General features: G+C 47.5%; 1 protein-coding gene across 6 annotated transcripts; it reads left to right on the plus strand.

Moving 5' to 3' along the window:
• Window positions 1-15,605: 15,605 nt before the first annotated feature.
• Window positions 15,606-40,458, plus strand: LOC144132949 (uncharacterized). Of its 6 annotated transcripts, none has more exons than XM_077665723.1 (5): window positions 15,606-15,886; window positions 20,163-20,230; window positions 22,981-23,140; window positions 25,855-26,011; window positions 40,276-40,458. In XM_077665723.1, exons 1-4 carry the CDS (start codon window positions 15,864-15,866, stop codon window positions 25,985-25,987), a joined length of 384 nt encoding a protein of 127 aa, XP_077521849.1. In that variant the 5' UTR covers window positions 15,606-15,863; the 3' UTR covers window positions 25,988-26,011; window positions 40,276-40,458. The 6 variants fall into 6 exon arrangements, with proteins under 6 accessions (XP_077521849.1, XP_077521857.1, XP_077521865.1 ...); XM_077665731.1 differs by having other exon boundaries at window positions 40,281-40,458; XM_077665739.1 differs by lacking the exon at window positions 20,163-20,230.
• Window positions 40,459-72,089: the final 31,631 nt, after the last annotated feature.

Raw genomic sequence — 72,089 nt, forward strand, 5'->3', positions numbered from 1 at the left:
TCATAAGTTTTATCATTCATCTTTAGGAGCATCGATCCTATCAGCAGCACATCGTCTGTCCAGCCGCATTCACCACAGCAAGACAGTGTACCCTCCCCCTGCAAGAGCTGCAACTCATTTCCGTTCTTTTTTGTCAAATCATCTCGGGACTGGAACGATCTGCCGCCAGAAGCCATACACCTTACCAACCCCACCAAATTCAAGAAAAAGATCGAGGCCATCATCTTGTGGTCTGTCATGCCATTCCGTCATGTAATGCCCCGTATCCGGGGTCTTTGAGGTAATAAATAAATAAGTAAATAAATAATGCTTCTTCTACTTCCGCGTCGCTGGCTTTCTTTATCCATAGCTTAATATCGTCTGTGTACATGCTGTCATATAGGTTTGCTATCTGTTTTAGTCGTTGTGGGATCTCTAGCATGGTAAATTGAATAGGAGCGGTGATAGCACTGTCCCTTGTGGGTTGCCCCTGCTGCCTAGTTTTATCGTTGACAGGACGACGCTGCTAACACTCCCCCTTCCTGTTGTGAACACGTCTTTTCTTCTCGTTTTTTCCGTAATCATGCATCGACTGGCCCATCAAGGTGCACTTATTCACTACTAGAGGGTGTTTAAAATCACAAGGCGACGTTATACACTCTCCCATTAGGTTACCGATATCGAAAAACAAGCGCTAGCTTACTGTGAAACTTCAAAATGAGCGAGGTTCTACCTACGCTGAGCACGGAAGGAGTCCTCCGTTGCGCCATACTGGATCAATTGAGGTGCCACCTCCAGGTCGTAAAAAGTGCCTATGTCTTTCAGAGGCACGAGAACTTAAATGCTATCGATGCGAGTGTGCATGCACGATAAGAGGTTGTTTTGAACCCTTTAGGACACTCGTAATTTTTAGCCACGTTTGAAGCACATTTCAGGTGGATCGGTGGGCGCGAAATTTCTGTGCTTTCTTCATAGGAGCTATACATGCCTCGCCATGACGAAAAAGTGGTCGGTGCGCAGCCCTTCAAGAATATGGGCGCGAAGACTCTTATTTGTAATATAGAAGGAAGATTCAATCATTTTCCTCAAATGACGTAGTTTCTTTCCAGTTCAGTTCAATTATCACCTTAAAGGCCCCCTTCCTTTTTTTCGGGGGTAAAAGATAAGGGGTTATTATATTGTTATACATACATACTCTTTTATACTCCTCCCCCCCCCCCCCCTTTTTTTTTCCTACCCCTGCAGATGCCTTTGAGGTCGATGCAGGGTGTATGTTAGGCATTCTCTTCCGACGCGCCAAAGTGAGCGGGTGGAAAAGTCACGGCGTGCACGTTGCGCCCTCTTCCACTCGCTGCACTGCTGACCACGCGTTCATCGCCAAATCTAGGGCGCTTTTATTCCTAATCTCTCCTTTAGCGAGGATCAGCCGAGCTGCTGAACGCGCAAGCGACCCAGAGCCACCTCGGTCGTTTCCGAGTCAAAGGGCAAACGCTGTCTCGGGACGGTGGCGAAAGTGGGCCCGAAGAATCGTCGTCTGGTCCCGTAGGATGACCGAAGGAAGAATGAGTGCCGTTTGAACCGCGCAGCGGCGACGAGGAAGCGCCGACGCACGGTGGATGGTTTACACTGCGCCCCTCGCCCCAGCAGGCGTTTCCCATGCGTCAACTGCGCGCAGCGCCGTCTGGCGCAGCCTTCGGTCTCCACTTCCGGGGTTATCAGGAAACCATTCTTCGTCCGCTATAGGATTGTGTTCTGCTGCCCACGAAGCTCGCGTCGTTTCGGGGGCAAATATTTGGGATCGAATCGGCGACGGTTAAGCGTGGAGGACTGTTCGCTTTTCCGGACACCGCTCCTGTTTGAGGTGCTGTACGAATAAAAAATAGTCAGTGAGATCGAAGCTGTAGAGGCGAGCAAACAGTGGAACGTAAGAAGGGTGCGCGCAAGTGGTAGAACTGGCGGAAGCCCATCTACCTGAGATCTCGACGGGACAGTCTTATTCAGCCGCTGTTGCGCGCCTAACAACTCAGTTTCGCCCCGGAGTCGAGGCTCAGTCGGAGCTTTGCAAGCGTTAGCCCCTTCCTGCTGTCATTAGGTTCTGAAAGGGCAGAAATCGCGGTTCCCCAGCTGACACGCGAGACGGGAGCCTGATAAGGAGATTGGGCCGCGTCTTTGTTGTCTTGTCTGCGACACGCCGCCAACGGCCGTTCCTGTCCGCCCTTCCGCATAATACCCGACGTTCGTTGCATGCACTGCACGCAACAGTCGCCCGATGCATCGCAGATCTGGCGAGCTAAGATCTGCCGCGGGCATGCAGATGGCGGGACACCACTCTTTTTTCTCGCCTGTCTGTAAATCGCCGGCACTCCAAGACCGCCGGGTTGTCTGCGATTGCAGAGGTGTCGACCTACGGTGCCCGACACGCGGCATATGACAATGGCTGCTGTTCGTATTTGTGCTGCACCGTATAGGCATTTGCCACTTTATTGTCGTCTTGTGGCAGTAAAAACACTGTTTTAATCTGCTGTAGTTGATGAAGATGAATTTTAATGGGGCAATGGCAGCTTTGGCCAAGGAGTGCAATGACATAAGGCATTTTTGTTTTCACAAGGTGGGGTCAACTACCCATTTTCCAAGCATTCACTCTAGATAAGCTGAACACCAGGCCAGGAGAAAGCTTGTACCCATCGTATCACCGGTTGGTACCCGGCGGCACTCGGGATCGAACCCTGCAACTTCCGCATGCGAGGCATGTGCTCAAACGACCCGGCCACCGCTGCGGTCTGCTGTAGTCACGCAAACTTTACGTTGAACGGAGCTGGAGAGGGTGGTCGGTGAACTATAGCTCCATTGAAAACATAAGCGCAGATTGGGAGAAAACAGATAGGTGATTTGTACAGGACACAAGTATCTTTCTTAATGGCTTTTTTCTATGTAATTAAGAAGACTATACACGCATGACGATTAATGAAAAGACCGGCGCTTAGCTTTCAGCTGGCAGTAAACATTACAACCTTCTGCGACGAAATTACAACAAAAAGAAAATGAAGTTATAGTCCTAGAACGCAGCCATGGGACGCTATTGCGCCATTTTTCTATAGCACTAGGCCAGCCATATTATAGCCCTGCATGCAGTTTGCCATTCCTGCTAAACTCTGTAATAATGTAATTAATAACCTGTAACTCGTTCAGTGAGTTACCATTATGTTCATATTGTCTTTCGCAACGTCACTGAATAACGGGTGTGTTTTCGCCACCAGAAACAAATACTTATTGGTATAGCATAACCGTATACAGCAGCTACTAGGTTCGAATCCTGGTACCAGTTGGAATCCTCAGTTTTCTCAAAGATATACGAGCTCTCTGGCCAGCTGCTCCGTTATGTAGGGACAAAACGCCTTTAAGAGAATCCACTCAGTCTCTTACCGAACTGCACTCACCTCTGACGCAGCCGTAGTCACGAGGAGCGTCTACGTATTTCTATTGGTTTTTCAACGCTCCCGCGTGTGTCTCTGTTTCTGTTTTTAATCACCGCGGCACTCATAGGAAGGTCGGGTTTCTAGCGCAGTGGTGCCAGTGACTCGAACACTCGCGTTCGGGCCTTACCGCCCTTCTCCGCGACAAACGGTGGCCTTGATTGAAGAGGCGCGCCGAGAGGTAAACAAGAACCGAAACTCTACCCGCTTGGCGGAATGCGCGAGTCGGCGCTATAAGAGGAACACTTTGGACATGTCCCCGATCACTCCAGAGCCGATCCAAAGATAACGGAGTGGAAACCAGGAGCGCTGAGCAGCAGATCTCGAGATCAAGGGCGCTGACGCGCGCAGCCCGAGACTATTCGTTGTTTTCCTGTCTCCTCATTTCGTCCCGGCACTCCCCGCGATGTCCGGCCAGATACATATACCAGAACCGAGTTTTTCTTTGAGATTTTTCGGGCGAGGCGCTGGTCTCGGCCGAGCCGTCATCGCGGCTATTATTTTTTGTCCCAGTGCCATATCTTCCCTTCTCATAACCCAATTACTGCGTTCCGATCGAGGTGTGATCATTTGTTCGGATCTGCTTTCGCTAGCCTCCGCCGCCGCGCTTCGGCGGCGCGCGCACACGTAAAAAGCAAAAAAGAAAAAATACGGTCATTGCGTTTTATCTGCTTCTTCGCGTCCGTCTCTCGATCGGCGGGCCGGCGCGATGAACGAGCAACTCGGGAGTGCTAAGGGCGGATTCACGCTCGCATTGGGGCTTTTATTTCCTTTATTCAAATCGTAATGGCGCTTTCCGCTCGGCCGTGCACCTTGGAACATACCTAGGTAAGAACTGCTGGGCCACAAATGGCGCTGCACCCGCGAAAACGTACAAATTGTGTGTCCCCTTTCCCTCTTTCTGCTTGAATGCTGACGCTTGTTCAAGTAATCACGGTCTTCTGTTTGACTTTGTTTGTGAAGAGGTCTGTTTTCGAATGGGCGCGTGATCTAAACGTGCCCTTTGCTTTTCTGGCGCTTGGGGAAAGCACGCTCAAATATTTACCGTGCAAGTTGGGCGAGATTAGCGACCACAACTGTGGCCGAAACCCACCGCCACGTCTAAGCACTCTTTCAGATTCCCACTCATGACGAAATCCTTCTTTACGCTAAGACATCTGTGCATACTTCTTTGTTATGCAATCGTACGACAGTCGACATAGTTACGTCACGTCAAGCAGATGAATACAGCACGACAGGACAGATGGCTATGGCATGTATTAATGGCGGACGGCCTGGCACGAGCGCTTCTGCCCGCACCACTGCACAGTTCGTCGTCCTCTAGTCCGTCACAATATGCCAAGTCCGACTATATTTCAAGATGGAAGAACTTGAGTATGTATAAACGGGGTGTGAGTTTGCACGCCACCTGCAGCCTAACTGGTCCGCTTCGCTTTATCACCTTTAATGCTTTAATAACACGTGCTAATAAAAAAAAACAATATATGATTTGTAACGTTGTTGAAACGGCAGCAGTTGAACTATGTGCGAGTTCCTCTGTGGCATTCTTGACACTCCAGAGCACTACCGAGACAGAGAACGATAGCTGGTGAGGATGCCTTGGTTTTGTGAACAGGTGAATCGAATGTAGGAATCCATAATTATGGGATGGGGTCCTCATTAGGCGATCCCCTTTTCGTAAGCGTAATTCTTTGGTCTTAACTCTAATGCGTTAGATGTTAGGGTCATTTTACCACGATAGCTGCATGGCGATCCACTCCTTGGCCAACAACCCCTCTCTTTCAAAGTCAGTCACACTGCTAACTTCGCAGTGAGCATGAACACATCGAGCCGTCAACCTGGCTTTCTATATACACCAGTTAGAGTAAGCTCTTCGTTGTCAGTTATTAAGGTAGCGCGCGCAGACGCGTTCATACGAATAAGGCTGGGCAACGCGACAACACTCGACAATGGAACGGCACAGGCGCTGCCTTGTGTCGCCGTGTGGCGTCCTGTTGCGCTAAACCTTGTCGTGTGAATACATGCAGCGGAACACTCGTCGGGCGATGAGATGTCGAACGCAGAAGCCGGAATGTCATTCTGGAAGTGTGTCAGGAGCCGGTCGTTGCTGCTTGATTGCCTGCCCCGAGTGACTAAAGTCGCAATCATTCAATCAAGTTGATAACCGACGCGAACCGGATATCCACACGAAAACCAAGTGGTATGCGCTGGCACAAGAAGCCCGGAGTCTGGTGTCTTCGGGCGCAAGCCGTTCCTCCGAAGTATCGCTGTGCATATTTGGAGGCCCGTGTTTAAGGACAACGCTGGCGATTTCTTCGAAATTTTATTATTTTATTTCAGAATTACTGCCAACCTTCACAGACGGCCTTACGCAGGAGTGGGACATACACGATGAAAAGGGAAAAAAAGCTACATAGCATGAAATAAAAAAAAAGACAGCTTAACAAGACGGGAATCGAGCAAAACATGACATGATCAGCCCGCTTCGGGAGTTGGCCTGTGACCAGAAAAGTCGGTAGGGTGTCTTGCACATCGGCACGCTGTTCGTACGTACAGTAAATGTGATGACCATACATAGATAAAAGAAAAAAAGTGAGAAAAAAAAACTGCACACACGAAAAAAACGCTAAGGGCAACCCAGCAGTACCGCATGCGAAGAGGCAAATAACGGCGTTTAAGTTTTGATACAAAGACTCGGCCATTCCGCATTCCAATAAGAAAATGAAAAAAAACAAGCAGGAGATGAAGGAAAATGAAACCATACGTATAATGCCACATGCACAAGAACTCTAAGAGCAATGCAGGAGCACCACACGCGAACACATTAAGATCGGTATTTCAATTTTCATACAAGATACTCGACAGTGGAAGATCCGCAGTATACGAGCAGGAAGTGCGTTCCACTCACTGACAGTTCCAGGGAAGAAAGAATTCTTAAAAGCTTAGGTTTTGCAGGTGTATTCTTTCAATTTTCTGGAATTGTCTCGGCGCGTAGTCCGACGAGCAAAAAGTTCCATATATTGCTCTCTACCCCATTCTCCTCTATCATCGCTACCCCGATCAATTCCTCTCCTCCTGTAAACTCTGCAGGAAACTGGAAGACTTTCTCCACGTTCTCCTCACATATCCTACCTTCCCACACCCTCCATCCCCCACCACGGCAGAGTCATACTGGGAGTCTCTGCTGGCCAGCTCCGCTGCTGCTGACCAGCACCGGATACTGACGGCCTGAAGCGGATAGCCCTCTAAGGCCTGTCCTTTGCTCTGCACGGGCAGCTCCCTAAGGGTTGCATCGTGCCATGTTAGGGAGTTTGCCCCCTTTGTATTGCTTGGCAATAAAAGTTTTCACCACTACCACCTCAAGCGCGCCACGAACACCGACTAAAGAACTGAATTTTGAAGCTCGCTGTATCAGCTTATGTGGCCATAGCGACCTTTTTTTCTTTTTACCTGTACGTTCTCAGCCACCATGGTGTAAGAGTGACTGCACTGACAGCCAGGGCGCACACGTCCAACAGACTGCAGGAGGATCTTAACCTGGTGTCTGCATAAGGGAAAAACGTCGTTGGCGAAAGAGGACACAGAGGAGCGAATGCACCCAAAGAAATAGGTGAAAAGGCGGTGCAGATGAGCTTTTTCATAGCACAGTGCTAGTGTGGAGATCTGAAGAGCACGCCACTGTGATCAAAAGACGTACCTATGCGAGGCACTTCTAACGCAGAGTGACCGGCTGAAGTAGTAAGAGGGGGCTTCACGAAGAAGCCTTAATTATTCAGCCCTAATCGAGAGGAATACTCTGGACTCTGCTACGCGGAAAGCTGCAGGTAGCGCATGAGCGGGTTGACAGTGACCAGGCATTCCCTTTCGCAGATATATTTGCACCTAAGCCACCTTTGCACTCACTTCACCGCATATGTTAACCAGGTGAGAGCAGAAAAACACAACGAAAGCGAAAGAGAAAATTGGAGGGCAGACTTGATCTCCACCTTAAAGGTATGACGCGATAGCGTTCAAGACTTAATCTTTATATATGTATAATTATTCATTCTATAATTAAAATTCATAGATCCCTGGCAGTCCTCATAACAGTCATGGCGCAGTGTTGCAGCGGTTAGGCGATGACAGGTGCTGCCACCGGCGGCGCTTCGGCGACCCAGGCTGCCCTTCCCGAGCGAACCTCTCGCGACCAGTCAATAATTTAAATGCCCCCTGCCACGGCACGCAGCTTGCTTGCAATCCGGTGGGCAGTGAATGCTGTCGCCACAAGGCTGCGTGTCTTGGGTGTCCCGCCTGCTTCTGTGTTGCCTCTCTGAGGACTTTTCGTGGATTTTTACTCACGGTCGAGGACGCCGACGCTGACTACGCCTGATTTTTTGCAAAATGTGCTCCTTAACGTTAACGCGTTAAAATGAAGAGAATAAGGAGCAAACCACGCAACGCACCTCTTTGCTAGCTTGAAGAAGGTTCAGAACTTCGTTTTCTTCGCTTGTTTCAAATAGCGCTTCACTACGTCACGTGACGCGTAAAAGTGCTAGAAACTACTTTGAACCGCCACAACTCGCGGTTATTTTTCTTCATTGCTGCGAGTATGGGTTGTGCTTGTTCTCAACGCAGCCTGAACATGAAAATGATCGGCCGATTCCAATTTTCTGCTGAAATCCACCTGTGGGTTTGTATGGGGACACAAAATGGCGTTAGTTGTGCAGGATATACACACTGCCAATATATCCTAAATGGTTCTTATAGCAGGGTCGAATGGCCTGCCAAACGATTTTGCAATGGAGGGGTTATTCCGAACTTTCAACGGTAGAGCAGCTGGACTTCTTTCGCCTTCCAGCTCAAATGAAAATATTTAAAGCGGATAATTTGGCTCAGACCTATTTCAATAGGCAACAAAAAAGGTAGCACAGCCAGGGAAGGCAGTGAATAATTCACGTGCTGTTAATTGTGCGCTTATTCCGGTCCCTCAATGGTGCAGAACACTGCTCTTCACGACTCGTTTCGCAGATTTGCAAACGCCGAGCTGCCCTCCTTCACGTTTAAAAACGCAGCACTAATCCATTATGCCACACAATCGATGAAATTGACTGCTTTGTCTGCAGTCTTGTTCACTCAAAAATTTTCCTTCAGGTGGGCGCAACATAAATGCAAGTTATGGGACTGTGTACCATTGACCGAACGGAATCATGCCCGGCCAAAGGATTGATAGTAATTTAATAACTAGTAGTGCCACTTTATAGCGCTTAAAAATTAACCTCCTTTTTTATCTGAAGTTTTCGTTACAAGTCAAATGGAACAAAAATGGCATTATGAGGATTAATTTTTGAGCCCGCACTCCCACTCCGTGGATGCAGCGTTCCCGCTCGCTAACTTACGCGGATGGGGTTCGTGCTCGAGGGACAAAGGGAAGGGAAGACACAGCGTGAACACTCATATGCTATTTATTACACTTGCAATTAATACACTGAGCGGGCCAGCTAGCTACAAAACATCAACGACGCATTCCTCGGAAGTAGAAGGCAACGTAATAAGGACTTTCGACTTACCGGCTGGGGCAGGGGCGCGACTTCTTCTGGAGGCAAAGCCATTCCCTAGCATTTGTTGGGGAAGGCGACCAGAGCGCGCGTTTGCTGCACTCGCTTCGCTGCCTGGAACCAGAAGTCCAGCGGCAAGGCACAACGGATCACCGTGCGGTGCGCCTGCCGCGGAAGGTGACGAGAGCGTGCGCCTCCAACCGCTCGTGATGCTGGCCGGATCCCGAAGAGTCTCTGTCCGGTCCCGCAGAATTCCGCGTAACCTACGAGGTGGTGCTTACGTCGCCGTTCCCTTTCCCCCATGAAGGAGACTTCCCTTCTCGCCCAGCCGGGGCTGCCCTACGCACACCGATGGAGATGGTCGGCCGCGTCGAAACAGAGGGGGAAAACAGGTTTCCACAACTGTGACCGATTCGTTCCTCAATTTATGTTATTGGTATAACTAGTGCCGTTCAACCTCAAGTTAACATCAGAGTGTTCGCCGATGATTATCAGCTCTTTAAACAGGTCACATGCCAAGGCGATTTTCAGACGAAGACGAGTCTAGCCAAACTTAACGAATAGTTCACGAGCTGGTGTACGACATTAAACACTGAAATTAAACGGTCGTACTTCACGTCACGGACAAAAAGCAACCCCTTCTTTTTCATATTAAATCAATAATAATCAAACAATGAAAGTCTCAGAATACAAATAACTAGACATAACGCTTACACCCTTTCATGGTTCAAACACATCTGGAACATTTCCCTATCCGCCTCTAGGAAACTTGGCTTTCTGCATCATAAACAGGATATGACACCTCTGGATTTAGAACATCTAGCCTACACAACTTACATATTGCCAAAATTAGAATACGCCGGGAATTGTATGGGATGGCTTTTACCTAAAGGATGCACATAAATTTGAAATGGTTCAGAGACGAGCGGTGTAGTTTGTTTTTAGCAATTTCAGCTGCGCTGATTCCCCGTCACAGCTATTGGCTGCCAACCATATCCCTACCTTATAATCGCAAAAAGCTGTGGCAATGCTTATATTATTTTTATTATACATAACGAGTCGCCGGAATCTTAAGGACCACCATGCTGATAGTGATGATTATGATTATGATGAATTTTTATAACGCAAGGGCATCTGATGCCGAAGAGCGCCATGGCGCAATGTATCTTCGTCTGCTAAAGGTGCGGTCAAAGATCCATTTCCCAAGCAATTCACCCCAAGGAAGCCGAGCACCATGCCAGGGGAAAGCTTGTACCCATTGTATCATCGGTGGATACCCGGCGGCACTCTGGATCGAACCCCGCAGCTCCAGCATGAGGCGGATGCTCCGGCCACAAGGCCGCCGCTGCGGTATGGACCACCATGCATTCAACATTACCTACCACGCGCGTCTATGCACCTCCACGCTCACAATGTGCTCCCTTTCAACGCACGCAGTAGCTTGTTTAAATATTCTGTTTTTCTTCCTAATGTTAGTCAGTTGAATGGTCTCCCCTCTGCAACTTTTTTTTCACTGAAAATTCTCATCAGACTCTACTCATGTATATTGCTTCGTAACTTTTGTGTTGGATTTCCATCGATTCACCTTTTATCCTTATTCTGGGGGAAGTGCATTTTTTGTTCTCATTACGTGAAGACCATCATTTTGCATTACCTAAATGTCAACTTGTTCATTTTTGTTCTGTACCTTTTTCTGTTGCGTACGCCAAGCCCAAGATCGTATGGGTTCTGTAATGTTAATGAAAAGAAAATGTAGCCCGCCCACCTGATTGGTCTTATTGAGGCCGCAGTATATGCAAATAAATAAATAAAAGAATGAATAAATAAATACACTGACACCTGGTCCACCAAGACATTCAGCGAACATGTGAACCCACATAACCATGCACACTGATGTCACTTCGCTGTCCGTCGTGCTGCAGCAGCAGCGGGAGATACTGAAGCCCGTAGGTGAATACAACAGGTGGGATGATGACCCTGAGCTGCAACCTCTTTTTTTCGCCAGAAAGTGTACCTCGTATACATAGGCATAAGGGATCGTGCCTCTAACTTTAAACACATAGGCGTGCTGTACCTGTTCGCTGTACGCTGAACGCCGGAAAGATGCCTCATAATTATACGTAGAAGGAACTAGCTCAGCTCTCTACGCTCTGCCTATCGTTGCCTAATTAAGATTTCTTCCCCGCTTAGAGGGTATAACCCTTCAAATACTCTGGCCTTCGTCGCTGTCGCTGAGATCTTGACAAAGGCTATGGAACAGGACAAGGCATAAAGGTTGGATTATGTAGTCTGCTGAGGAGAGAGTGGTGACACTGCTGACAAGTCATGTTCTGCAGCACCATCCGGTTGAGTTGCTGGTGAAAAAAAATTCTTTTGATGAAAGGAAATGACGCAGTAACTGTCTCACATATCTCAATGAAATCCCGAACAGCGCCGTTAGGGTAGGAATAAAGGAGGGAGTGAAAATAAGGAACGAAGAGGCGCCGTAGCGGAGATCTCCGGCACAAAATTCGACCACCTGGGGATCTTTAACATGCACTGATATCGCACCGCACACGGGCGCCTTTTGCGCTTCGCGTAAATCTAAACGCGGTCGCCGGGGTCGTGTTCCAGCCCGGGTATTCATGCTCAGTAGAGGAGCGCCTTAACCCTTGACCCACCGCAGCGGCTTAGTGATGAAGGTGCGTGTTCCTCCTGGGGTTCCTCTGGCTGTGTTGGCCGCGGACGTTCTAGAACTAGAGTGGGTGCTAGCTTATCGCCTCTTGACCGTTGTGTTGTACGTTCCTCTCTTCGTCCTGTTTTTGCGCTGTTACCTTTAAACCATGTTAAACAAACTAGCTCGCAACAACACCCTCGCAAATATCACCAAGGAGATCACCATAGTATTTCAGCCTGTTTTTACACAATTGCGCAAACCCTTCTAAGTTTATTTGGTGCTGAAAAGACAATCCCTATGCCATACCAATCTGTCACATATTTTGATCGCGCGAAAGGCGTTGTCTGTACGGGAGAACTGCAAACTTGTTTCTTGTGCGAGACAAAGGGAAGCAAAGAAACTAGTTTGCAGTTCTCCAGTACATGCACTGCTTTTCGCAGTCTAAAATATATTAGATATAAGTTGACGTAAGGGTTGTCTTTTCAGCACCTAGAAACTTAAAAGTGTTTGCGCGATTGTGGAAGAGAAAAAAGGCTGAAAAACCAAATGAATCCCAAAGCAGAGGTGCAGTGAATCACAACACAGTTTGTACCGTGCTCTGAAGGGATGATGTATAAAGTTCCTCTGTCCTTTGGAGAATTCTGAATTGGCCAGACAGGGCGTTGCATTAACACCCGCTTGAAAGAACATCCAAATGCCTTGGATGCCAATAAATCTAACAATCTAGCTTACCATTGCCGAGAGCGCAATTCTTTCTTCCCGTCATTGCATTATTGTCATACATCGCTCAAACACCCAGCCCTACTAATACAAGACATTATGGATGGATATCAAATAAGGAAAAAAGACAAGGTTGTGTATCAGCATGCCGTCTGTCCACGTAGCAACAGCTTTGAGTTCACGTAGCAAGAGGTGCGTTTAGTTTTTGTTTGCTTGCTTGATTGATTGGCCACATTTTCGTTATATATTTTTTGTTCCTGTGACAAACCTTTCAGTTGTGAGTTTAGCCCTGGTCCTGTGTTTCCTCGGCTTCTGTTTTCGTCCATCACGCTATATGCCGTTAAAATGCATCACCGACTCTCCCGTTTCGCATAATGTGGAGTTTTATAAAGATGTGCAAACGAGCAGTGATCAGCTGATTGAAATAGTTTGCGCAAAGTCTCTTTCTGATCTACTAGATATGCTCACAAACAAATGTCAGACAATCAGTAACTTCTGTTCGGACATGATGCCTTTGGGTTTCGGAAATGAGCCGCTTTACGAATAGCTATGCTGCCAACTAGTTCACCTCCCTGTACTTTGCACTATCACGTACTAGAAATGAATGGTCCCCAGTAGCACAAGGTGGCGGGCCCATGAGGGTCCGACATGGGAAATGAAGGCTGGTGGCTGCCCGCAATAAACCTACATGGGTCCCTCGTGGATGCAGTGCTGGCAAAAAAAAGTTTGGACTGCCCATTTTATGCCTCAGTGGGCCCCTCGTCAGCTACACATGGGCTTAAAAAGAGCGGCCAGCCCACCTGTGTCCCACGACAGATACATGCGGGCAACAGTGCGGGCTCTATCATGGCGAGGTGTGGGCAGCCCCTCTTGGGGCTGCCCGTGCAGCACCTTGAGGGAGCCACGGTGGTTTTGTGTGGGCAGATAGATAGTATTCCCGCCTTCGGCCTACATGTGTCCTGTGTGGAAAATACAGGGGCTAAAATTTGAGCTGCACAGCAACGAAGCGTTGTAGGCAGGCAGTTTGGGCTGTCTGAGCAGCGGCTACGTTGGTCCCGCATGGGCTAGGCGTGGGCACGTTTGTCATTTCCGCATCTTCCCCACCTCTATCCTAAACAGGGTATGAAAGGGCTAAGTATGGGCTGCATGCATGCCACCACAGAAACATGCGGGCAACACTGCGGTCTCTATTATGGTTCAGTGTGGGCAGCCCCTCTTGGGGCTGCCCGTATAATACCTTAAGGGAGCCACGGTGGTTTTGAGTGGGCAAAGAGATAGTATTCCAGCCTTCGGCCTACATGTGTCCTGTGTGGAAAATACAGGGGCTAAAATTTGAGCTGCACAGCGGCGAAGCGTTGTAGGCAGGCAGTTTGGGCTGTCTGAGCAGCGGCTACGTTGGTCCCACATGGGCTAGGCGTGGGCACGTTTGTCATTTCCGCATCTTCCCCACCTCTATCCTAAACAGGGTATGAAAGGGCTAAGCATCGGCTGAATGCATGCCACCACATATACATGCGGGCAACAGTGCGGGCTCTATTATGGTTCAGTGTGGGCAGCCCCTCTTGGGGCTGCCCGTACAACACCTTGAGGGAGCCACGGTGGTTTTGAGCGGGCAAAGAGATAGTATTCCAGCCTTCGGCCTACATGTGTCCTGTGTGGAAAATACAGGGGCTAAACCATGGGCTTCTCAGTGGCGAACTATTGTAGGCATGCAGTTTGAGCTGTCTGAGCACCACCTACGTTGGACCCGCATCGGCTAGGGGTGGGCGCATTTGTCATTCCCGCATCTTCCCCGCCTTTATCCTAACCAGGGTATGAAAGGGCTAAGCATGGGCTGCATGCAGTTCGTGTGCATAAAATATGGGGTTACATGATGGTGATGTGCGGAAAATCCAATAGAGGCGGCCCCTGCAGCACCCTTAAGTATCCAAGGAGGCTAGCTGCGTGTGGGCAAACATTAAATATTCCCGCCTACAGCCTACAAAGGCACTGCGTAGAAAATACGTGGGTGGCGCATGGGCATATATCAGCTATTCCCACACCTTCCCCGCCTACATATTTGGTAGAAAAGGGCTAAGTGTGGACTATGCAGTGGCAAAATGTGTGTGTGTGAACCTGGGCTATACGACGGTGAATTGCGGGCAACCGAGATGGGGGCTTGCCGTGCATCACTCTGACGACACTGCGTGTGGAAACAGGAGTATATTTCTTCCTGTAGCCTTCGTAAGTCCGGCGTCGATTATTCTGGAGTTTGCAGTGCAGAAACATCACGCGCAATGTTAGCGATCGTTGCCCGGCGACACCTATGAACATGTAGTTCCACTTACATTAGCCTGGCTGCATATCCTACATTACATGTAAAATGGCTGCATGGGTACCACAGCTATGGAGCATGGGCGCATGGGTGAAGTGCGGGCATATATATATGCTCAGTATATGGGCTGCCCACTCAGCACGCTGATGAAGCCAGACGGATGTGGGCAAATAGCTTGCATTCCCGCGTTCAATCTAAATATATTCTGCATAGAATATGCAATTAAGCATGTAATTTAAGTTATATGCGCTTCAAAATGACAAAGCATATAGGCAGACGAATTCCGGCTGCCAGCAATAACTGAGACGGTCCCCTCTTCCGACCTATACTCTGGAACAAGTGGTTCTTGTCAGTTTTGTTGGGGGTCATTTGATAATTTGAATTTTTTGTGGTCCCTTGATGTTAGATTTAATGAGCTTTTGCAGTAATACACATTTTATTGAAATCTACAATGGAAGCTTTGAGATTAACTTTTTTTTTTGAAGTTGAGTAAAGCAGACTTGTTCTGCAGATCATATCTTTGTAGCATAAGCCGAAATGTGGTTTACGAGAAACTTGGTGCTGTGCTAAAAAATATGCAGTGAAAGCTCATTAATCCGGTCTGCAAAAGACCAGAAAGAAAAAAGAAAAGCTAAGAAAACAATTTGTAAAGTTATTCCGCAAGGAGCTGAAACATTGCCGCCTGCTTTTGACATGAAAACTGCACGGCAATGATGCACGGAGGCGCCTTATTCTAACTGCAATTTTGTAACAGTTCGCAGTAATTATTTACCATGACGCTAATAGCCACGATAATAGCAACGCGCCAGCGCCTAGCATGCTTCCCAACGCCGTTCAAATCCAGCGCGCTGCTGCCAGGTCACGTGGCAGGACGCAGCAAACCCTCCTACCCTCCTCTCCCTCTGTGCATTCCGGAGTGATATCCGGCTAGGCCTTACGCCGCGCCGTGCCGTGGTCCGTGCTGCTGCAGTTCGTGTGCTGTTTGTGTCTGCTTTCAAAATCATTCCTTCAAACTTCCGTTTGGATTTCCTGCTTATCGTAGCTTGCGCCGCGTGTCAGCAATGCAGCCGTTCGCGTACTTTGTGAAAAAGTGACTATGCCGAGAAGCATGGAGCCGTTTCATATTGACAACAGGTTCGACTTCAACCGTAGGAGCCGCGAAGCAAGAGAAGAAAGCGGTTACTGGAATGCGTCGAGTCTTCGTTTCCAGGTGAGACCCAGAGTGTAGCGCAAGAGTGCGTGCAATTTGCGACCGCGAAAATAAACGAGCGAGCGCAAGGGCGAGAAGAAGAGGAAGGGACGAGGCTCTGTCAGCTCTGTCCTGTTCGTTTCCCTTCGGCATTGCGCGTGAGTCACTGGTGGTTTCCGCGGCAGCAAAGTGCATTCCACATCGAATTATCAAACTGCTGGTCCGTCAGTGTTCACAGTGTATGCGTTGCGACGCGAGCGTCGAGGTGTATGCATGGATGCGTTTGCTGAATGCAGGCACGCGTAGGAGTCCTAAATGTAAATGTGGCAATTGTATACCGCCCAGCAAGGCGCGCGACTATGTTTTGGGCTTTCGTTAAGGTGGTTGCCAGACTTCTTGTTGATTATTCGACGTGGGACGTGATCGTGCACTGCCTGCACGCGTAGTTTTCACGCCAGTATCGGCCCGTTGCGGACTGCCGATAGCGTGCGCCGCTCGGTCTGTTTAGCGTTGTGTTATTCGCTACGCGTATGTGCGTCTTCATAGTGATCTGATGTGGCGTCTTAAGGTTAGAACGTACCTCTACGAGCCGATTACACCAGCTGTCAAGCTCAGAGTGGGAGGGGTGTGACGCGTCAAGGCATGCAAGCGACTGAGTGAATTGAAGCGACGCGTCACTGCGATACCACAACAGGTAGCTGCCTGTTCGATCACTTTTGCAACATTGGTAACGTTGCCTGCAGCTGTAAAGTTCTTTTAGTTGCTGGCAGCCGTGAATAAAAAAGTAGCCCTAGAAAAAGAGCGCTTTGTAGCCCTTTCAAATTAAGTGGTTTTGAATGACCTAAGTAGTACAGAGCTTATCATAAAAACTAGCGTGAGCAAGTGGCGTTATGTATTTGAAGTTTGGCTGTTTAAACATCTTCTTGAGGTTGTAGAAATGCCAGCAATACAAATAATTATGAGGAAGTGCCAGGCATTGTGGGTGCAAAATACACAGCTGGAAATTATGATGTTATTAAGGTGAAGTGCCTTCTCTTCTGTAGTGAAGAGGTCTGAAAAGAGCTTCATCGGAGAGGATGTCTCCACTGTCCAGATTTGGGGCTGTTCTTGTCTGTGCCTGTTCAGAGTACATTGTAGAGCACAAGTATGTGTCGAGTTTTCTCAGATCTGTTTTTTTCACCTCTGCGTTGAGATCAGTGTGTTGCAATGTCTGCTTTGGACCAGAACGTTGATGGCATGCATTGGCATTCCCCTATTCAAAGTAACGTGTGTGTCTCTTCTCAATAGGTCATCATCAGATAGTGCCAGTTTCATGCTCAGAAAGAAGCAGTGCTTAAATACAGGGGGGTCTCGCCTGGCCTCGGAACCTGTACAAAACTAACAAGGAATCTGAGACTCCCCGTACTAGAATGTAGGGAGTGCATGAATCCGAAGCAAGCAACCAATTTTCTTTTTCTTGTAAGTGGTGGTTGGAACATTTCTCCTGTCATTTCTCAAATTTCGTGGTGATTTTTAGCAAGAATCATGATCACGTTTTCTTATAGCCGAGACGCAAAAAATGCAAAGTTGACAGCACAACACACAGGGTGGAAGAAAAAGGGAAACCCGCACCCTCATACCACGATTGAGTACAGAGCTGGCCGCTCAGCTCTAAGGCTACACAGCAACAACGAGAACACTGGTATAGCCTCAGCTCAGCCACTTTCTCTCTCCCTCTCTAGTTCCCTCTCCACCTGTTCTCGAGCCACTAGAGACCCCCTTAAATGCAGCCAGGCTTTAAAAAATGCCAATATAAAGTAATGGGCTACGGGGCAGCATTCTAAGGTGATATTACAGCATGAGAACAATGCTTTTATCCTTTTTCCTCTAGTATCCATCTCCCATGGCACTCCTCATAGACAATCATAGTAGAAGGATAACCATGTCAAGCTTCTGCAGTAATGCCGGTGTCACATGGCACTCCTCAGAGACTGGTCCAAATACGTCTTATTTCAGTTGGTGAAAAGAATACGAATGGTGTTATATAATGCAGCTATGAATGCACCTCAAAGATGAAACATTAATAGGACTTGACAGCTTCTCTTCTGTGGTCTCTCACTGTATAACGAAAGTAAAAACAGCGCTAATTTTTGCACAAACCACACAGAAAGAACAGATAGGACAGCGCCCGTCCTGTCTGTTCTTTCTGCGTTGTTTATGTAAAAATTAGCGCTGTTTTTACTTTTGTTACGCAATGTTACACCAACTAGTCCAGGAAGAGGTACTGTTAAACGAACGTTTCACTGTAGTTGCATTATCTTTACTGCTTCTAGATCTGAGTGGAAAATAAACACCGTCTACTGCAAACTACTTCAAGGTCTGTTGAATTATAGCCTGTGCACAAAAAAGCTAGAAGTCCTAAATAAAAAAAGGTGAATGTTCACCATAAATTTTTACCTCGGTGATTATCTTGGTCAGTTTTGATTGTTTTGCCATTTAACTTGCTTGGTGATGACACTGTGCAAGTTCAGTGAATATGCTTGCTCTAATACACTTACAGGAAATTAGGAGCTTGTAGTGACCTGTTTGACTCAGCCTTTCGGCATGCTACCTGAAACCATAGTTAAACAAAGCTTCAAAGAAACTGCGTATACTGTGGACACCAGATGTTTGCTTGCGCCTTCTTTCAAATGCCTTAGACATTAATGTGCAGGCGCGGACAGAAGTAAACGGAGCGCGCCGCACAAGAAAGAACTGCTTGTCAGTGCCGCCTAGCAAAACCACACGTAAGCTCAAAATCACGACACGCATATGCAGGCCCCCTACCGGCGCAACCCTCTCATTGCTCCGCTCGCCTCGCATTCGGCCGGTGTCAGGGTCACGCTGATGATGATTATGGTCGGATGGTTGCACCCTTAGTAGCGAGCGGGCATTTCGGAACGCACAGACCGCTGCCTTGATGGCACAAATCCCGCGGGGGCGACGCTATCATTATGTCGTTTCATCTGAGACAGCTGTAGGTGCGTTTCCATCGCAAATAGCGCGCGTCCTTCAAACTTAAGTTGCCTCTGGGATTCAATTTTCGTCTCGCTATAGACCAAATAAACTCAAAACACTTGATCCACCATCGCAGTTTTGGGTTCTTTTAATACATTTACAGTTCATTTTCGGCTTGCTCCTACGAGGAACCGACGGAGCGGGAAAGCATGCGCCCTGTGTGTCTGTACTGCACCACAGTGCTCCTGCATTAGAACCTCGCCTAGGAGGTCAGCTTAAAATGAGATGAAACCGCCGCTCTTGGCGCTTTTTGCAGCGCGATCCAGTGCCTCAAGGATAGTGACTGCTTCCAAATGTGCTGGATGCAGCTGTTGGGTTTCTACGCCTATATTCTCAATCAGACCAATGTCTATATGTAACCGGTAGCAGTGAAGTAATACAGCTCGCACAGAAGAGTTTGGATCGCTTGCCGGGTTCTGCCGTGGCTCATACTCTGATTAGCGGGCGATCACGGGTACTTATAGGCCGAATTTCGCATGCGGGGCACGCAACAGTGACGCACTGCTGCTGCGGCATTCGTGTGGGTGAGACAGCGGGTGCTTGTAGTCATCCTAAGATCCAAAGGTGCATGCAAAGTGATTACCATGAGCTCTGCTCCGCACATGACAGCGCGATACGCAGCGTACTGTCTCGGGGGTGATAAGAGCAGGATCCAGTATAGGGGAAGTTTGTTTCGGGGGAGACAGGCAGGGTGCATGCACTAGTGCTGCGTGAGCGCCTGGTAGGGACAAGGCGAATCATCAGTGATAACTGTAGAAAATTAACACAAAACTGCGGCAGTATGCCGAGTGTTTCGAGCGCGTTTGCTTGCGAGTGAGACGCAGCAGAGCCCCAGCGGCAGCAAAAGTTCGAAACACGCGGCTTGTTTGCGGCGCAAACACGCCTCCAGCTGTCTCAAACGAAGCGGCTTAATGGTAGAGCCGTCCCCGCGCAATTTGCCTTAGACAGCGGTTTTTGTTTTCCGAAATGTTCGCTAGCTACACAGAGCACGACCATCCGATCATGATCGTCATCAGCACGACACAGACGCCAGACGAATGCGAGGCAAGCGGAGCATTGAGAGGGTCGCGCCGGAAGCGGCCCTGCACATGGGCGTGGCGATTTCGAGCTTTCGTCTGGTTTGGCTAGGCGGTGCTGACACGCAGTTCTTTCTTGTGTGGCGCGTTCCGTTTACTTCTGTCCGCGCCTGTACATGGACCACCCCGTGATATTTGCTCTATGACTGGTAAATAATTTATAATTGTCTTTCTCCTTGTTTCAGTATTATCAACCGAACGATGGCTGCGACGTGTAGTTGGTTTTCAGGTCATGTCAAAGGCAAGAAAACTGGTAATATAACCGCTGCTACGGCATTTCTTGTCATTCCAGCTTTTGAAACAGGCTGTTTTAGGTGTTGTAGTGAATTAAAACTGCATATCAACATTTATATTGTAGCCTTTTCCATGCCTCAGCAGACCTAAAGCCCAACTAGGCATCACAGCCATCGTACGGCTGATCAAGCCTAAACAACATCAGAGAAAGAAATGGAATTATAAATTATTTAATGGTAGGCAAATACCACTTGGGGATTTTAGTATTTTAATGTCTAATGCAGCGTTTAAAAAATATGTGACCAAAGTTACGTTTTTATAGACCTTGAAACTTATTTTTTAGGTGTTGTCTATTTCACTGTTCTCAATTTGCATAGGTGCAGTGTTTAGTACTGCTTACCTTCTTTTTGTTGTTCTCTTTTCATTCATTGGTTGGGCCCTGTTTTCCTGTGTTATGTGTTGTGTAATCGCATAGTGCATCCCTTCTTTTTTGTTTGTGCACCACTTCTGTTCACTGTTTTTTTTTTGTGGCAGGCCTCATGACAGCTGGCAGGTTTCCTTTCATTTTGGCCTTCTCTGACGGTGCTCATGGTATTAGACAAAATATAGTTTACTGAAAGGCTGAATTCTAAATTGTAGAGCATCATTAAGGTGCTCTCTTCCTTTTTAGCAGATGCCATTAATGGTGATGCCCACTGTTGCCAAGAATCTTACATTGATACAAATTTGTTTCACAAGTGCAGGGCATGCTTTGCTCTCATGTAGAGTTTGTGCATTTACAGTGCATAGTTTGTACATGGTCTCTTTGTTGGTGACTGACACAGCGGCCTCATTGGCTGACTTTTATATTATTATGAGGGTTAGAATTTGTTTTTCTCACTGCTGATGATCTTTACAGTAGCTTATTATGCCTTCAACAGTCATGTCTTTTTTATTGCTTTAGTTAGGATACTGAGGCTCAAATGAGCGAGCATCTGGGGCCAAACTACCAGTATAATTTCGCGCTGTTTGTCAGATTTCTTTATGATGTGCATAACTGTTCAGGTAGGAAATAATTTCAGGTCTTAGTGGTCCTTCATTTGCTTTTGCTTTTCAGCCTTTATGCCAGATGTCAGATTTTGGAGATTAGTTTGTCACATCCTTCATCATTGAAGTAGGTAGCACAATGTACCAGCCGTGACAATTGGTCATTATAACTAAGCACCCCACCTTCCCTTTATGAGCACACCAAAGCTGAGATCTGATGGCAACTTTGATGAGTATTGACACCTGAAGTTGTCATTTTACAAGCACAATGTTACAGACCACTTTAAAATGTCCTTAAGCTATTGGGTTCAAATCATGTTTTTGCCTGCTGTCAGACTCGCTGAACGGCACTCTCATTGTGAAAATTAGTATAACACTTGGAAATGCAGCCAGGTCCTTCTTTGAATGTGAGTGGTGCACACCGGAATCCTGCTCCTGCTGCAAATCATGTGGGTCATTTTGGAGGTTCTGTTAAAAAGTAATGAAGCATAGATATGAAAATGGTGATACACAGTTATTACCATTTTGTGGCCCTTGACCAATTTCTGTCTTAAAAAAGGCACTGTACTAAAAAGAAACTGAAGTGCACCGGAGCCGCTGCAAATCTTTTGTGTGAAGAAAAGGCATACTGACTATGCTCATGACAATTTGATGATTGTGCAAAATTTCAAAATGACCATTTTACTATTTATTGTTGAACGTGTACTCTCTAGTGTCACATAATGTGTAATGACAGAACTTGTCTCTAATTTTTCTTTGCACTTCAGTTTTGTTTCTGTTTATATTTTGTATTTCTTAGCATGTACACCACAGGCCATGCACTCCTGTATTACTTTGTATAAGGAAACAGTTACAAGTCCAGCGTCTCTGCGTGTGGGCCCCTCGTTGAACACTACTCTAAGGCACTAAGTTATTTGCTTTGGACTATATCAATAGCTCATGCGCTTCCAACTGAAAAAATGTTAAGTAATGTATCATTCAATTTTGACTACAAGAAATTTGCTAACTAGGGAGCATGTTGAGGACACATTAGATTTACTGCAGGTCAACCGGCATTAGTGCCTAGCTTGACAAGGATATGGGCAAGAACTGCAATTAGAAAATTGCTCTTAGCAGTCACTGCGAAGCCGCCGCGGTGGCTGAGTGGTTATGGCACTCGGCGGGTGGCCCGAAAGACGCGTATTCGATTCCAGACGCGGTGGTCAAATTTCGATGAAGGCAAAATTCTTGAGGCCCGTGTACTGTGCGGTGTCTGTGCACCCCAGGTGGCCGAAATTTCTGGAGCCCTTCATTACGTTGTCTCTCATTGCCTGAATCGCTTTGGGATATTAAACCCATATGAACCAAACCAGTCACTGCGTGTTGATTTAAACACTGGCAGTGCTCCTACTATTTTTATTTTCAGTATTTGCTACCACGCATACTAATATGCGATTTTCAAGGATGAAATCAATTTTTTTCAATAATTGTGCAGTTAAAGTTGCATGTTCTAAAATTCGAAGCAAGCAGTTGCCTTTTGTACTTCACACTGATATCAGAACTCACCACTATTGCATGACACCATCAACGTCAAGGTGCAAGTCTTGTGTTGGTAATAAACGAAATGATTTCTTACTTTCTTGCTTCAACAGGCGTTAAAGCATACTGCTGTTGTTGCTTTGAAGCGTACAAATACAATTATTATCATATTCCTGGCTGAAAATATGGCTAAGAATTTTTATATGCGTGTTCTTTTTCCTGTAGGTGTATCTGAATTCAAGGTAGAGAAGGCAATGTATGACACCATGAAGGGAATTCCAAAGGATGCAGTATTTCACAAGAGGACTGCCATTACCATCTGGTCAACAGAAGCAGTTGTACTATGCAGTTCCAGTGGCAAGTGCTCAGGAGGTGACAGCGGAAGGCAAGTAAAAGGTTCTCCACAAGGCTAAGCATAGAGGGCTGGGATAGTCAGTTCTGGGCAGAATTATGAGACATCATTCCAGCGCACAAAAAAATATGTCCGGTGTCCGTGATGTCTATCCTCTTCATTCGTGTGTTTTTGTGCGCTGGAGTGATGTTTCATAATTCACTGAAGTGAAAAATGGATGCACTGAGAAGTAATTGCTAGCTTTAGCTGGATTTATCTCAGGGGCATATACTCACTCCATCAGTGTATGCGAGAATTATGACTCAGGTTTGTTAATGGTTTATAATACGAAAGCTCCAAACAAAGGATAATGCCAAACATACAAGACGTGATCAAATAATATTACATGTTGTCTTCATGTGAAAGTTTATTTACAGGAGGTTAATTGATGGGTGCAGTTAGCTCGTGTGACGATAAAAGCAGCTTAAAAGCCTAGGCTCTTTGTTCAGTGCGGCAGTGCATGATCAGTGAAATTACTCATAATGAACAACTTTTAGTGAATATGTACTTCTCATGCCATGGAAACAGAAGGCGGTTGGTACTTAGCAGTCATTTGCCCTGAAGCTTGGACTGTAGGTACTGAGGCCTAAGTGATGCTGATTCAGTATAGGCATTCGTGGGTGCCGCCCATTTGCCATCGTCTATGAATCGTCTGGTGGTCTCTACTTAACAACGAAAATTTGTGTGTTATAACTTGTAGTCATCACTGAAAGCATTTTGCATGAAAATAAGCTTGAATTTTATGCTAGCTGGCCAATTGTTTAACTGTCAGATGCCATGATGGAAGTGACTGTTAAGAGTCCATCATATAGCCCATAATGAGCCCCTATTTGCCCTTACCTTCTCTGCTCTCTTGTCTAGCTGTTATGCATACAGTTTTACAAGCCACATTCTAACTTCGACTTCGGCTACTTCAGTTTACATGTAAAAAAAAATTTGGCTACCTTTTACTCAAGCATAGGTGTGCTTGAGCATTCTTTCGCTAGCTTTGCTGCATGCTTTGTAAAAATAGTTTGTTGCATTGAATATGACAAAGCATATCTTAGCCACTTTTTTTCTCACCTAGCAGGGATGGCCCAGTGGGGCCTGTAGAGATGGCTCGAAGCGGTTGCAATACTTTGTCGCATACATGTTGGGAGGAATCATGCGACTTGTGTGTTATGTATATGTGTGGCAGTAAACATTGCTACTTTGGAAAAGGCGCCGGTCTGCCATACAATGTCAGCGAAGCTTAACGAACCCCACTTGGTCTAAACTAATTTGGAGCCCTGCACTACAGTATCCTGAAGCCATTATTGTTATCTGCTTTGCTGTGAGAAGCGGTTCTTGCAAGTGATCTGCCTGCTTAGAACCAGTCAACTTGTTAAGCTTATTCACTTAACTCATAATCAACTCGGACATTTTTTATAACTGGAACCCTAATGCCTGGATGCACCAAAAAAAGTGCATCTCACTGGAAGACAGAGAGTGCTAGGCACCATAGTGGGCAATGCACACTACGCAGAATCTACTGCGGGTTTGTACGAGTGGAAGTGTCTCCAGGTACTGTGCAGTGAACTGCACCACAGTGTCAGAATGCGTATAGCAAGCTAGAGCTAAACAAAACTCATGTGCGTTCAGGCAGCTTTGGTTTCAATACATTCAGCAGGAAAAATAATCTGGCAGCTTTTTTTGCACATGTGTTGGGGTTTTACCAGTGCCAGAGGTCATCGCATCTTGTTTAAGGTTTCGTTTCGAATCATTAACATTCCAGTCTTGTCATTTTGTATGTGACATTCAGCTGAAAATAAATTTCAGCAGTCGGCTTTTTATCCTTTGCTGCCACTTTTTTGAAAGAAATGAAGAGGAATGGTCTTCTAAATAGATGCAGCCAGCCATGCAGTGCTTTACAGTTCGGCACCCTGTGTGCATAAAAAGTCTCAATACATGGATTTTGTCACCCTGAAATATACTTGCATCAAATATTTTTTGTTAGTCGAACTACATGTTATCTCCTTTTTGTGCCCTTCTTTATGGCCATCTTGTAATCATTTCTCTAATTCCTTAATTCCTCTTAGCTTTTTGTTTTCTGCAGCACTAGAATTTCCATATCAATTTATTTCTCTAGGCTGCCAAGTATTAGTATCTCTGAGCCTGGTAATGAATCAAATTACCGGAGATGGTAGAGTGCTGTTGAGTGTCTCAGAAAGCCTGACTGTGTTAGAAGGACTGTCATGCTCAATATCAGCTGCAATGCCAAAATATGATAGGAATTCAGATTATGATGCAGGCGTACCCAACTGTGTTGTAAACATATGCAGTTAGCTATGAATACAAAACAAAAACACAACGCAATAATTCACATTTTCGTTAACACAGCATGGTGATGAACAGGGGCAAGGAAGGTGGCACCTCAAAGTGTTTTTCGGTGTCTTCTCCCTTGTCCGTGTTCATCGTTGTACTGTGTGATGGAAAGTGTGAAATACTAGCTCATCCAGACACTGATTTCAAGCAAATTAATGCATGTGGGGTGCTTTATGTGAGTAGCATTGATTTTCTATAAAGCAGAAGACAGTTGATTTATTGCAGAGGCATTGCAAGTCGTATTGAATGTGTACTGTATGCACCACTGAGCTAAATTTAATAGCAGTGTTTGCTGGTTGTCTTTGCACTGTGATTATTATAGTGTATTTCACACAAATTCGTGATTTTGTTCTGTTGTTCTTCAGGCATTGTGGCTACACAGCTGGAGTCAAGCTGCTATCAGGGAAATGCAACCTATTCGACTATGTCAGAAAAGATGCACACTATGATGCTAGGTGTCTCCATCTTGACTATACTGCCAATTTTGTCTACCAATGAAGCTAAGGATGCTTCTGTGCAAATGTGAGCATTTTTTCTTTACGATACGTGCTTGCTCTTAGTCTTCGGCAAGAACAGAAATGATGTGGTTATGTGCATGCTCCAGTGTACAATCATGTGAAAAATTATGACACTGCGAGTGTGTGCCACACTATGCCTAACTGCGTGCAGGTGCCATCTGATGAAATGCTCGTGCCATCAAGGCCGGCGCAGCGAGATTGATGGATGTTAGTGCACCTGACTCGACATCAGGAGTGGTTGCCGTTTTACACCATTTGGCGTGCATTCGCTGGGATCTCTTAATTTTTCTCACGATAGTATGTCCAAACACACAGCATCTCAATCAAGACATTCTACGGTATTCCAACCACGCCAAATCGAATAGTACACCGACCACACCAGGAAACACTAAACCAAAGCACACCAGAGCCGGTATTAGACAACCGGGTCACAGCACAGAACACCAGACCAGAACACACTAAAGCACACCACACTATGCCACATCAGGACCCGTGTCTGAAAATCCTGGTCTGGTCGGAACACCAGACACGGTCACACCAGAACCCGTCTTTAAAAAGGCCAGTTTGGTGTAAACACCAGAAACGGGCTGGTGTTTTTTTTCGACTGGGTATATGGCATTTCTTTCAATTGTGCTTATGAACTACTGGCAACGTATTGATTCCTTTTTATATAATTTTGATGCATAGTGCTTTGTTCAGCTGTAGTTTAATTTGAGCCCTCTACATATGGTGAGTCCACTTCAGATTATGTTGGGACTTCGAAATTGCCTCATGTTGCGTTTGGATTTGTAGACATCAGAGCTTCATTTTGTTCAAGTGTATTTGAATGAGGATTTGCTGTAAATAATATCTAGCCTACTACGAGAAATTAGCACAAAAATTAGCCTTGCTGTTCATAGTGGCAGCTGACGATTATGTTCTTACATCACTCATTTAGCTCCAGACTACAATTTTGCCATGGTTCATGGTGGCCTTAAAGTATGGCTTCACTTTTTCCCCCTTATCTTATTGTTTGGGAAGCGTATGCCATTGAGTCATGTAAAAAAGGAAGTTAATATGATGATGCAAAGATGGGCGTTTAGAAGACAACAGAGAATTCTGTTATCATTAAGCTGAGTCACACCACTGTGATCATAGGTCTGTTTGAGTCCTCTGTATTATCCTGTTCTACATACTTCTGATTTTTTGTTGACTTGCACATGGTTTCTCGAACAGGGAGTTCTATGAATGGTTCAATGTATGGTATTCATGGCAGAGTTCACTTTGTTTAATCTGTATAATCTATTTCAGATCAAAACCCTAGCACTCATTCGTGGTGATACAGCTGATGAGGCTACAAAACTTATTATGAAGACTGTAGTGAAGACTCATGTGGCCCTAATGTACACATTGAAGGGGCGGGGCGAAAAAGAAACATTTAAGAACCTATGGCTGTACAGCGCAGTTGTTGATGAGTACACGTGAATCTTCTGCTGAAGGCTATAGAAACTTTGTGAACACACCATCTAATTGCAGGAAAAAGCTACTTGCAATCTACCTGGTGTGGTTTTCTGCACTTCAGTTATCAATTACTGAGTAGCCATCCAAATTTAAAGAACTATAGGTACCAAATTTTTGCTTTTGCGTTTTCTCCTTTCAAACCAAGCGTTAGACATTCTATACATGTACGACCACTAAATAATTTATAATTTAATTTCATAGTGGTGGTTCAAAAGTGCAAGCACACACGGACCAAGTAAGAGACGAGACACACAAACCGGCACTGATCTTACAACTGATTTTTTATTAGAAAGAAGCACGTCATATATACACACACGGAAAAACAGCGCACATGTGCAATGTCAACAAGACTCCTAGTGCTAGTAAAAGGTAAAAACCGCTTTAAAAGCATGTGTGTATCTGCAGAACCGCTGCCCAATATGTAGCATATTGATTTCTCGAAGCGATAATGTAACAGATGGCGTACTCACGCACCCATTACTTTTTCTGATAATATGAAACGCCTCAGCTACTTCTTTAGTGCGCTGGTTAGAATGAGCGAACGAGACATCAGTATCGTCAAAAAATAGCGTACATTTGCACGTGGAACAATGCTTAGCTAGGTTAGTTTCTTTCTTAAAGAAATAGTGTGCTCCATGAGCCGCACGTTAACGCAGCGGCCAATCTGGCCTATGTAGGTAAGGCCACAGGACTGAGGGATTTGATACACTACGCCAGTCTTACAGGGAACATATCTATTTTCATTATTTTTGTTGCATGCATTTCTTCTGCGCCCTTCATGTTTTCTTTGAACTGCCGCCTCCACTCTTTCTAGCTTGTTAGCTGCAGGGAACAGAACCTTTACCCCATGCTTGCTCCCAACTTTTAATCCGGTGGGACAGCGTGTGGACATATGGCATAACCTATACATTTCTTCTCCCTTCTTCCGAACCCTTTTCCAGCCCCGAGGTACTTGCAGACGATTTAAGCTCATGTAGGACTTTGTCTGCACTCGAAACGAGAACTGAGTCCCGGAAACCATCTTCCCTACATCTGTCTGCCTGGGCTAAGAGACTGGGCATCATTTTATGATAAGATTTCTTTACTGCCATGCCTAAGCATCCCGTAACAATGCCACTTTTTACAAGCTTTGAATGAAAGGACCTGTAATTCAAAAGGGGCTTTTCACTGCTAGAGGAATACTGCCAACAGACATGATTGGGTTCGAAAGAGAATTTTAAATCAAGGAATTGCAAGACTGTTTCTTGAGGGTCTTCATGTGTGATCTTCAGCCCCGTCCCATTACGTGCAAAAACATCAAGAACATTTGACACAAATTCGGGATTCACTGACCTAGCCAGCACCAGGTAATCGTCCACATAACAGAAAATGCGTATGCAATAACCGGCTAGATCAGTCTCAGCTTTCATATCAACCCGGCTTAGATAAATGTTACTGAGAATGGGAGCTACCTTGGCACCTATGCACACACCCGATTTTTGAATATAAGGTCGACCATCCCACTCAACAAGCGTGTTACTCAGGTAGTAAGATAACAGTGATTTCAGAGGAAATCAGCTACTGCCTCAGAATTAGGTACGAGAAACGGATCCTTTACGCGAAGTGACGACAATTGTTTGCAAAGATAGGTAGACACAACCAACTGCCAAGAATTGTGCTCAGAGACGATTGCCCGGAAAGGAACGTTAGGCTTGTGCGTCTTAGCACTAAAGAAAGTTTCTAGCACCAAGTGTTCAGAGAAGGCGATGACTTTACTTCGGAAGTTTTAAGTATGGAGGTATAGCAAAGAAAGTGAAGGAAGCTAAACAACCGGTGCTAGAAATTTTCTTTAGTGCTAAGATGCACAAGCCTAAAGTTCCTTTCCGGGCAAGCGTCTCTGAACACAATTCTGGGCAGTTGTTTGTGTCTACCTATCTTCGGAAACATTTGTCGTCACTTCTTGTAAAGGATCCGTTTCTCGTACCTAATTCTGAGGCAGTAGCTGATTTCGTCAGAAATGAGAGCCGGGCACTATGTGATGGTTTTAGCGTAGATGTGGTTGATTTGTTTTATTCTCTTTGAACTAATTCAGTATGTTCAGCATTGTATTATGGATGACAGCGATGAATGCGTGTTCCAAAATGAGTGTGGAATCACAACAGGACCCTTTGTTTAACTGTTATCTTACTACCTCAGTAACACGTTTGTTGAGTGGGATGGTCGTCTTTATATGCAAAAATCGGGTGTGTGCATAGGTGCCAAGGTAGCTCCTATTCTCAGTAACATTTATCTAAGCAGGGTTGATATGAAAGTTGAGACGGATCTAGCCGGTTATTGCATAAGCATTTGCCGTTATGTGGATGATTACCTGGTGCTGGCTAGGTCCATTAATCCCGAATTTGTATCAAATGTTCATATTTTTGCACGTAATAGGTCGGGGCTGAGGTTCACACTTGAAGTCCCTCAAGAAACAGTCTTGCAATTTCTTGATTTAAAATTGGCTTTCGAACCCAACCATGACTGTTGGCAGTATTCCCCTATGAGTGAAAAGCCCCTTTTGAATTACAGATCCTTTCATTCAAAGCTTGTAAAAAGTGGCATCGTTACATAATGCTTAAAGGTACACTGAGGAGAAATTTAAGTTGGCTTCTATCGATAGAATACCATCTCCTGATCACAAAAACGCCGATCTTAGTGAAAACAAAGCTCTTGTAAGGTAGAAAATAGCAAGAACCAAAATACAGGCATCGCCGCCACAGGCAAATCTCGCAAGTACAAGCGTGGTGACGCCATAGGGCGAGAGTCGCCACCTTGGAGGAATTTTACTGCCTACATGTCGCGCGAATTTCTGAGGCTGACAAAGGAAGGTTGCGCGGTTCAATATTGAAGTAAGTTTTGTTTTAAAACGAATAGTGCAATTTTATCACACAAGGAAGGCAGGCAAAAGGCAACCTGAATGTTGGAAGCAAAGAAAACCGATGCTTGGCGGCGCCACAGGCGGCCAGGAGAGTTTCGATTTGTTATGGCGCTTCGCGTCTATGAGCTTTGCGTGCCCCGTGGTTTTGTTTTTGACGCACCTCGATTTACAAGCGCCGAACAGCAGAGGAACTCCAAGTGCCGCTTAAAGTTCTAGTTAACCTTTGAAGGAGCCTGTTAAGGCTTGTCAGATGATCGCCACGTTCGATGAAAAGCTATGATGGCACGATGGTCGGTGATCGTACAAGGCAGCACTTGTGTATTCGCACGCTTGCCCGGCGAAACATTCCCGGCTGTGCCAGTCAACTTCAAACTACTTAACGGAAATCGTTAATTAGGGGCGGGAGACAAGGTACAAGGCAGTTCAGAAAATTTGCTGATGGCCTAGCTCTGGTAGGCCAGGATATACCTTGCGAAGGCACGGAGATTTCTGCATCAGAAGAGTGCATTCACTAGATGCGCTTTTATTGACGGCTGTAACTTGAGCCGTCGTGGCGGAGTGGTAGCGTCACCGCCTCAAACGGCGAAGCCCCTAGTTCGATTCCGAACCTCGACACAGGACTTTTCTTCTTTTATTGAGTGCGTGGGCGGGGAGTTTCAGTGGCATCCCATTAATGCCACGCCGAATACGTTGGTTAGCGGTTAAGCGCAGGTGCTCTGTTAAGGGGCGTTTATGCTGCGGCGAGGCGCGCGCGCGCTGTACAGCGAAGTCACGTCTGTCAAAGCGAGACCCTCTATACTCCAACTGCGCCTGACCGCCGACGCGTTCGGCGGCTTCGGCGCACTCTGACCGCACTGGCGGGGTGTTGTCTTTGTGAGAAACTTCGTGTGGGAGAGCGATCGAATCGTGCGACGGTGACTAATTCAGGAAACAGTGACGACTCGGAGGCGTATTCTTTAACAAACAGACAAGGAAAACTGTAATTACTTTACGGATACACAAAGAGTGGTCAGACGGAACACCCGACACAAACGTCTCTCTTCTTTACTGTCTAAAAGGCCACTGTCTTGCCGAGAGTCCGAGGGGCCCGGCCGCTTTCAGCTGCATCCGGCCGTTCCGCTGCCCAACTCGCCTCCCGGGCGCCGTCGTCGAAACCCGATCCCGGGCCAGACACCGGCGCTCCAAAAACTGGGAGTGTCCCGCACTGCTCCGGTCCCCAATGGCACCCCGTCGCGCACACGTGCGAAGGAAACACACACACACACACACAAAACTCAAAGGACGGCACGCGGGCGACGAGAAACACAGGCAGTAGTAAACGATGCCGTTCGTGGAACACGCACTCTCCCTTTCCCCAAAAAAAGACAGAATACAGAACAACCTCCCGGCCCCAGCAGTGGCAGCACTACACACACAACTCGAAGGGGTAGAGAAGCTGTACCGGCCTTCGCAATGTGGATCCATTGGGCTGCTTCACAACACACGCTCGGACTTGGTTATCTCTTCCGTGGATCACTTCGACGATCCTCCCTGTCTTCCACATGTGTCGCGGCGCCTTATCCTCGCGGAGAACGAAGTCCCCTACAGAGGTCTATCGAGCCTGTTGTTTGCCGCAAGTGTGCGACGACCTTGGCGTCAAAAGATATTCATTCCGCCATCGCCTCCAAAACTGCTCCAGCAATCGTTTGCGGTGCCTCCACCTTCGTGTCACAGCTTGCGCTGACGAACTGACATCATGACACGGAGAAGGTAGCGACGTAAGTCTTCCCTGTCAAAAAATGCGCCGGAGTAAGAATTTCGGGGTCTTCTGGCGACGAAGAAATGTAGGTTAGGGGGCGGGAGTTAACAATGCTTTCCACCTCCTGCAGTACTGTTGTAAGCTGTTCGAACGTGAGTCTTGCCTGGTGTAGGATTTTACGGAGGCAAACTTTCACAGTCCTCACCATCCTTTCCCAGAATCCACCCCACCATGCTGCTCTTTCCACGATGAATTTCCATTTGATGCGTGTCTTGGAACAGTGGTCGTGCAAATTTCCGTCAAACAAGGAGTCTCTTAATGCTGCAAATTCTTTAGAGGCGCTCTGAAAGGTTTTGGCGTTGTCAGTGTATATCACTGATGGCAGTCCTCATCGGGCGGTAAATCGTCGGAAAGCCAGCAGAAACATTTCGGATGATAGGTTCGAGACAAGCTCCAGGTGAACGGCTCTCGTAACTGCGCAAGTGAAGAGGGCAATGTAGGATTTGGAGACCGTTGCCTTCTCCTTAGTGAAGAGCGGCCCGGCGAAGTCTATGCCAACCACTTGAAACGGTTCAGAACGGCAAACTCTTTCTGTTGGTAAGGGCGCTGTGGGAGCTTCTCCAGGCTTCGCGCGACCTTTGAGGCACATGTTGCATTTGTTTACAACCCTTTTTACTTGTTGAAATCCTCGTGGGATCCAAAACCTCTCTCTCACTTCTGTGAGGGTGTCTCTAGAGCCGCCGTGTAATGTTCGTAAATGAGCGTCTCGAATAACGAGCTCCGTGAACGGATGGCTGGGAGGGAGGAGCAATGGATGCTTCACCTGTTCATTCTCGTCAGAGAAGTGCAGCCGCCCTCCCACTCGTAGCAGTCCCTCAGGATCCAAAATGGGCTGTAACTTCTGTAAACTTGATTGAGATTTCAATGAGAGCCCTTGGCCAAGACGGGATATGTCATCCGTGTATGCTTCTTCCTGAACGACTTTCAACCAGTATGCCTCGGCCCTTTCTACCTCTTCCGTTGCTAGACAAGAATAAACTATGCCCGACGGATTCCGGCAAGCACTTATGAATCTGAACACCCAGGCAGTTATTCGTAAAACTCGGAAAAAACTACTGTGGTGAGCCAGGTCCATGATCGGCATAAATGCCCTTACTTGCAACACCTTTACTTCTTTCCTTTCTTCCGAATTTTCCTCAGGCGTTGGGACGTAACTCTCATTCAGAGCTGGCCAGGACTCCTCTGTCTCTGAAAGCCATGATGGTCCAAACCACCACAGGCGGTCTCCTTGAAGACTGTAGAGTCACTCCACGTGTCACACGATCAGCGGGGTTCTGTGAACCTCGGTCACTCTGTTTCGCACAAACGGGTTCCACTGCAAAGGGTTTCCTTTCAACCAATGAAGGGTTATGCTGGAGTCGGTCCAGTAAATCATTTTCAGTCGGCCAGCATACATCATTAGGCAGTCTTCCAGAAACTTGGCTATTCTATCACCTATCAGTGCACCCATCAGTTCAAGTCGGGGAAGAGTCATACCTTTTAGGGGTGAAACTCTCGCTTTCGCGTAGATGAGTTCCGTGTGAACGCTGCCTTTGGAGTCCCGTAGACGCAGGTAGGCGCATGCCCCGTACGCTCGCTGACTGGCGTCGCAGAAGATGTGCAACTGTACACTCTGCGGTTGAACTACTGGAGCAACACATCGGGGTACGGTCAGTGAACAAAGGTCCATTAGCTCCGACTTCCAGTCTTCCCACTTCCTGAAAATATCATTGGGTAATTTGTCATCCCAACCGATGTGCCGTTGCCACAATTCCTGAAAGAGTGCCTTGGCTTGTATGGTAAATGGCACTAGCAATCCCAGAGGATCAGATATTCTGGCGATGGTTTGTAGAACAAGTCTTTTGCAGTTGTGCTCTCTGTCCAAAACGCCTGAGAGAGACTTGGTGGCCACGGTGATCGTATCCTCTGCAGAATTCCAAATAAGGCCAAGAGTTTTTACTGTTACAGTTGAGTCATCCCGTCCCTCCTGCGACGCAAATAGGTTTTGCAAGCGCTTTGAGTTCGACGACCACTTTCGCAGACTCATTCCGCAAGCTCCAAGAATATCGTTGGCTTGCGCGAAAATCTCCGCATCCTTTTCTGTGTCTGCTCCAAGCAACAGGTCGTCGACGTAGAACGACTCCGCCAGAAGCGCAGCTATTCTCTGATTTGGCTCCTCAACTGTCTTAAGGTGGTATTGCAGGGTGGCATTTAGCAGGAAAGGGCTAGCCTTGGTGCCAAACGGCACACGCTTCATTCGCCACTCTTCTACTTCAGGATCAGGTTCTTCCTCTGAAGGCAAGCCGTTAAACCAGAGAAAGCGCAAGGAGTCTCGGTCCTCTTTTCGGACACTGATTTGCAAAAATGCCTTCTCAATGTCAGCTGTCAAAGCGATCTGATGAAGTCGAAAACGAATCAGCAGCTTGACCAGATCAGCTAAGAGACAAGGCCCCTTCTCCAAATGTTCGTTCAGGGAGGAAGACCCTTGTTCATGTGAGGAGGCGTCAAAGACAATGCGTAGCTTTGTCGTTCTTGAGTCACTGCGCAAAACAGCGCGGCGGGGCATGTAATAAACCTGATCGGTGGCTTGCTGTTCAGGTGTTACACGTTCGGCGTAGCCCAAATCTATGTAGCTCCGCATTGTACTTTCATACTCCGCGCCAAATTCCGGAGTGAGCTGAATTCTTTTCCCTAGGCTCTTCAGTCGCTTTAGTGCCTGTGAGCGGTTGTCACAAAGTTGTCCACTGTTTTCTTTCCAAGAAAGGGCGACTTCGTAGCGGCCTTTCTTCATTCTGATGTTTCTTTCAAAATGACCCACAATCGCTTCCGCTTCCTCATTCGGCCCTCCGGTATGATCCATAATGCCAATGCTTTCCAATTCCCAGAAGCCTTTCACAAGTCTTTCAGTGCTTTCAAGAACTGTGCTTACCCTGAGGACACAGGAGTTGGCTGAATTGTCAACTGAGGTATGCACGGATAATGGACCCTGAAACATCCAACCGAAGACCGACCCCAGGGCAACCAAGTCAGCGCTTTGCTGGGAACGTTGAATTTCGCCCGTCATGAATTACCACAGGTGTTCAGCGCCAATAAGAAGCCCAATTCCTGGTACCGCTGGCATTCCCGGCAATAGAAGCTTGCCCGCGATGGGCCGTCCTGTCTCTTCTATTGCTCTGACAAAAATGTTTTCGACAGGCACCTGGACTATGTCGTTGCAGATGAAAGGAACCTCAATGGCCTCTATAATGTATTCCTTGTCACTGTAATGGCTGCGAAGACGCACTTCTACTAGACGACGTCTTTCTGGTGCTGATGTGGCTGTCCCGAATGTACTCAGCTGGATAGAGGTCTTTCCACTTTCTTTGAGGCCTAAAAATTTAGATATGTCCTCACGGATAAAAGTGCGGTTACTTCTCCCATCCACGATGCCTCGAATGTAACCGCGCCTACCTTCTCCAATAGCCCAAAGCCGGCAGGTTTGCAGAAGAATTTCATTGTCGAGGGAATTTCGGCTGATTGCATGCAAGCTGTTAATCTCCAATCTTGGCGTCACCTCTAGTTTCTTCGGCTTCCAGTTTGGGTCGCACACTGATAGCACATGTCTGCCGCTACACTTCCCGCATTTCAGTCGGCGGCGGCAGTCTTTCGAACGATGTACTCTCAAGGTACATCGGAAGCAGCGGTTGTCCTTTTTAAGTCTTTGCAATCTTTCCTCCCTGTTTATTTCACTGTCACAATCTGCAGCGTTGTGAGTAAGTGAGCCGCAGAAAAAGCACTGTTCCCTTACTTTGGAAGTTGCGTGCAGTACAGCAGACGTCGGCGGGAGAGACAATGATTTCATTTCGCTTTCCTGTCTGACTCGCTTGTTTTCTCTATTGCTGCCAATACCGCTCTTTTCCCGGCTTTCAACCTCGACTGTCAAAAAAGTTAGAAGTTCTTCCAGCTCACCGTCTGCAGGGCTCGTGACAGATGTAGCCTCACCGTTCTGAGTGTCGCCAGCGGAACGCGACCATTCCGGAGTGTTGGCCAGCCGTTTATAATAGCCAACGACGATGTCAGCAGGTAGGGCTTTCAAAAGAATGTGTATCATCATGGCAGAATAAGTGGTCGAGATCACCTTCAACCCATTCAGTCCGCGCACATGGCACTGCACGTGATCCACGAGCTTCCGCAGGCCTCGCACGTCGTCCGATGATGTTACGGACGGTAGCGATCTCAGCTGGGCAAGGTGCTCCTGGATAATCTGCCTGGTGTCGCCAAAGCGCTTGGACAGAATGTTTACGGCATCGTCGTAGCACTCCCCTGTCGCCTGTAATCCGGCTATCGATGACGCTGCCGCTCCGCTCAGAAGGCCTTTTAAGTAATGAAACTTTTCTCCCTTTGTGAGGTTTCCATTCTCATCAACGGCTTCTTTAAACTGCTCCCAAAACCCGCGCCACTGTCGAAGCTCACCGTTGAAGGTCTGCAGCTGAAGGGTGGGCAGCTTGACTGCACTGCGATGAACAGCTTCGCCGCCGCCATGTTGGCTTCCTCATTGTGGCTCTGCCGGCTGTGTAGCCAATAGGCGAGGAGCTCTGAGCAGTTCAGCTTCTTTCGCCTTGAGCTGTCCAAGCATGCCCCTGGCTGCGTCCTCGTACCGCATGACCGTCTCAAACTCAGAAGCGAAGTCTTCATCGGCAACAGAATCTTCCAATTCGGCGTTCAGCTTAAGCAACTCGTCGTTGTTGGCTGCAAGTCTCGATTAGGGAGCACAGCGTTCCGATGTCTGTCGCGCCCAAAGCTGCCTTGGCCTCGTTGAACAGCTTGGTATTTTGCTGTCGACGCGCTGTTCTCTTTTCTTTCGATCTCTGCATGATTGCGCAGAACACGGACCGTGGCGTCACTCACTTTCTCCGTTACCGTCGCAGCCTTGTTCCAGTTTTCAGAAGATCTCCAAGTCCTGGAGATTGCAGTTCCCGGGTTTCGGCACCATGTTGTCTTTGTGAGAAACTTCGTGTGGGAGAGCGATCGAATCGTGCGACGGTGAATAATTCAGGAAATAGGGACGACTCGGAAGCGTATTCTTTAACAAACAGACAAGGAAAACTGTAATTACTTTACGGATACACAAAGAGTGGTTAGACGGAACACACGACACAAACGTCTCTCTTCTTTGCCGTCTAAAAGGCCACTGTCTTGCCGAGAGTCCGAGGGGCCCGGCCGCTTTCAGCTGCATCCGGCCGTTCCGCTGCCCAACTCGCCTCCCGGGCGCCGTCGTCGAAACCCGATACCGGGCCAGACACCGGCGCTCCAAAAACTGGGAGTGTCCCGCACTGCTCCGGTCCCCAATGGCACCCCGTCGCGCACACGTGCGAAGGAAACACACACACACAAAACTCAAAGGAGGGCACGCGGGCGACGAGAAACACAGGCAGTAGTAAACGATGCCGTTCGTGGAAGACGCACTCTCCCTTTTCCCCAAAAAAGACAGAATACACAGCACGGGGTGACTTGGAGCATGTCTCTATTTCGCGCCGAGTGCGCCAGCCGCCGCCTGCCCGCCCGGACTGATTTGGCTCCGCGGCGATCTGCGCGTTGTATTCAATAGCTGTGGCAGTTGGGCGGAGCTGTTCCTTTCGAGCTCGGCTAATTTAATCCATTCACAGTACATATCTGAAGGTACATGCAAGTGGGCGAGAGAGCCAGATCCAGTGGACCCGTTGGATCTAGCGGAAGCCGTTGAAGCGTCGTGCGCCGGCTTTAGTTTCAAGCCGCCGACTTTAAACGCGACCGCCCTTTAGCACCCATTTGTTTTTGTGGCAAAAAATAAATAACTTCGCCCTTGTAACCGTGGGAGACCTCGACGCCGCCTGCTGCGCCGTGAAACCGCGCCGTTCAAGGAACCACAATCCGTTGGCCTCAAAGCCCCGGCCAGCCTCCGATGGGCGCAACGCACCCCTTGCGACTCCCCGCACTGGGGTTATGATATTTAGTTTGCAACGGCTGCTCTCTGAGGAAGGGGGAAACCACCCGCCGGCGCCTAACCTAACCGTGCTCCCTCAAAAGCATCGCACGCTCTGTGGGGCTGAGGTCGCTGAAATGCAGGCCGGAGTTTTTGCCAGAACTACGTCGTCGGGTTCGGGAACGGGATCCAGCGTAACGCTGGCAAGACGCCGGTGCAATCGTAAACGAAGCGACGGTAGCGACCCCCCGATAGATGCCTTCAACGTGCGGCGGCGGTAGCTTTCATTTCGGCAGCTGCTAGACCGCACCGCTAGCCGCCAAAAATCACGGAGTCTCCGTTTACGTCACGTTTCACGTCACTCCATTCTGTGGCATCATAAGAGTTCTCCGTGTCGTCATAAGAGTTCTAGAGTTTGAATCTAAGGGGCGGGAAAAAAGTTTTCAACTTCGGATCCAAATTTCTTTGAAATAAATGCATCTTTCGCTCCCGGAGAAGCGGCAACAAAGCCATGAAATGCCGAACTATCAGATCTTGCTAACAAAAGAAATTTGATAGGGTTCTCCTCAGTGTCCCTTTAAGCATGGCAGTAAAGAAATCTTATCATAAAATGATGCCCAGTCTCTTAGCCCAGGCAGACAGATGTAGGGAAGCTGGTTTCCTGGACTCTGTTCTCATTTCGAGTGCAGACAATGTCCTCCGTGCGCTGAAATCGTCTGCAAGTACCTCGGGGCCGGAAAAGCGTTCGGAAGAAGGGAGAAGAAATTTAGTGGTTATATGTCCACACACTCTCGCACTGGATTAAAAGAGTAGGGAGCAAGCATGGAGTAAAGGTTCTGTTCTCTGCACCTAACAAGCTAGAAAGAGTGGGGGCGGCGGTTCAAAGAAGGCATGAAGGGCGCAAAAGAAATGCTTGCAACATAAATCATGAAAATAGATATGTTGCCTGTAAGACTGGCGTAGTGTATTAAATCCCCCTGTCCTGTGGCCTTTCCTACACAGGCCAGACTGGCCGCTGGGTTAACGTGCGGCTCATAGAGCACACTAATTCTGTAAGAAAGAAAGAAACTAATCTAGCTAAGCATTGTTCCACGTCCAAATGTACGCCGTTTTTTATGATACCGATGTCTTGTTCGCTCATTCTGACCAGCGCACTAGAGAAGTAGCTGAGGCGTTTCATATTATCAGAAAAAGTAATGGGTGCGTGAGTATGCCATCTGTTACATTATCGCTTCGAGAAATCAATATGCTTCTTAGTGGGTAGTGGTTCTGCAGATAGTCACATGCTTTTAAAGCAGTTTTTTCTTTGTACTAGCACTAGGAATCTTGTTGACACTGCGCATGTGCGCTGTTTTTTCGTGTGTATATATGACGTGCTTCTTCCTAATAAAAAATCTGTAGCAAGTTCAGCGCTGGTTTGTGTGTCTCGTCTCTTACATGGTCCGTGTGTGTTTGCGCTTTTGAACCACCACTATGCATCAACACCAACTAGCACAATGTGAAGTTTTTCTGCAATTTAATTTCTTCTTGACGCTCTTTCGGTTTCATCAGTCGAACGATAACTGTGACGTTTCAGTCACATGAGCCATAAAAAATCGGTTATATTATTGCTGACAGGCCATTTCTTGTCATTCCAGGTCTTGGAAGAGGCTGGATTAAATGTCGTAGTCAATTAAAGCTACATATCAGCGATTGTATTAGATTTTCTAGTTGCATCATGTGACCAAAACATCAACTTGACGGCAGTCGGCGTTCGGTCGATGAAACCAAAGCAGCATGAGAGAAGAAATTCGATTATAAACTATTTAGTGGGGTTGTAGGCAAGTACTACCTGGTAATCGATGTATTTTATTATCTAACTCATCATTTGACAGAAGAAAACACGCAATAAATTTAGGTGTGTATAGTCCTTTAATGGCTTATTCACCTTTCGGTTATTCTTATGATGGATATTTATGTTTATTATGGTTACGGATATTAATAGCAAACGAAATTTGCTGATATTTCAAGCATTGCACATTGTAGCATTGCATACGGCTATGAAGCATTTCCTGAAAGATGTGACTAATACTGTGCAAAGAGATTTTTATCCACCATACCGAATATCAATTTGATATGTGTGTTTATTTGTTCACTTTTACATCTGCTGTGCAGTGCAGAATCCCAACAGCCACCATGGAAGGCAAGAACAGAGTGGCTGCGTTCGTGCGGGGGCGAGAGACTGGGATGGCGGTCGGAAAGTTGGATGAAGGGGGTGGACCCTTCACCCCAGTAACTGGGGCTTTGCAAGAATGCCCAAGATGTCTTGCAAGAACAAATAAATAAGAAGCATTCTTACTTGCATTGTAATTTCAGTAGTAACATGTACACAAAAAATACTGAAGTGAAGAAAGCCTCTATTGGTTGGCGAGGTGGGCTTTGAGTCTAATTGGGTCGGTTGGCCCTATTGGTTCTAAATGGGTTATCTTTGTTGACTTCCCCCAAGTTATCACCTAAGAAGCCCACTGGGACCAGAACGGCTAGACCACAGGGCCCCAGTACGGGCTAGACCACGGAGTCCCAGTACGGGCTAGCCCACGGGGGCCCAGTACGGGCTAGCCCACGGAGGCCCGGCACGGGCCAGCCCAAAGAGACCCTGCACGGGCCAGCCCGTAGTTCAGAGCCCCATTTGTGCTACTGGGGGTTGACAGAAATCTGATCAGAATGCACCCACTTTACGATCCTAGCCCCCTCTGAAGATATTTCAGTGTCGGCCACTTTCCTTGCAGCCCTGTTCTGGGCCCCTGCAGTGTCCAATGACGGTGTTTTTATCTACAAGCCGACCGGAAGCCTTGTATCTGTTCCTCTAGGGGCTTTCGCTCATACCGCATAACATACCTTAAGCCTTGGCCCTTTTTTTCTGCCAAAGCTGCTCTTGCACCAATAAAATGATGCATCATCATCATCATCATCGCCAGCACAAGCTACTTATTCAAAGTGGTCGACTGTATTGGTAAGCGGGTTCCAAGAGAAGGCAAGCGTAGCAGAGGGCGGAAGAAAAAAAGAGGGGCGATGAGATTAAGAGGTTTGCGGGCATACGATGGGCGCAGCTGGCAAAGGACAGGGCTAATTGGAGAGACATGCGAGAGACCTTTGCCCCGCAGTGGCCGCAGTCAGGCTGATGGTGATAATTCATGCCTAATTGATCCTACTCTTTCTAACCACCGCCACCTTACTCCTGTCACTTTTTTATTTCTGGGTTCGTCAACAACTTCTATCTCTTCTGCAACCCGCTGGACCTTTTTGCTGCTAGTTAAGGTTATCCGTGCGAGAGCTCACGTAAACGCCATAGTCCGCCAGAGGCTACCAAACTGTTCGCAAGTCGAAATCTCTGCCACGCTTCATGTCCTCAAGAGGTTTCCCCCCAGATAGGACGTTTGTAGCGCAAGCAGCAATCTCGAAAACCCAGTGCCACGAGTTCGTACCGTACGGAATGCTTTTGCTGTGTAATCTCGAATTAAAATTAAGAAAACAGCCAAGCTTTCGTGCGAGGCTTTTATTTGGCATCGAAAGTACGGCATCTGCTGCCTTGACGTACTCATTCGTTGTCGAGTATCCGAGTGCCTGAACAGGGCAAGAGCAGCCGTGCTAGAGATCTTGCCGCTGAAACAGCTTCCTCCGAACCTTGCTTTGTCCGTCTGTTTCGTGTCCGTCACGGCTCAGCGCCGCTGCCGGATCGCAGGCCCCGAGATGCGTTTTCTGGGGCACCCTCGGAAAAGGCTGTACACTTTTCGGACGCGGAGTACCCGGACGCTGTTTCGCGGGGTCCGACACGGCAGCGCCGAGTGCCTTGGCTTTGATCTTCCGAGCGGCGACTCCCACTGGCTTCTTCCATGTGGTCCCAACACGGTCTCGCAGGGTTAAGTTGACCAAGTCCGTGAGAACAGACGTCTCCAGGCTTTCTTTTTCCGATGTCGTGCATAGCTTACTGTCGTGCTGTGCAGCTGCCTGTTCACCTTTCTGACGACTCTCTAAGCGTTTCTTTTGCGATCTTTGCCAGGGAGGTGAGTAGGTCGCTCCGACATCCGCGCGACCAACCGAAGTGGAGGAAGCCTTGCTGATGGTACTTGCGGCTCTGGCAGACGTAGCGGCCCTCCGGGGTCCCGTCGAAACATTCGCCCGCCGCGTCTTGTCATTCTTGCTCCTCTTTACGCCGTCAAGTACCAGGAATCGCGTGAACTGAATCGAACGCTCGCGTCGTGCTGCTCCTGAATGCGCAGCGGGAGCGTACAGTTGAACGTCGTCATCTTTGAGCCTGGCTGCACAATTGAAGACCAGAGTAGCTTCGTAGCAAATTGCCAACAATAATCATCCGTTGAGTGGCAGGGTACGTAAGCTCGCTTTTTAAGCAATTTTGGAGAGCTTTCTTATTGACACGCTGTTTTTATAGATTGCGCGCTGCGCCGGCAGGTGGCTTGTGAAAAATCTCCCACAGAAAGCTGCGATAACAAGCACATCAGTACAGACCAATAATGATGTGTTGCGCTACCTGTGAAAGTTTGTTTCAAATAAGAATAAGGGCTCGAAACGGAATAGCCTGTTATGTTTCAGCGCATTACTAAGACCAGTTTACACGGTATCAGAACCAGAATAAGTACGGTCGAGTCTTGAAGCAAAACCTTCGATTAAGATAATGACATGTTTGTAAGCCAATTTGTGCACACATATAGCTACTATTTACAAAAAAGGGTTTGAAGTGAGGCAAAAGAAAAAAATGTAATCTTGGATAACTACGCATTTGCGCAGAGATGTTCACAAGACAAAATTCTTTGCTATTAATTCAGGGAAACAAAAGATACTAATATTCTAAATCAAGGACACATGAAAATTAGGTCACCAGAGAATAAAAATGCGACTCCGTTACGTTTAGTCGATGCAAGAAAAAATGCACTGCCAACTACGTGACCTTGTTTTGGAGGGCGAAGAACCAAAAGTGATGTATGCTTGCCGCGACAGAATAGAGCCCATAAATCACAGAGTGCTCGTTTTGTTCTTTATTGAAATCGTAAAATCTGCAATATCGTTTCTAACAAACGTTGTGAGCACCTGTCAGTCGCCGACGGAGTCTTGGCCAATCCCCTGCAGTGGGTACGTGTCATAATCTTCTTGAGGACATCCTCAACAACAACAGGGCACGTAGATCGAATGCGGCGCGGGAGGCATTGCAACACATCACCAGCGGTCGTTGAGTACCCACTAAAATTTCTGCGCGCCTGATGCCTGAGTTATTTTTTGCCAATAAAAGCATTGAATTTCCTCATTCTTCTTGAGATTTCGATTAGGAGTTTTTTTTTTCTTGTCGTTTCAAAAGTTAGCATGTAATCATCCTGTCCTGGGGTGCTAATTCATAATTTGCACTTAAGGAAAGGAAGTCCGCTGAAGATGGCAATTTTTTCGGGAAAAACTTTGCTTTGTTTCAACCACACTATGTTGACAGTTTTTCGAATGTGCGTCCTTAAGCTACTGGCACATTAAAGGCGAAGTAAGAGCTAAATAAGAGCTAAATCGATTTGTACAGGATCATGTGATGTTTTCCCCACGATATTATGCCTTGCATGGCTAGAGCAAGCGGGCAAAATTTAGGAACGAGGAACACATTGTCAGAAAATGTCCACGAAACCCGTGTTTCTTCAAAACACTACAAATGCATTTTTCCCGCGCATCCCCGAAGCCGCGTCCTCCAGAGCCCAAGGAAATGCTCCAGGTCACGGAGCCGTTTTGTCGGACTCCTAAAGCTCTTAAAAGTGCCTTGCGATGATTGTTGAATAGTTGGCAGCGGGAGATCAAATGTGAAATATCCTGGGGCACACCACATGGGGTGCACAGAGGGCTACTTGCTACACAAAGTTTATGTAAGCAGGATTTAGTGAAGGCAACATCCAGGCGAATTCGGTGGAGGCAATTTCGATCACGTCTGTCTGTTTTGCGCGACTTGCAGAAGTCACAAGTGGGGTCGATACGTAGAAGGGGTCTATATTGACGCTGTGGATCATACCATAATGAGCGGTGCGCTGAGGCGATGGTGTTGCTTGCGAGACTAATATACTGCGTAGAATCATGGTTTAATGACATTCTCCAGGATTTATACTTAATACATTTAGGTTGACCTAAGCAGAAACATCCGCTCATTTGTATTCTCAAAACGTGCATATGTTGGGGAGTGGCTAGTAAAAGAGATTAGTAGAAGTAACGTACGGCCTGCTTAGGCGGAAAAATAAAACACAATTCATTGCCAGCGAAACCTCCCCGCTATGGTTCCATCACGACTCAGTAGTAGAGAAGCCCCGGCACACTTTTATCAGCGTTTTCGCGAACCGCGACGACGCACGGTGCAATCTCTCCGCTGAACAGTCACTCGCGCTAAACATTTTACAAGCCACTCTACGTCATTGATGAAAACTCACGGACCACAAAATATTTTTAAGAAAAGAAGGCTCTTTTCGTCAGAAAAAAGGAGGCGCCAGCAAGGCATCCGACTTTGTCGGCGTCCGAACGCAGCAGTAGGTGCGGCTATGGGTCGTGCTTGCGGCGGGGCGGGTTTCCGCGGGCTGCTGGAGCCGGGGCTTGCTTCTGCTCTGGTTTTCCCTGCTCCTTCAGGCGCCCTTGCACCGGCATTCTTCATGGCTGCTCGACATTTCTTCGGAGCGGCCGATTTGCTATCGCCTACGTTGAGGTTTTCCATGACTCGCAGGAGACAGCCATCCACTCTCAGTTCTGAGGGCGCTCTGGGCTTCTTCGAAAGCTGGTGGTCTTCCATCTGTCGTCGCTCGAAGCGCGCCGTCTGCGAACGGCTACAGGGAGGCGAGCAACTGCAACTGACCTCAGTGCGTCCTCCGGCATCCGCGGTTCTGGCGGCGTGCGGGCGCCTACTGGCCTTCGCTGGCCCAGTCGGAAGCTTCGTTTCGCTCTTCTCCTTCTCTGCTGGCTTGTCCTCCACACATTTCATGCCTGCGATAATGCTTCACTGCGCTTCTTCTTCTTAGTAAGCATGGCACATACCCACGCAGGGGGATCGGCCAAGGTTGAGTAGATAATCCCAATGATGTATTTGCGAGGAGAAAAATAGGCGTGATAAGACTAAATCAAGATAAAAATTGAAAAAAGTCAAATGAACTAAAGAAATATGAATTACCAGGAATAGAATCGAGCATTTTTGGACATGCGACAAAATTTTGTATACAGCTAGAAGGTAATCGATCAATTGCACTTATGTAATCATGGAGGTAGCCGCAGACACTGCTTAACGGGAATCCCTTTGCGCATGCACCGAACGAAAGAATAACTGGAACATACAGAGGGAGTCCTAACCTCAAAAGAGGAACCTCCAAATACTGTTTTCTCTGAACTGCCAACCGCCGGCAAGAAAGGGGAGAATGATCTATTGTTTCAACTTGCCCACATGAGACACAAATGTTTGTCGCAGCGAACCCACATCTGCATAAGCACAAATTTAAGTGAGGGATTCTGCATCGCAGAAGCGTCATTGACACCTCACAAAGCCTTGATTTTACACAACCGGATATTCCATGGGAAGTTTAAGTGGCTAAAATCCACGATATTGAGCAATGGGTCCCTCAGGTTGGCTGAAATATGTTGGAAGCGCTGGAAACGTGAAGTTTCTAGCAGAATGAGGTGAGGGACGGGATAGATTACAGGAGCGCTGAGGGCTGACCTTGCCAATAAATCAGCCACATCGATAAAATAGACGCCCGAATGCCCAGGTACCCAGACAAAGCGGATCTCACGCACTGTGCGCGGAAGAAAAAAACCTAAGCGAACGATTCAATAAAGATTTTCCCGAATTTTGGAGAGAGACTAGAACTGAAAGGCAGTCTGCAAGAATAAGAACCCTTGCTACATGCCTATGAAGTTTGAGAAGAGCCATACCAATGGCCAGAAACTCTGCGAAGAATATAAGAGTATAATCTCGGATATGAACGGAATAGTTCCAAGCCAGCTCCTGCAAATATGTCCCAGCCGCGGCCTTCTCACAGCTGCCGGAGGCATCAGTGCAAATAACAGTATGAAGAGGAAAATTCTGTAGGTGTTCAGAAAGGACACCATTTAGGATATTTGCGGATATTTGCGCATGGGACGGGAAAATATGGTCATAATAGAAGACGGGGTCAGCCTGCGTATCTGCAACTTGTTGCAAGGAGATCAGCTTAACCTGAAGCGGGGCTAACAGATTCTGCGTGAACCTAACTTGCGGAAGCTGATTGCGTGGCCAATGATTAGTGAAAAACAGGTTTGTTTGGGATAGAAAAATGGGACTACGAACGCCGGGGCCGGGTCAAAGGACCTGATGAAAGTACGCACTGTACTTTCCTCATGTCCTGAAAGGAGTCATGAAAGACTCCGAGAACATAATAGGAACTTGGGGAACTGCAAAGGAAATCTTGCCGAACACTGTTTGGATTGCAAGCCGGCGGGGTGCCATCCAGTTTTCAAAGAATGCCGAATCATCAGTAAAAAGAAACAGCCACTAACACGTGAGATTGCAGAAGCCAGACAGATACGAAAACTGAAAGATAAATGTGCTAGTGCAGCATCTATCTGGCTCTCAAAGAAAGAAATTGTATTCCTTAATATTGTAAATAAAATAATTTCGTGTTATGTGGTGACTCACGGCATGATGGCCTGGTAGTATTTCTGCGATATTCAGCCTGTATAAGAACTTCACATGCAATGAATAACATTCAGTTGAAAGTTAGCGCTCGTGTTGTCTCTTTCTTTGTTCGTCCTGGTGTCTTAGCACTATATGTTCCGTCATGGAAAACCAACTCGCCCGAACAGCCACTCTGAGCACTGTTAGAAGTTGGAAGCGGGAAAAGAGATCGGGGATGCGGGCTTCCAGATAAAGGACAGCGTTTGAAACTGATTTTGGGAGCCCTAGGCATAGCCGTAGGGAACGCCTTTGTGTCTGCAGCTCGTAGTTTGCGCTACCAGAGAACAAGACAGAACCAAATTCCAGAATTGGTCTCATATAAGCCTTATAGAACAACAGTAACGTGTCACGACGCGTGCCAAACTTTTTATTGCCAACTCGTGTCGATCGGCCCAGAGCACGTTCCCCTTTAATAACATTATTCTTAATATGGTGTCGCCAGCCCAAACTTTGATCATAAGTAACGCTTAGGTATGTAACCGACTCCACCTGCGGAATTGGAGTGGAGCGTTATACTAGCGACACGTACAAAGGAGTGTCCGGCGGAAATACCAGCACGCCACATTTGCTGGCATTAAGTGATAAATTAATTTGGTTCAGCAAGACTTCAATAGCATTCAGGTATGCCTGCAAACACTCGTATAGCGCATGAATATCCTTTGCTGATGGGAAAAAAGCTATATCATCTGCGTATACATAAACTGTAATGTTGGATGAATGGGTATGTCCCGAACCAATATGCCGTAAAGCAGGGGAGACAAAACAGATCCTTGCGGCACAGCTCTTGATTGAACATAGGTATTAGAACAGAAAGATCCGTCTGTACAAAAGAAAAAGCTATCTTTTAAAAATTCACAAATCCAAGCATACATGTAGTGTGGTGGGTGTAGCTGAGCAAGACTGTTAATAAAGACCGTGTGTTCAACGCTGTCATAGGCTTTAGCAACATGAAGTGTCACCAAGGTCGCAACTTCTCTCTTGCGAATTGAGAGTCGTATTCGGCTCTCGAGATCCACATGCGCGGACCATATCAAACAACCGCGATGAAAGTCAATCTGTGCGGAGCTGAGGCCATTAGCGTGATGAACATGCTCATTGAGGCGACTGTGTACTATTCTTTCTAATAGCTTTACTAAGCTTGAGGTTAAAACAATCGGCCGAATATTGTCTAAATGAAATCCATTCTCTGCATTTTTCAAAAGTAAAATTATTTTAGCAATTTTCCAACTGCAAGGAATCCAGGAGTTTTCCAATGACGCATTTACAATATCCGAAAGGTGAGTTGGAAAGTCTTGCGCTAAAATCTTTAACATGCCCACAGTAACCCCATCAGATCCCGGGGCAGCAGACCACATCGAGGAAACAATTGGCAGGAGCTCCGACACGTCGACCTTAGGATAGTCCGAGTTGGGGGTGAGAGTATGCAAAGGTTCTGCTTTCTGCACCTGGAAACGTAAGGCCAGCCCCTGCGCGATGCGTTCAAGGTTTTGCTTAGCCTCCTGCGGAGACATTACCATTGACCTTATGCGATTGGAGGCCGGAGAGCCGTTATTCTGCGCCATGAATCTATATAGAACCTTCTTATTCTGAGGTTCAGAGAGATATATGTTTAAATTTTGATTATAATCCTCCTTTGTTTTTTTAACAGTTCTTTTGAAAGATGCAGAGTAGAACTTATAATTTATCTAATTAGCTGGACTCTCATTATAGGAAAGGCTTTTCCATGCTGCCTTTCTAAGGCGATAAGCTTTCTCACACTCCTCCGTCCACCAAGGAGACGGCTGTCTGGCAAAGGCAGTAGCGCACACAGAGAATACAGAGCTCTCAGCAGCATCTTGCAGAAAGAAAATTGCCCGCTGAGCTCTTTCCGCTCGACCTGAGGTAACTATGGAGGGAAGTGAGGCAGATATCAATTTTTTATACGTAATGTGATTTACAAATTTCATGGTTGCACCTCTATTTCTGATAGGAGAGGACATAATAGTAAAGGTTATTGGAAAGTGGTCACTAGATGTACCTGAGTCTACTGTTCACCATGCAGATACTCCAACCCCACGAGATGATAATGTTAAATCTATGACTGAACGAGAGACTCCACGCATAAAGGTTACTGCTCCGGAATTGCAGCAGTGCACTGCATTCATAGACATCCATTACCAGAGAAGCTGGCCGCAGGAGTCAGAGTGACTGCCTCAGACACTGTGGTGCGAATTGAAACCCTCTGCGATGACGGTGTTGTTAGCTCCGCTCAGTAAGGTATCCAAACAGTCTGTCCTGTGAACACCTACAGGATAGTAGACGTTAGCGATAGTTACTTTGACGCACTGTGGAAGGGAGAGTTCAATCGCCAACAACTCACAGTCAGGGAACATAACATTCTGCGAGATTGATGCCCGGTGACATATTTTTGTAGAGATCATAGTTATTAACCCACCACCCCTGTCATTAATGCTGTCTACCCTGAAAAGACGGAATTTTTTATTGAAAATGATTTTAGTGGAGAGAGCAACGTTTCTTGCAAAATCACAATATCTGGATTATGTTTATGAAGAAGTTTTTCAAGATCCGTGAGAGATGAAAATACGGAACGACAATTTCATTGCAGAACTTTTAGACACGCCATGATTATTGAGTGATGAAAGAGGTATCAACAGCCTCCTTCAGCACATCAGTCTCGGGGATTAGTTTGGGGGTCTTTTCTTTGCTTTAATTTGCGGAACAGCTGACTTCGAGGGTGACGAAGAAGCTCGACGCTTCTGGGAAGGACAGAGCATTTCAACATCCGTGTTACAGATAACTACGTGAGAGACTGCCAGAAACGCTGTTGGCAGGCGGGTCTTGGGATGTGTCAGGAGGCGACATGGAGTCACTCTTACTAGGAGCACAATTTAGGAGCGATGCAGGCGTCGCTGTCGAAACAGATGATTGAGAAGGCTGGGACAGACCTGCACCAAGTTGAGATAAAGCCTCGGTGAAGTTGTACAGCATTCGCTAGACCACCACAGAAAGAGCATGTTCTACTGAGGACACTATCGAAGTAGTCAAACTTGACTATATCTGCAACAGAGCTCCGCGCACGGCTGGAATATGTATTATTCTTCCGATCCAGAAGTGCATAGGCGTCTGCTCTCGAGCATCGCTTCGCTTGAATTATATCTAGCAGGCTTTGTTCGTCAGTTCGCTTCGAGCAGTTGGCATCATCAGCTGAGTGGTTGCACTTACAGAGGCAACACTGGGGATAATCAGAGGAGCAGCTGTCATCCGAATGCCCTTCTCCACAAACACGGCAGTGGGTCGCCGATTTACAATCTTTACCAGTGTGACCGGGCCGCCAGTAGTTGGTGCATTGAAGTGGACGGGTTTGCAGAGGATCCACACGATACATCATTGGCCAGACCTTGAGCTCAGAAGGACAGGAGGAGCCAGAAAAAGTAGTTATAACTGATTCTTTCGCTACACGCACACCATTGAATTCTCTACTACACCGGTAGACAGAAAGAACCCCCACACCTGCATCCTGAAACTCCTCCAGTATTTCCTGTGGGGAAGATGCTGGGTCCACTTCACGAACAATACCTTTGGAGCATGCGAGCTGTTCAGGGATGAATGCATTCACCGTTAATGACTGAAAAATTTTGCACTGGAGCAGGTCTGTGACGCAAGCAATGTCAGAGGACTTGAAAACAGTGCCTCTACGGCCGAACGGTCACACCTCAGAGAACTGGAGGTAGTGGGTAGTGAGAGACCTTAGCTCCTGCTGAAGAACCTTAGAGGTTTTCATCATGATTATTCCTTCACCGATCGGTACGAGCGCCTCAGGGATGACGTCAATTCCATTTTTCCTAAAAAGGTCCAGCGGCAAGCTTTGGGTGGGCAAGTTGGCAAACCAGGCTGCCGACCCTCCACCCGGAGAGGTCAGCGACATACATGAGCCAAACGCTCCCTCAAGTGCACATTAACTACGCCTACAGGCTTAACCTTAGACCTGGCCAAATCCCCCACGCAGAACGGCCTCACCAGAGTTGAGCACGCAGACACCACCAGGAAACCACAGGCATTACACGAAACAGCCGCTCAGAACCGTTCAGAACCGCTCCTCTTGAACCTTGCTTGAGAACATTGCGTGGGTGCGCTTGAGAACGCACCCGAAGAGAATGATGATGATGATGATGATGATGATAATGTCCTGGGGATGAATGGCACGCCCCGAAGAGAAGTGCTCCGCGTGCTTAGCCAAATAATAAGCATAGTCTCCATCCTCTAGACTATATGCTTAAAAGAAGCGAGGTATGTGTTAATTGCGAAGCAACGACCGATTTTTTTCAGATAGTGAGCTCCGAACGATGCAAGAGCTCGTTTTAAGCCTAATAGTTGAACGCCTCGCACACTGACTGTTCCGCTGCCTTGAAGGTCGCGCACTCCTGTCACAGTTAATGAAGCTGCTGTGATAAGCAGCTTTACAAACGACTGCGTTATACAGATAAGGTATAGAGAACTGCGATATCCAGTTATTTCGTAGCGTTAATTGTTCTTAGCTGCTTTCCTGGTTTTGCGGCGGTGGCATTGCTCAAAAGAGCTAGTTAAGCTGCAGATCACAAAGGGTGCCGCAAAACCATGGCATGGCGATTTGAGAAAGTTTCTCATGCTTCTAGCGAGAGAATTGCACTTACCTTGACGATCGAATGATTTTGGACGTGGGCAATGCAGAACTGCATGCGAAAATACCCCTTATAAAAAGGGGCGGAAATGCGATGGAGGAACCAGGTTGTTCAGACACTAACCCGCTGAAGCCTTCTTGGCTACCGGGACGAAATAGGCCCCAATATGCACCTTGTGGGCGATTTCTCTGCGCAACGACGCACAGACAGGGAGACTCGTGCCAGGTAGTAAGGACAAAGAGGTTTATTCTCACATGACTAAGGAGGTTGTCGTGGCGGGGGACCAGGTGTTTTCGTGGCAGGAGGTCAGTGGTCTTCGTGCTAGGGATAAAGAGACCACATCGACGGTCGGGCCTCCCTTGAATAGCCCCCCACCGCGTAGCCCGTTTCCCTATGCCCCACTCGGGAGGGGAAGGGAGGTAGAGCGTACTCGCGGCAAGAGGCGCGGGATTTTTGTGGGCGGCCCGCGAACGGGTCACACAGGCTTAAGTGCGGGAAGCAGAGGCGAGGTGAACTAAGGGGCAAGTGCATATCAGATGGATTCAGGTTTCTAACGCGAGAGCATAGGCAGAGCGACGTAATGGTCAAGGACCTGACATAGAGCCCACAAGCCCTCGATTTAGCGAAAGCAAGGACATTATAACTCTTCTAAAAAGTGTCTGTTGCTAAATATTGAGCCGCCCTTAAAAGCGTCCAAGAGGAAGATTTCTTCCAAACCCCAGATTACCAAGGTGTAGACAGCTTGCTGCTCTGGATGGAGCGAGAGGGCAGGACATCATGTGGTCTGAGTGCTGACGGTTATGATACTGCCGCTGCATCACCTCGGCAGCCAGAGTATGCCGCTTCTTCCTGACAGTTTTGCACGGCTTCGCGCCTCCGTATGCGTGCAGAGGACAAACCTAGGTAAATAATAAGCTGTTCTAAGCGGGTAATTACCGAGAGAGCAAGGATGTGCAGTATCATAGTCTGCAGAGGCGTGTACGATATCAGTGTGGTGCCTCGAAACGAAGAAATGCGCAACCTAAACGGAAGGTGCACTTAACCATGACGTGCCGTGGCTTCAACACTGTCGATTTTCTGTTATGAATGACTGCAGATATCACTCAAAAACCAGGTAATTGTGGCGTCATGTTCAGCAAACATGTTTTCGGATAAATCCAAATTTTACATTGAATTTGCGGTACTTTTATTATTTTTCCTGGTTTCAAGCGAAAACGCGAACCCCTACCTTTAATTTACAGGAGTGCAACTGTGTTGTAGTGCAAGAACGTATAATTATTTTTAATAACTTCTCTCAACCCGAAGAATTAGGTTCAGTGTGGGAGAAGATAAGAGTGCACGCGACTGGGGAAGTACGGGCACACCGCAGGGGGCAGTGATGTCCCCTTTGCTCTTCAACATTGGAAGCATAGCAAATACTTCCATCACTCAGCTCAAATGCATTATGCGAACCTTTGACAGTACTGTAAATGAACCTGTGCACTTGGGATGTTTCCCTGGAGTGCGTACCCTTACTTTACTCTCAACCTGTATACATAGAGGCTTTGTTCCCCTCTTTGCATCCACGTGTTGTTTCACGTACTGCTGTCTACGGAACACCCTTGTTCTTACAACAGTAGGATTGCAAGAGGACTTTGATGGAAGTCGACGGAGCTCAGACGCCACAGGTTTCACGTCCTATCGCCGAGTTGGATAAACCGGCGGCAAAGTTGATGCGACTGCAAGCCGCAGAGAATTTTATCTTGCACCATGATGTCTGTAGCAGTGCCAAACTTGCAAGATTTGGCGAGGCGTTGGACATTTCGAATGTATTCGGCAGTTGGAGCAGGATTCTGACTCTGCGTACTTCGCGCGACGAACAAAAAGCAACCCACTGTTTTTCATATTGAATCACTAATACTCAAACAAAAAAAAGTCTCAGAATGCAAAAAACTAGGCATGACGCTTACAACATTTCATGGTCTAAACACATCTGGGACATTTCCCTTCCTGCATCATAAATAGGATACGGCACCTCTGGATTTAGAACATCTAGCCTACACAACTTACATATTGCAAAAATTAGAATACGCGGGAATTGTATGGGATGGCTTTTACCTAAAGGATGCACATAAATTTGAAATGGTTCACAGAGGAGTGGTGGTTTGTTTTTAACAATATCAGCTGCGCTGATTCCCCGTCACAGCTATTCGCTTCCAACCATATCCCTACCTTATAATCGCAAAAAACTGTAGCAATGCTTATATTATTTTTATTATACATAACGAGTCGCCGAAATCTAAAGGACCACAATGCTGATGGTGATGATTATGATGAATTTTTATGACGCAAGGGCATCTGATGCGAAAGAGCGCCATGGCACAAGGTATCTCCGTCTACTAAATGTGAGGTCAAAGATCTATTTCGCAAGCAATTCACCCCAAAGAAGCCGAGCACCATGCCAGGGAAAGCTTGTACCCATTGTATCACCGGTAGATACCCGGCGGCACTGGGGATAGAACCCCGCAGCTCCAGCATGAGAGGTCGATGTTCAGGCCACAAGGCCGCCGTTGCGGTATGGACCACCATGCATTCAACATTACCTACCACGCGCGTCTACGCACCTCCACGCTCACGATGTGCTCCCTTTCCACGCACGCAGTAGCTTGTTTAAAAATTCTTTTTTTCCTCCTAATGTTAGTCAGTTGAATGGTCTCCCCTCTGAAATTTTTTTTCACTCAAAATTCTGGTCAGACGCTACTCATGTATATTGCTTCGTAACTTTAGTGCTGGTTTTCCATCGATTCACCGGTTATCTTTATTCTATGGGAAGTGCATTTTTTTGTTCTCATTACGTGAAGACCATTTTGCATTACCTAAATGCCAACTTGTTCATTCTTGTTCTGTATCTTTCTGCTGCGTAAGCCAAGCACAAGATCGTATGTGTTCTGTGATGTTAATGATAAGAAATTGTGATTGCTCAAGCCCGCCCACCTGATTGGTCTCTTCGAGGCCGCAGTGTATGCAAATAAATAAATAAACGGATGAATAAATAAATACACTGACATCTGGTCCACCAAGACATTCAGCGAAGACGTGAACCCACATAAGCATGCTCACTGCTATCACTTCGCCATCCGTCGTGCTGCAGCAGCCGCGGGAGATACTGGAGCCCGTAGGTGAATACAACAGGTGGGGTGATGACCCGAAGCTGCAACCTCTTTTTTTCGCCAGAAAGTGCACCTCGTATACATAGGATAAGGGATCGTGCCTCTAACTTTAAAAACATCGGTGTGTTGTACACGTTCGCTGTACGCTGTACGCCGGAGAGATGTCTCATAATTATATGTAGAAGCAACTAGCTCAGCTCTCTACGCTGTGCCTACCGTTGCCTAAATAAGATTTGTTCCCAGCTTAGAGTGTATAACCCTTCAAATACTCTGGCCTTCGTCGCTGTGCCTGAGATCTTGACGAATGCTATGGAACAGGACAAGGCATAACGGTTGGATTATGTAGTCTGCGGAGGAGAGAGTGGTTACACTGCTGACAGGTCATGTTCCGCAGCACGATCCGGTTGAGTTGCTGGTGCAAAAAATTATTTTGATGAAAGAAAACGACGCAGTAACTGTCTCACATATCTCAATAGAATCTCAAACAGCGCCGTTATGGTAGGAATAAAGGAGGGAGTGAAAAAGAAGGAAGAAAGAGGCGCCGTAGCGGAGGTCTCCGGCAAAAAAATTCGACCACCTGGGGATCTTTAACATGCACTGATATCGCGCAGCACACGGGCGACTTTTGCGCTTCGCCTAAATATAAACGCGGCCTCCGCGGTCGGGTTACAGCCCGGGTACTCCTGCTCAGTAGAGCAGCGCCTTAACCCTTGAGCCACCACGGCGGGTTACTGATGAAGGCGCGTGTTCCTCCTGTGGTTCTTCCGGCTGTGTTGGCAGCGGACGTTCTAGAACTGGAATGGGTATAGCTTATCCGCACTTGACCCTTGTGTTGTACGTTCCTCTACTCGTCTTGTGTATGCACTGTTCTCTTTAAACCATGTTAAATAAACTAGCTCGAAAACAACACCCTAAACATCAACAAGGAGATCACCATGGTATTTCCGCGTTTTTTTTTTCAGAATTGCGAAAAACCCTTCTAAGTTAATTTGGTGCTGAAAAGACAACCCCTATGCCATACCTATTTATCACATATTTTGACTGTGCGAAAGGCGTTGTATGTACGGGACAACTGCAAACTTGTTTCTTGTGCGAGACAAAGGGTAGCAAAGAAACTAGTTTGCAGTTCTCCAGTAGATGCACTGCTTTTCCCACAGTCTAAAATATATTAGATTTAGGTTGATATAAGGGTTGTCTTTTCAGCACTTAGAAACTTAAAAAGGCTTTGCGCGATTGTGAAAAAAAAGACTGGAAAACCAAATGAATCCCAAAGCAGTGGTGCAGTCAATCACAACACAGTTTGTACCGTGCTATGAAGGGATGATGTATAAAGTTCCTCTCTCCTGTGGAAAATTCTGAATTGGCCATAGACGGCGTTGCATTAACACGCGTCTGAAAGAACATCCAAGTGCCTTGGATGCCAATAAATCTATGATTCTAGCTTACCATTGCCGAGAGCGCAATTCTTGATTCCCATCATTGCCTTATTGTCATATATTGCTCAAACACCCAGCCCTACTAAAACAAGATATTATGGATGGATATCAAATAAGGAAAAAACAAAAGGTTGTGTATCAGCATGCCGTCTGTCCACCTAGCATCAGCTTTGTGTCCACGTAGCAAGAGGTGTGTTTAGTTTTTGTTTGCTTGCTTGATTGATTGGCTGCGTTTTCGTTATATTTTTTTGTTCCTGTGATAAACATTTCAGTTGTGAGTTGAGCCCTGATCCTGCGTTTCCTCGGCTTCTGTTTTCGTCCTTCACGCTGTGTGCCGTTAAAATGCGTCACAAAACGAGCAGTGATCAGCTGCATTGAAATAGTTTGCGCAAAGTCTCTTTCTGATCTACTAATTATGCCCACAAACAAATGTCAGGCAACAAGTAACTTATGTTGGGACATGGTGCGCTTGGGTTTCGGAAATGATCTGCTTTACGAACAGCTATGCTGCAAACTAGCTCACCCTCCTGTACTTTGCACTATCATGTACTAGAAATGAAGGGTTGTCAGAGATCTGATCAGAACGCGCCCACTTTAAGATCCTAGCCCCCCTCTGAAGATATTTCAGTGTCGGGCACCTTCCTTGCGACCCTGTTCCGGGCTCCTGATGTGTCCAATGACCGGTTTTTATCTACCAGCCGACAGGAAGCCTTCTGTTTGTTCCTCTAAGGGCTTTCGCCCATATCGCATAACATACCTTTAGCCTTGGCCCTTTTTTTGCCAAAGCTGCTCTAGCACCAATAAAATGATGCATCATCATCATCGCGAGCACGAGCTACTTATCCTAAAGTAATCGACTGTATCGGTAAGCGGGTTCCAAGAGAAGGCAAGCGTAGCAGAGGGTGGCCGAAAAAAAAGGGGGGGGGGCGATGAGATGAAGTAGTTTGCGGGCATACGATGGGCGCAGCTGGCAAAGGACAGGGCTAATTGGAGAGACATGCGAGATGCCTTTTCCCCGCAGTGGCCGCAGTCAGGCTGATGAAGGTATTAATTCATGCCTAATTGATCCTACTCTTTCTAACCACCTCCACCTTACTCCTGTCACTTTTTTATTTCTGGGTTCGTCAAAAACTTTTATCTCTTCTGCAACCCGCTGGATCTTTTTGCTGCTAGTTAAGATTATCCGTGCGAGAGCTCACGTAAACGCCATAGTCCGCCACAGGCGAACAAACTGTTCGCAAGTCGAAATCTCTGCCACGCTTCATGATCTCAAGAGGTTTTCCCCCAGAGAGGACGTTTGTAGTGCAAGCAGCAATCTTGAAAACCCAGTGCCACGAGTTCGTACCGTACGGAATGGTTTTTGCTGTGTAATCTCGAATTAAAATTCAGAAAACAGCCAAGCTTTCGTGTGAGGCTTTTATTTGGCATCGAAAGTACGGCATCTGCTGCCTTGACGTACTCAGTCGCTGTCGAGTATCCGAGTGCCTGAACGGGGCAAGAGCAGCCGTGGTAGAGATCTCGCCGTTGAAACAGCTTCCTCCGAATCTTGCTTTGGCCGCCTGTTTCTTTCCCGTCACGGCTTAGCGCCGCTGCCAGAGCGCAGGCCCTGAGATGCGTTTTCTGGGGCACCCTCGGAAAAGGCTGTACACTTTTCGGACGCGGAGTACCCGGGCGCTGTTTCGCGGGGTCCGACACGGCAGAGCCGAGTGCCTTGGCTTTGATCTTCCGAGCGCCGACTCCGACTGGCTTCTTCCATGTGGTCCCAACACGGTCTCGCTGGGTCAAGTTGACCAAGTTGGTGAGAACAGACGTCTCCAGGCTTTCTTCTTTCGATGTCGTGCACAGCTTACTGTAGCGCTGTGCAGCTGCCTGTTCACCTTTCGGACGACTTTCGAAGCGTTTCTTTTGCGATCTGGTGCGGGGAGCTGAGTAGGCCACTCCGACATCAGCGCGACGAACCAAAGGGGAGGAAGCCTTGCTGATGGTACCTGCGACTCTGGCAGACGTAGCAGCGCTCCGGGGTCCCGTCAAAACATTCGCCGCCGCGTCTTGTCATTCTTGCTCATCTTTGCGCCGTCAAGTACCAGGAATCGCGTGAACTGAATCGAACGCTCGCGTCGTGCTGCTCCTGAATGTGCAGCGGGAGCGTACAGTTGAACGTCGTCATCTTCGAGCCTGGCTGCACAATTGAAGACCAGAGTAGCTTCGTAGCAAATTGCCAGCAATCATCATCCGTTCAGTGGCAGGGCACGTAAGCTCGTTTTTCTAGCAATTCTGGCGAGCTTTGTTAATGATACGCTGTTCTTATAGATTGCGAGCCGCGCCGGCAGGTGGCTTGTGAAAAATCTCCCACAGAAAGCTGCGATAACAAACACATAAGTACAGACCAATAATGATGTGTTGCGATACCTGTGAAAGTTTGTTTCAACTAAGAATAAGGGCTCGAAACAGAATAGCCTGTTATATTTCAGCGCATTACTAAGACCAGTTTACACGGTATCAGAACCAGAATAAATACTTACAATCGAGTCCTCATCCAAATCCGTCGATGAAGATAATCACATGCTTGTAAGCCAATTCGTGCACACATATAGCTACTCTTTAAAAAAAAGTTTTGAAGTGAAGCAAAAGAAAAAATGTAAGCTTGGATAACTGCATTTGCGCAGAAATGTTCACAAGACAAAATTCTTTGTTATTAGTTCAGGGAAACAAAAGATACTAATATTCTAAATCAAGGACACTTACAAATTAGGTCACTAGAGAATAAAATTGCGGACTCTGTTATGATTAGTCGATGCAAGAAAAACTGCATACTTTTAACTAGGTGCTGCATGCTTGCCGCGACACAACAGTGCCCGTAAATCTCAGAGTGCTCGTTTTGTTCTTAATTGAAATCGTCAAATCTGCAATACCATTTCTGACAAAGGTTGTGAGCACCTGTCAGTCGCCGACGGAGTCTTGGCCAATCCCCTGCAGTGGGTAAGTGCAATAATCTTCTTGAGGACATCCTCAACAACAGAGCACGTAGATCGAATGCGGCGCGGGAGGCATTGCAACACATCACCAGCGGTCGTTGAGTACCCACTAAAATTTCTGCGTGCCTGATGCCTGAGTTATTTTTTGCCAATAAAAGCATTGAATTTCCTCATTCTTCTTGAGATTTTGATTAGGAGTTCTTTTTTCTTGTCGTTTCAAAAACTAAGGTGTCATCGTCCTGTCCTGGGGTGCGAATTCATCATTTGCACTTTAAGAGAGGAAGTCCGCCGAAGTTGGTATTTTTTTCGGAAAAACTTCTTTGTTTAAACCACACTATGTTGACAATTTTTCAAATGTTCGTCCTTAAGCTACTCGCATATTAAACGCGAAGAGCTAAATAAGAGATAAATCTATTTGTACAGAATCATGTAATGTTTTCCCCACGATATTATGCTTTGCATGGCTAGAGCAAGCGAGCAAAATTTAGGAACGATGGCATAAGGTGCCCTTCGCCTACCTCATTCGACTAGCTCGAATTGATTCCTTGTGATCACGCCACTAGTATGGTGCTGCGATCAGAAAACCAACTCATTTGCAATAAATGATCTCTCCAACTCTAGCCTTATGCTGAGGCGATGGAGGAGGAGATTCTTTAATGGAAAAGGAGAGGTCCGCCTGGTTGCCGGCCTGGCATGCTACTCCAGGTGAGGGTGAAAGATGAGATTAGAGAAAAAAAAACGGCAAAAAAAAGAAAAAAAAACGAAAAAAAGAGAGAGAAAAGAGCAAAAGAGAGAAAGAAAGGGTGGTGAAATCAAGCACGCGCGCGCGCGCGCACACACACACACACGCACACACACACACACACACACACACACACACGCACACACGCACACACGCACACACGCACACACGCACGCACGCACGCACGCACACACGGACACACACACGGACACACACACGGACACGCACACGCACACGCACACGCACACGCACACACACACACACACACACACACACACACACACACACACACACACACACACACACACACACACACACACACACACACACACACACACACACACACACACACACACACACACACACACACACACACACACACACACACACACACATTCTGCGCATGTACGTTCCAGTATACGCTAGAAAACTTCAGAAACGGAAAGCTCGGGGCTCGGGAGGCTTAACAGCCCCGCTCGTGCGAACTCCGCTAGGATGGTGACGAGGGCCAAGCAAATGCTGTGGTAACAACACCATCTATCCTTTCATCCTCTCTATCGGGACGCTGTTGAGCTCTTCAAAGCGAGGGAATCGCCGCATCACAAAGCCCACCTGTCCTAAACCCCGAGATTCTATGGCAATAAAGTTGTTTCACTCTCTCTCGCCGCATCTTCATTTTCTTTGCCAAGTTCTCTCCGCTAACCGCACTCCGTAGCACCTCCCTGACAATTCTGTAGTCATGCATGTGAGCATAAGTACACGTGCCGATCAGAGTTCCCGGGTTCGAACCCGACCGCGGCGGCTGCGTTTTTATGGAGGAAAAACGGCAAGGTGCCAGTGTGCTGTGCGATGTCAGTGCACGTTAAAGATCCCCAGGTGGTCGAAATCATTCCGGAGCCCTCCACTACGGCACCTCTCTTTTCCTTTCTTCTTTCACTCCCTCCTTTATCCCTTCCCTTACGGCGCGGTTCAGGTGTCCAACGATATATGAGACAGATACTGCGCCATTTCCTTTCCCCAAAAACCAATTATTATTATTATTTTGGCCTACTAATTTCCGTAGTGTCGGCATCAGCACTTGTGATCGTCTAAAAATGCGCATCCCAACACTGATTCGAGAGCGGCGCGTTTCATTTACGCTTCACTATTCTTTTCGCACTGGCCAAATGGACATTTAAAAGAACGACGTGGCGCAAGGAAAGAGACTACTCATCATCTTGGACGATCCAGCGTCGCTCGAGCTGCTGCTGCTGCTTAAACTCTGCTCCGGCCCCATTATAACTGGTGCGTTATTCGTCGAGGCCACTCGCCGACCACGCCTATGTCGACGTCCGGTTAACACACTTGTTATGATCCGATACTGCAGAGTCATTTCGACTGCCTCTAGCAGTCTGCAGATTGCCAGATTACTTTCGTCGGTGTGCCGTGATGTGGCGCCACCTTGTGTGTGAAGCACTAGATTTCTTTAGTACGCAAAATTAAGTAGAGATAGCGCACGCAAACAAAGTTTTATACTGACTTTAAAGTTTTAATTTAAAACCACAATTAAATATAGCAGTTCAGGTTAACTCTCAACAAAACTATTTAATTATATTAGCTGCAAAATTTTTCCACAATGATCAGTTGAAATAGCTGACTCTGAGCTTCATGACACTGGGGCACGGTGCTCTGAGGTGCTTCGAGGTTACCGTATTGTCATGCCACTTGCGGCTTTCAGGCGAACTGCTCAGCACTGCTTCAACTACGCATGTGGTAGAGAAGTGACCACTTACCAGATGCTGAGTCTTCCACGATAGCTCAACTCTTCAAAGACGGCGCTGATGAATGACAGCCCAGCTCATAGAAGGCGCATCCATCTGTTAACTGCCGCATATTCCTAAAGAGGCAAACGGTTAAGCCGAGTTTTGAAGCTAACCTTCGCAGCAATTTTCCTTCCACCACATTCGCAACTGTGGTCTCATAATTATATGACGTCACTCTAAGAGCGGTCGCCGCGCTTTTCAAAACAGATGATAAATTTTGCTGCCCCTCTTTTAACAGCGAAAATTGCTAGAGTGAACTACTGCCTTTGTAAGCGATGTCAGCGAAAAGCCGCTTTTGTCGTGGCCACTTTGGCACAAGTGAGTACGCCCAACGTTTATAAACGTTGAGTACAGCTCTATGGCCTGCACGGTGTGCATTCCTCAGCGGAGGAATGGGACAAGCTCTTGGCCAGTCCAACAAAAACAAGGCAGCTGGCCCTGAACAGGCGAGTTCTAGAGGTCGCCCCCGACTGGACGCCACACTGCCTCGCCCCAGCCCCAACTAATGCCTTCCATTTTGTGGCAATAAAAGTTGTAACCACCACCTTATTGTAGCAGAATGTTACGGCGGTAGCAGAGCTATTTTCGAACGGACGGTGGTTTGAAAGCGGGTTGTTCCTCCGAGAAGTGAGGGAATTACTTCACCGTTTCCTTTTCTCATTTTTTCGTAGCCTAGCGCTATACGGCATCGGGTCTCAGCACTTTGCGAACTGCATGGCATTCGAACAGAAGCCGACTGGAAAGGTGTAGCGGCAGCACAACGCTGCGGCAACGGTGTTCCACCATCATCTAGCGTTCTTAACATCAAATAAAGAGAAAGAAAACGTTGTCACGTGGTGCTTCCTAAGTAGTAGTAAGTTTTTTTTATTAAAATATTAATAGAAAGGAATGAAAAGACTTTTGCTAGCCTCGGCTACCCGCCGCGGTGGCTCAGTGGTTAGAGCACTCGGCTACTGATCCGGACTTCCCGGGTTCGAACCCGACCGCGGCGGCTGCATTTTTATGGTGGCAAAACGCTAATGCACCCGTGTGCTGTGCGATGTCAGCGCACGTTAAAGATCCACAGGTGGTCGAAATTATTCCGGAGCCCTCCATTACGGCACCTCTTTCTTTGTTCTTTCACTCCCTCCTTTATTCCTTCCTTACGGCGCGGTTCAGGTGTCCAACGATATATGAGACAGATACTGCACCATTTACGTTCCTCCAAAACCAATTAATATTATTATTATTAGCCTCGGCATCCGCCATCAATACTGAAGGACCTGAACTGGGGCAGCGGAAATAAAGGATAGCAGGCAGAACGCAGAAATGAAATGAAAGAGGTGAGGGGACAGGTAGAGAGGATAGGGGGAGAGTTAATATACACAAACGCTTTACACAATAAGAAATGTGTTCAGGCTGTGCGATGTCAGTGTACGTTAAAGATCCCCAGGTGGTCGAACTTATTCCGGAGCCCTCCACTGCGGCACCACCTTCTTCCTTTCTTCTTTCACTCCCTCCTTTATCCCTTCCCTTACGGCGTGGTTCAGGTGTCCAACGATATAGGAGACAGATACTGCGCCATTTCCTTTGACCCAAAACCGGTTATTATTATTATTATTATTATTATTATTATTATTATTATTGTGCGCGTGATTAGTTCATGATGGAGCAATAGAAACACACGCGCACATATGTTGACCACAACTGCAGTGAGGCGCCCAGTTGTTAATCGTCCAAGGTGGAAGACGCGGAGCGTTCGGTCACTGCGTGTAACTACCTGGCGGAGAACAGACGGGACGCCAAGCCCGTGTGTTCGAGGAAGGCACAGAGGCTCACCGAGGTTCGCTCACGGCTGCTCGCACTGCCCTGCGGCCACAATAGCTTCTTGAGGGAGTCCGGTACTATTCATTTTCGCTCTCAGCGCAACACGAACGGGACACAAGACGAAATACTAGCACAAACAGGCGCTGTCCTTCGTCTTTTGTCCCGTTCATGTTGCGCTGAGAGCGAAAATGAACCTTACCAACTCGCCCAAATTTCCGACTTGCTGAAAGTTTGGTACTATGCCCAGCGCTCTATAGTCCGCAAACATATTGCGACGAGTATTCTGCTGCCGTTGAACAAACCGTTCGCCTCATCAGACGAATCGCTAACAAACACCGAGGCATGCGGGAACACAACCTCCGCCGCCTGATCCAGGCTTTCGGCCTTAGCCGGGTAGTATATTCCCTGCCCTATCTCTTCCTCTCCCGAGTAGAGGAGAACAAAGTCAACTGCCTCATCCGTCAGGCGTACAAGACGGCCCTCAACCTCCCCCAGCACACGTCGAATGAACGCCTTCTTAAGATGGGCGTACACAACACCCTCGCCGAGCTCACCGAGGCCCATCGATCTGCCCAACTTGATCGGCTCTCCTCCACCCTAGCCGGCCGTCACATTCTTGACGCCATTGGCCTACATCCCCCTGGCTATTATACCCACACCTTCTCCCTCCCATACCGCACACGGGACCTCATCACCATTCACCCCCTCCCCAAGAACATGCATCCCGAGCATCACGCGGCTCGTCGTGCTACTCGGGCTGCAGCCCTACACAAACACTATGGCGTACAGCCGGAGAGCGTCTACGTCGACGCAGCCTCTTACACCTCCTCTTCCGCCTTTGCCCTGGCGGTAGTGTCCAATTCGTACGCCCCTATTACAACAGGCACTGTCATTGCCTCCACTCCTGCGGAAGCGCAGGAGGCAACGGTAGCCTTAGCCATCGCTACTACATCGGCGACCCACATTTTCAGCGACTCAAAGACCGCGGTCCGTAACTTTGCGAAAGGCGGCATCTCCGAACCCGCTTTCCGGCTTCTAAGCCGGTCTCCCGCCCCTAACCAACCTAACCAGCTTCTCTGGGTCCCGGCCCACGCCGGCCACCCAGGTAACGAGGCGGCTGGCTCATTCTTCAGCTCGAGGTTTCGTCAGCCGAGCAGGAGCCGCCGACGCCTGGGGAGACGCTCGAGATCGAATGGTCGCGTATCACGAGATCACTCTACACTACCGTGAGCAACGGCTAACGTATCCCCCTCCGCACAAGTCGAGGCCGACAAAGGTAGGTTGCGCAGATCAATATTGAAGTAAGTTTTGTTTTAAAACCAATAGTGCACTTTTATCACACAAGGAAGGCAGGCAAAAGACAACCTGAATGTTGGAAGCAAAGAAAACGGATGCTTGGCGGCGCCACAGGCGGCCAGGAGAGTTTCGATTTGTTATGGCGCTTCGCGTCTATGAGCTTTGCGTGCCCCGTGGTTTTGTTTTTGACGCGCTTCGATTTACAAGCGCCGAAGAGCAGAGGAACTCCAAGTGCCGCTTCAAGTGCTAGTTAACCTTTGAAGGAGCCTGTTACGGCTTGTCAGATGATCGCCACGGTCAATGAAAAGCTATGATGGCACGATGGTCGGTGATCGTACAAGGCAGCACTTTTGTATTCGCACGCTTGCCCGGCGAAACATTCCCGGCTGTGCCAGTCAGTTTCAAACTACTTAACGGAAATCGTCTATTAGGGACGGGGTACAAGGTACAAGGCAGTTCAAAAAAATTGCTAATGGCGTAGCTCTGTTAGGCCAGGATATACTTAGCGAAAGCGCGGAGATTTCTGCATCAGAAGAGTGCATTCACTAGATGCGCCTTTATTGACAGCTGCAACTTGAGCCGTCGTGGCGGAGCGGTAGCGCTCCCGCCTCAAACGCCGAAGGCCCTGGTTCGATTCCGAACCTCGGCACCGGACTTCTTTTCTTTTATTTAGTGAGTGGGCGGGGGGTTTCAGTGGCTCCCATGGATGCCGCCGCTGAATACGTTGGTTAGCGGTTAAGCGCAGGCTCTGTTGTTCAGGCGCGTTTATGCTGCGGCGAGGCGCGCGCGCGCGCGCCCTGCGCGGCGAAGTCACGTCGGTGAAAGCGAGACCCTCTGTACTCCAACTGCGCTTGACCGCCGACGCACTCGGCGGCTTCGGCGCACTCTGACCGCATTGGCGGGGAGATTGGAGCATGTATCTATTTCGCGCCGAGTGCGCCAGCCGCCGCCGGCCCGGCCAGACTGATTTGGCTCCGCGGCGAGGTGCGCGTTATATTCAATAGCTGCGGCAGTTCGGCGGAGCTGTTCTTTTCGAGCTCGGGTATTTTAATCCATTCACAGTACATATCTGAAGGTACATGCAAGTTAGCGAGAGAGCCAGATCCAGAGGACCCGTTGGATCAAGCGGAAGCCATTGAAGCTTCGTGCGCCGGCTTTGGTTTCGAGCCGCCGGCTTTAAACGCGACCGCCGTCGAGCACCCATTTGTTTTTTGTGGCAAAGAATAAATAAATAACTTGGCCCATGCAACCGTGGGAGACCTCGACGCTGCCTGCTGCGCCGTGAAACCGCGCCGTTCAAGGAACCACAATCCGTTGGCCTCAAAGCCCCGGCCAGCCTCCGATGGGCGCAACGCACCCCTTGCGACTCCCCGCACTGGGGTTATGATATTTAGTTTGCAACGGCTGCTCTCTGAGGAAGGGGGAAACCACCCGCCGGCGCCTAACCTAAGCGTGCTCCCTCAAAAGCATCGCACGCTCTGTGGTACTGATGTCGTTGAAATGCAGGCCAGAGTTTTTGCGAGAACTACGTCGTCGGGTTCGGGAACGGGATCCATCGTAGCGCTGGCAAGACGCCGGTGCAAACGTAAACGAAGCGACGGTGGCGGCCCCCGATAGATGCCTTCAGCGTGCGGCGGCGGTAGCTTTCATTTCGGCAGCTGCTAGACCGCACCGCTAGCCGCAGAAATCACGGTCTCTCCGTTTACGTCACGTGTCACGTCACTCCGTTCTGTGTCGTCATAGGAGTTCTTCGTGTCGTCATAAGAGTTCTCGAGTTTGAATCGGAGCGGCGGGAAAAAAATTTTTCAACTTCGAATCCAAATTTCTTTTAAATAAATGTATCTTTCGCTCCCGGACAAGCGTCAACAAAGCCATGAAATGCCGAACTCTCAGATATTGCTAACAAAAAAATTTCGATAGGGTTCTCCTCAGTGTCCCTTTAATTATCTTAGTACAGGTGAATAGCCACCCGATTTTTGGCCGATCCCCCAGTGTGGGTATGTGCCGTCTTTTGATAGGCTAACAGCAACAACGTTGCTGTGGTCGGCAGCAGTGTTGAACCCAGCGTCGCCTCTGTCCCGAACACGAGCTAACGACAAGCGTTAAAGAGAAATATTTAAGATACTCTGGCCGTCCGCGCTCATCAAGCGAAACGCAGCGACTGCACTGCCATTCTACTCGGCGCTTTCCCTGAATTTGACAACCAGCAGTAAAGACAGATTGCAGTCACACGTGGCCCTGCGTGGGTAGGGCGGTAACTTTGAACACAAAGGGTTCTTTAAAGAACTTCGCGTATACATCGAAACGGGGCCGTCGCTGCCAGGATTCTATCCCACGTCCTCTGGCTAAGGTACCGAACGCTTAATCACTAAGGAAGGCACCGCACCAGCCTTACTCGAGTGCTGTGACGCGTGCTGTCGCTCTCTTGCGAACGCCGCACCACTGACTACAAATAGCGCTCCACCAGAACCACCTGTGGGCGTTCCATAGGCGTGCATTCCAGACATGTTCCAGAGCTTCGGGTGGATAAATGGATAGATTGATAAGGCAGAACGATTCAAATCGGGCGGTGGCTCACGCCACCCAGCCTTGACTCGTGTGATTCAACTCTTGTCTTGTTCTAGCCACCAATCACAGAACCTTTGCTTGGTTATTCGCACCCATTTAAAATATATTTTTCCTTTGCTTTCCTCAAACTCCATTCAATTGAATTGGCTGTTGGGGAAAGGAAATGGCGTAGTGTGTCTCACGTATCGGCTGACACCTGAACCGCGCCATTGCTTTGAAGAAATGAGCCGCCATGCGAAATGAGACGCCATCTAACGAACCGCATAACAACTACACACGAGCCCAAAACAGGGAAAGTTGCGTACGTACCTTGGCTGCGGGTCGAGTGGGGCTGTGGACGCAGTCGGCAGCAACGGGCTGTTGGCATCCCTCACATCGGCCCGGGTGACGACGAACGGCTGACCGAAAGAGTTGGAAGGCGAAAAGCTTGACATGGAACTGTTCGCAGGGGGCTGCTCTTGTTTTCCCTCTGGATAACTCCTGCGCCATCCTCGCGCTTCCAACTTTTGTTCGCGAGCCTCGCACGGCCTACGTGCCGAGCAATTTTTCGTCGTCCTCAAAGTGTCACGCGCTCGTGCAAAAAAATTACCATATCTACCTTTTCTAGCACCCGAAATGGTGTCTGATTAAAAATTTACCGACCCAAGGGACCTAATACTGAGCGCGACCAGACCTTTAAAAAAATTTAAACCAGTTTTCCTGTGAAAAATTTACTTTTCACAGTCATGCCGACGACGTGGAATCCACGAATCGGCACCGAAGAACAGCGCTCTAAAAATAGGGTTTCGATGAATTTTCTATAAGGAGGAGGAGGATAAACTTTATTTTCATCAACCAAGGTAGCAGTTGGTGAGGGGTTATAGCCCCGTCAAGTAGCCATGAGCCCGTGGCGTTTGGCGACTTCTAGGGCTCTTGTCACAACCCGGATCTGTGTGTCCAAGTCGGAACTGAGCAACTGGTCTGGATTCGTGCGTTGCAAACCTCGCGGAGGCGTGTCCTGAGGGGAAGCCCAGATTATGTGGGATAGAGTGGCATGCTGGCCACATAGTTGACAGGACGGAGGGTAGACCCGGGTATATGCGGGCATATATCGCGGGGTTGGGGAAGGTGTTCGTTTGGAGTTGCCTCCACGCAACCTCTTGGGGTTTGATCAGAGAAATATGTACGGGGGATATAGAAGTCTACCTAAGCAGTAGTGCATGGTTATGTCATGAAATGTAACCATATGAACTCTCGCCTTCCGCAGGACGGGCGACACCACATCCTGGTCGACGAATCCTTGGGCATAATTGTGGGCCGCCTCGTTCCCTCCATGGATGGGATGAGTGCGCAGAGACCCAGACGAATTGGATCGGGCCAAGTTTGTCCTTGGTGGAGCGGAGGAGAGACAGGATGACGGGGGAGACACGGTCTTTGGCGAAATTACGGATCGCAGATATATAGTCGCTGAAGAAGATTTCTGCAGAGGTGGAGACCATCGCCAAGGCTTTGGCCGCATCCTCGGCCTCTTCAGACGATCTGACGGGAATGAAGCACGCAACCAACGGCCGTCCACAGGAGTTTCCCCCTATCATTTTCTTTCCCAACGCTCGCTGTGCCCTCCTGCATTTATGTTCCATCTTTTTTGTTGTCCTGCAAATTTATGCCCAATAATAAGTAGTGGCAAGGTACAACTGTTATACTTGCCTCTTGGGGGAAACTGAAAGCTACTACTCATGATCTGCCAAATTCGCGCCATCCCTTTTTAATGGGGAATACAATGTGTCGTTGGATATAACATTCGGTGATTGTCTGGATACAAGCGATGTTACCAGAGTGAAGCATTTCCATTGGCCGGAGAAGTGACATCACAATGTCGGCAGTCACATCACTTCCACTAAAGACATTGATACTAGTGCATTCCACACACGGGATGGAACTAAGTGTCCATGTTAATTTTTTTATCCTCCATTACTTCCCTCTTCGGGCTACGATCTGCGGTCGTTACCTGCCATAAGTAGATATACTGTACATTGCTACCATTTCTAATCATTCTCTGTGTAACGGAAATTGTTTCTTTCTGAAACATTACACGACATTTCTACGTATTAATTCTCAAACCAACCTTTCTCCTTTGCCTGTCTAGGAACTCAATTATGCCCTGAAATTAGTCCCTTGCATTACTTAGCAACGCAATGTCATCAGCAGTTCAAAAATTGCTAAGACATTGTGCGTTAACGCTTATCCCCTTCCCGCCGCTTTATCTTCTGACCTGTAAACACGTGATTATTGGTTTTGGCTTTGGGGAGATAATATCCCTCTGCCTGATATCATTTCTGGTTGGGATTTTACCACTTTGTCTATGGAAGCTATGCTCGCTAGTACCTTTACACATGGTTCTTCTCCACGTTCCTCACAAAATGGCTGCATGACTATTGAGGTTTGGAGTGAGTGAAATGCCTTGACGTGACCTATGGGGGCTATGCGTAGGGGTTGGTTATATCTAGAGATGGCAGGAAATGATCTGTGTAGTCAGCTCTCCCTCGAGAATCTTAATCGGGTTTCAGCGATGCACTGGTCCAGCCAACCATTGTTTGACGAATGCCTTCTGATCAAGAAATCCACCGAGCTGTTCTACCTCCCATTCAAGCAGGCCACAGAATGTCAACCGCTTTTCTGGCCGTGCACCCCATCTCTCTATTTCCAGGAACCATACAATTCGTACAATCCAGACAAACACACTGCTTATGACACAGGCAACACTTTGTTCATACCGCTTCCGCTCTGACCTCGCCTGAGCATGCGCCGTAAACTCAAGGCCGATCTTGCTCATGTCCCTTAATCCTATTCTCCTGCCACACTTTAGACCCCTTTCTACCCCCTCACTTACCCCCAGTCCTCACCTGGCATGACTGGTCTAATTCTCGTAAAGCGGACAGCTCGGCCTCACATCGCGGATGAAGCACATTTTAAGCACTTGATTTGGGCTTTGAAATAACGTGTTTTACCACTGCTACTACTTCTGAATGCTAGCCGTTTTTTTAACCCCTTATTGTTGGCGCAAAAATGGTGTATACTTGAGTAGCTTTTTCGAATGCCAGCCAATTCTAAGGACTAAATTCTAGGTTGATCCAATTAGATTAGTGATTACCTTAGTAAATATGTTATAAGCAACGGGTAGTAAGCTGATCGGTCTCGAATATTTAAAAATTCCTTCACGCTCCCTATCGTATGGATTTGATAATATTTTCATCTTTCCAAGATTCCGGTATGCGAGCAATTAGGCTTACGGGGTGGGAAGGATTTCTAGCACATTCTAACACAAGGGTGTACATCTGATTTCCCTCATGCATAATTTTCTCTTGGCCGCTTTTAGGCTACCTCTGTTCTTTGGACCATGCTCAATCCTCGTCAAAGTATTCTTGTCACGTTTGTCGACGCTGATAATTAGGTTTGAGAGTTCTGCTAGTGCGATTCTATCTATGCGGTTACAGTCTTTCTTACTTTGGCGCTTCTTAATCATATTTTTTGTCTTCTGAGAGATTTTGTCAGTATCCTGCCTAGTTACCTTACCACCCACTTCTGTTGCATTCTCTGTTATTATAGTAGCAAGATTACAATTCGTCGCTCGAACACGAAGGTCGTCGTCGGTAACTAAAGCGGAATATCTGTTTTTGAGAGATCTCCTGAACTCATCTACTATATCTGTTATGGCTATCTCGTTTATATGCTCTGTTTACACTACTTTTTTCTATTGCCTTTTGAAACCAAACCTAATTTTAGACCTCAACTTCCTGTGGTCATTACATCTCATCCTTCCTTGCACCTTCACATCCTGCATGATGCCTGGATAAGCGCACAATACGAAGTCGGCATCATTTTTAGTTTCGTCATTCGTGCTTTTTTATGTTAACTTCCAGTTCTCCCATTTGCAGAAGAAGGTATTGAAGATTCGAGAACTATTGCGTTCTGCGAACTGTATTCATAGCTATAGCTTCTCGCAGTCTGTGCAGACTTATATTCTTGTGCTTGTCTGTACTGTATATCTCTTGCGACCGCGTCTCTTGCTTGTGCGAATTTCTTGGCTAGTTTTCCTGAGAGGGGTGTATAAGATACAGGTGTATGCAAACCCCGAGATGGTTACAGTGGCGATGTTCAATGACTTCTGCTTCTCTTCGTACCATTGTAGCATACTTGTGGCCTCTTTTCATTGCGCATGGGTCACCTTTTCTGACGAACGCTGTGATACACTCTAAGCAGAGAGTAGCAATAAGGGAGCAAGCTGTACTATAGCGCACAAGCTTTGATGAAAGGGAGTGCGCTAGGAGACAGCTTACTCTCTACTCCCATATAGGCGTACTCCTGTTTAGAGTGTAGGCTCTGGTCGCCAGAGTTTCTTCAAGTCCTCTAGCCTGATGTGTCTGGGTAGTCCCTTGACGGCTCAGAGTAGCTGATTCTATAGCACCTTGAGCTTGTCCATTTGCTTTTGGGATGAGGTATAGGTGCACACCGAGGAGTGTGTCGGGCTATGAGTGCGGTTCTCGTGAGTGTTATTATTCTGGTGCAAGCACCTCCCCTTCGGTCGAAATTCTCTTCGCGAGTTTGAGCCCTTCGTGGGCTTCTCGTAGCCACTTGGTATTTCCATTTCCGTAAAAGTATACTCCGAAAATTTTGAGGCTCCTGTCTTCGGGCTCTTGGATGGCCATCATTTATTATGAGGTGAAACTTGTTCTTTCTCAGGCTCCTCCTCTGATGGCAAGCATCTTACTCTCTTTTGGCTGATACGCTCATGCCCGTGGTTTCCAGGGCTTCTTGTAGCCTTAGTAGAGCCATTCGTGCTGCACTGTTCG

The sequence above is a fragment of the Amblyomma americanum genome, chromosome 1 (assembly GCF_052857255.1).
Source record: "Amblyomma americanum isolate KBUSLIRL-KWMA chromosome 1, ASM5285725v1, whole genome shotgun sequence".
In the NCBI taxonomy this organism is placed as follows: Eukaryota; Metazoa; Arthropoda; class Arachnida; order Ixodida; family Ixodidae; genus Amblyomma; species Amblyomma americanum.

Excerpts from the sequence above, each read along its gene's own strand:
- LOC144132949 (XM_077665706.1), top strand. The coding sequence starts at position 23,041 with ATGCAGTATTTCACAAGAGGACTGCCATTACCATCTGGTCAACAGAAG. Across the intron at positions 23,141-25,854 it reads TCAGGAGGTGACAGCGGAAG|GCATTGTGGCTACACAGCTG; the intron begins GCAAGTAAAAGG and ends GTTGTTCTTCAG. Across the intron at positions 26,012-40,280 it reads AAGGATGCTTCTGTGCAAAT|AATCCCAACAGCCACCATGG; the intron begins GTGAGCATTTTT and ends TGTGCAGTGCAG.